This window comes from Malus domestica, chromosome 11 (assembly GCF_042453785.1).
Source record: "Malus domestica chromosome 11, GDT2T_hap1".
NCBI classification, from domain to species: domain Eukaryota; kingdom Viridiplantae; phylum Streptophyta; class Magnoliopsida; order Rosales; family Rosaceae; genus Malus; species Malus domestica.
The window spans coordinates 33044378-33116466 of NC_091671.1; the positions used below are offsets into that span (position 1 = coordinate 33044378).

At 38.4% G+C, this 72089-nt stretch overlaps 4 protein-coding genes, 2 long non-coding RNA genes, 1 other non-coding gene and 1 pseudogene across 7 annotated transcripts in view; 4 read left to right on the top strand and 4 right to left on the bottom strand.

Annotated features, from left to right (window-relative positions):
• Positions 1-2650, bottom strand: part of LOC103433941 (uncharacterized) — a 2876-nt gene extending 226 nt beyond the window's left edge. Inside the window, exons 1-6 of the mRNA XM_008372246.4 lie at positions 1959-2650; positions 1783-1860; positions 1011-1045; positions 821-876; positions 375-470; positions 1-136 (exon numbers count right to left, since the gene is read on the bottom strand). The exon at positions 1-136 is cut by the window's left edge and continues 226 nt beyond it. Of these exons, the coding sequence (XP_008370468.1) occupies positions 78-136; positions 375-470; positions 821-876; positions 1011-1045; positions 1783-1860; positions 1959-2366 (732 nt within the window). The 5' untranslated portion in view covers positions 2367-2650 and the 3' untranslated portion in view covers positions 1-77. The remainder of the gene's footprint in view (positions 137-374; positions 471-820; positions 877-1010; positions 1046-1782; positions 1861-1958) is intronic.
• A 1107-nt stretch (positions 2651-3757) lies between these two features.
• TRNAF-GAA (transfer RNA phenylalanine (anticodon GAA)) lies at positions 3758-3830 on the top strand. Its single transcript has one exon. It is a non-coding gene; the product is annotated as a tRNA-Phe (tRNA).
• A 7516-nt stretch (positions 3831-11346) lies between these two features.
• Positions 11347-12953, top strand: LOC103433942 (uncharacterized). Its single transcript, XM_070808307.1, has 2 exons — positions 11347-11639; positions 12004-12953. The coding sequence occupies exons 1-2, from the start codon at positions 11405-11407 to the stop codon at positions 12795-12797; spliced, it is 1029 nt and encodes a 342-aa protein (XP_070664408.1). The 5' UTR covers positions 11347-11404; the 3' UTR covers positions 12798-12953.
• A 238-nt stretch (positions 12954-13191) lies between these two features.
• Positions 13192-14298, bottom strand: LOC139189377 (uncharacterized). The gene is made up of 2 exons (XR_011573294.1): positions 14063-14298; positions 13192-13525 (listed from the first exon to the last, which is right to left on the bottom strand). It is a non-coding gene; the product is annotated as an uncharacterized lncRNA (long non-coding RNA).
• Positions 14299-20366: 6068 nt separating this feature from the next.
• Positions 20367-22083, bottom strand: LOC114819641 (uncharacterized). Its single transcript, XR_003766953.2, has 2 exons — positions 21671-22083; positions 20367-21539 (listed from the first exon to the last, which is right to left on the bottom strand). It is a non-coding gene; the product is annotated as an uncharacterized lncRNA (long non-coding RNA).
• LOC139189343 (uncharacterized) lies at positions 20557-22440 on the top strand (annotated as a pseudogene).
• An 8767-nt stretch (positions 22441-31207) lies between these two features.
• LOC103427682 (uncharacterized) lies at positions 31208-33221 on the top strand. Its single transcript, XM_070808026.1, has 2 exons — positions 31208-31868; positions 31993-33221. Exons 1-2 carry the CDS (start codon positions 31334-31336, stop codon positions 32781-32783), a joined length of 1326 nt encoding a protein of 441 aa, XP_070664127.1. The 5' UTR covers positions 31208-31333; the 3' UTR covers positions 32784-33221.
• A 466-nt stretch (positions 33222-33687) lies between these two features.
• Positions 33688-37364, bottom strand: LOC114819642 (receptor-like protein kinase THESEUS 1). The gene has a single exon (XM_029088998.2). It carries the CDS (start codon positions 36566-36568, stop codon positions 34040-34042), a length of 2529 nt encoding a protein of 842 aa, XP_028944831.2. The 5' UTR covers positions 36569-37364; the 3' UTR covers positions 33688-34039.
• Positions 37365-72089: the final 34725 nt, after the last annotated feature.

Sequence of the window (72089 nt, forward strand, 5' to 3'; positions counted from 1 at the left end):
TCTATATGTGCTATTTTCCATTATCTACGAGTAACCAAATCATTTCGAAACATAAGTAGTTTTTCTTCCAAGCAACCTCAGTCTGCATCTTTTACTTCTGCTTCGATATCAACGACTGCCTTCGAAGAATCCTTCCCTGTAACCAGTGTCAACGCTCAGAAAACATATCGATTGGACGCACACACTGATTAAATAAGCCCTACGACTTATGGATTCATCGATGCTTATGAGTCGGTTTATACCCTTCGCCCTTAATGCAGATAAAAACGAAAGCAATGGTGACATGAAAAATGCAGACGTTAACAATCATCAAATGCAGGCTCTCAACATATGATCGGGAAGAGAAAAATGGCGACAGGGGTTTGAGGGATAACCTCTTGTGGAACGGGTGAAGTCGTTGAATGCCTGCCCAAATGTTGTAGATTGTTTGGAGAATTTTATAGGGTCCATTACAAACTTGTCGTCCACCACTGAAATTAAAGCACATCTTCGCACATGAGGCAACATCAACACTACTTTCCCATCAAATACCAAAACAAAATCATTCCTACTAGTTACGACACCGTAGTGAAATGGCATTTCTCTACTGATAGGATAAAGCAGCATGAGGAATTTTTGGAACTAAAAAAAAACACAAACCCAAAATTTTTGACCACTACTCAGAAAACAGGGGTTCATCAACACGAAAAAAACTCATGTAATATAGTCAGTAATGGTAACGTAAGTATAAGATCTGCAGAGTGCAGAAAGCTAAGAGGGAAGAAGCTGCAAGTATAATTTGGAACTCAGAAAAGCAAGAAACCAAAATATGAGAATGTACCTGAGAAAGGTTGACTACAGTAGGGGCACAGCTGCAAATCATCATTTAAAGTAGACCTGCAAAAAATCATATCATTACCCAAGATAGGCCAACTTTCATTCATAACAATCCTTAGAAACTAGAGCATAACAATTCGATATAGGTATCCATAAGTTAGCTTGACATTATAACAGATTTCAACTCGTCTTACTTGAAAATCTGGAAAGCGTTTCCACAGTTTGGACACTGCAAGTACATAAACAAAAGCAATCATTCCAGGCACAGGACTGCAGAGTAAGAATCTAAATGTAACATTGGAAAAAAATCACCCTCAGGATGTTACTCGAAATAAACTTGATTAAGAGTCGATAACATTTGAGTGGAGTGTTCACTAATTTTTGTACGAACAAGTATCTCCCAGACCCTGCGTAAAGCGGGAGCCTTGTGCACTGGGTACGAATTATTCTGCATGTAAAATGCATTCCTCTGATACTTCTCCCAAAGGGAAGAATGAGCTGATTACGATTTATGACACACTAGACTTTTGCATTTGAATCCTTCAAAACCATGTATCCAAATTATCTACTTATAAAGCACCTGCGATACAGTTATTTGAGATCAAGACATCTAATACTGCAAATATTCTCAACTCCTAATGAACCAAAATCACAGAGCTTTTCGGTAAACCATCCATTCTTCATAAATCACCCAAATTAAAGGATCACTAGATTGAAACTTAACTCCCAACACATGCCAAAACATTATGTAAGACCAACATATCTAGCAGACAAAACTAATATAAACAAAAGGTATTAGCTCCCTATCCTGAATTACTAGTCAATGTTTGCAAATGCATAGAGGGAAATGATCAAGTTGAGAACATGAAAATTAAAGCAACAATTGAGTTGAGATTTTCCGGCGAAACCCAACAACAGAAATTCGATACGCGGTCGAAGAAAACTTAAAAGTTGAAGTTGGCTTACACTGTCTTGAACCATATCCCGCCCTGCCCACCACAGAAAAGCACCCACACCAACAATTGGTACAAGCACTGCTATCAGCTGCATATCAAAACCCATCGATTTCATTAGACATACACAAAACAGTAGTAACATACCCAGAAATCTTCAGAAATGTTAGAGAGAGAGAGAGAGAGTACCCAAATGGAAACAATTGCATCCAAAAGCCAGCGAAGCTGCCCAGTAAACGAAAGATAAGTCAATCCAATAGCCACAGCCAAATTACCCAGAAGTCTAGCAGTGGCTCCGTCATCCTTCCCACCACCACCACCACCGCCGCCTCCGCCACCATTAAACCCACCAAACCCCTGATTCAACCTCACCACGACCACCCTTTTCTTGTTCTTGTTCCTCTTCCACCCTTCATCTTCCACCAAAATCCCATCCCCGTCCCAATAAGCCTGCAACCTGAACTTGCTCTGCTTCAAAAACCCAATCTTTGTCCTCGATAAAGGAAAATATTTGATGGGTTTCTTGCTTATCTCATTGTGCAAACTGCTCAGCCTGTAAGCTAAGGAACTGATGGAGATTTGAGCGACGGTTGCCATGGAAAAGATTGGAAGCTCTTAAGAACAAAACGACCCAATATCCTAAATCTCAGGATTCAAACATTTCATGGTGGGATTTGGCTTGAGTGAGAGGGGAAAAGATAATTTCTCTTTGGATTTGGCTTTTCTACTTTCTCGTGTGTCGATTTGGTTTTTCTACGTTCAGCACTGCACCAACTTAATCTGACGATTTTGGTATTTACTACGGATATGTGACTAACAATCATGCAGTTTCGGATGTGACTCGTGGACGGTGGTTTAAAAATGATCTCTACACACTATTAAGAAAACTAATGAAAATGGTTTGAAAACTTTGAGTTTTAATGATAAGGACAAAATAAAGGATGAAGTGAATAGTACAGGATTGACTTTTTAGTGTAAAAATGTGGTTTTTCGTTAAAATGAACAGTACCGGGTGCTTTTCGTTAAAGTTCCATTTTTATTATCACATAGCTGTTCTTTCTAGTATTATCTTATCTCTTCTATTCTAAAGCCATATTTTTATGTTTTGGGATGTAAATATAACACATAACGCGACAATCAAAAATGTTCCACGAGCACGACAAAGGATATTCGAAAGCTTCCTTTTGTTTAAATTGTCATATTGCACTCCCATTTTATAAAAACGTAATAAAAAAAGAAAATTATTATTAGCATTCTGAAAATCTCATTTTGCAGTATTCATAAGTGTATTTTTCTTTTTAAATATAGAAAATTTGAAGTTTAAAATTAGAATTTTAAAGGACAAATAACAAGTCTCTAACAAAATTGTAAATAATTTGTATGCATAATAACAAAGATGGACTCGATGCTGGTTGCTGAGTATGGGTGCCTGGTTGTGAGAATTCTCAATCTTTATTCTCAACTTTCAGACCAAGTGCTGGATTATTACAGCTGGAGACGGATGAATGGAGGGATTCATTCGTATTAGCACGGCGATCTTGTATGGACAGATTCAATCGTATTAGAGCTTGCTTACTGTGGAATGTTGAATTGGGTTGGATCCGTTCATGATGAACAACATCAGCAACACCGGCAGAGGTACTAGGAGCAGCAATGACGATGATACCATTGATTATTACAAATGCCGTCTCATTGTGCTGCCGTGGGGATGCCTTCAGATGTCGCCTGATTACAGTCGAACACCGAGCACAAAGCATATTAAAAGGTCAAGCTAGGTCAACTGTGGCCGTTTGGTTGCAGAGAAAAACGCTTGCTTCTTCCGCTGCGAAATTTTCTTGCGTTTCTGGAGAGCTATGAGAAAATACGCAACTGGTTTGTTGGCTGGTCGGATTGAGAGGCTTGGGGGTTGGAGCTCTTTGAACTTTAATGATTGCAGAAATAGAGCTCAGATTACACAATATCTTATGTATTCCGCTTATACATCAACAGCGGGGATAGCTCAGTTGGGAGAGCGTCAGACTGAAGATCTGAAGGTCAGGTGTTCGATCCACCTTCACCGCATTTCGTCATCTTTCAATTTTTTTTTCTTCTGTAGAAGCTCCGAGTGCGACCCATCAAACCATAATAAACCATACCCCAACCACTCATGCAAAGGTTATCACGGTGGTGGTGGTGGTGGTGTGACATAGAGAGGATATGGTGGGGTTAGAGACAAAATGGGATAAGAGGGATCAAGATTTTGTGTTCAGAGCCCGCGAACTAAGAAATCTAAACCACTCAGTTTCAATCATACGACCCCTACTAACCCATCCCACTAGTCCACTTCAAAAACCCAAAAACTAAAATGGTCTAGATCTCTCTCTTTTGAACAGTCCAGATCTCTAGTCTGTAACTCCCAACACCGATTTCCAGAATGGATCTCAATGCAAAGAAGAGGGGTGCGGTGTTTTGGCGTTTTATGATAGGGTTTTTAAAGAGAAGAGTGAGTTAGAGATGGGGTGCAAGAGGGCGGCAAACACTGCGTCACAGCCAGAGCTCATGAATCTCTGAAAGTAGGACAGAGGTGCACATTTTACAAATGAGTTGTAATTTGGCAAGAAAAAGTAGCAAAGCTAACAAATTTCCTAATATCATTAGTGAAACTTGTCAATTCAGCATTCATTCTTGAACATGATTGCATTGTATTCAAAGTTCATTTGACGATTTATGTATAAATATGTTCAGTGAATTGTAGAGTTTTCAAATTTTAAGTATGTAAGTGCCTCATTAAAGTGAGTCATTTCAACATATTCTGCAACATATAGGTATTTTGTGCCTTATGATATGCTGGGATGTCCCTTATAAAGTGAGTTAATTTCCAAATTAAACTTTGAGATGTGCCTTGTGATATGTTGGGGTGCAGGAACACAAAGTTATGGCAGGAGAGTGTCCAGCCACTTGAGGTGTGTGTATCTCGGGCTATTATGTGGTGGTAGGAATTCGTAAGGTCGTCATGTGTTACTTCAAATTGCGGTACTGGGACCTAGGTCATACCCAGGTGGGTTGCACCTCCCTCAGGACGCCTCAAAATGAACGTTGACGGCTCTTGGAATGCTGAAATAAAGGTCGCGGGTTTTGGGGCCGTTATCCGTGGCAGTGACATGGTGTTCGTGACAGCGCATTGCGGAAGCTTTGAGGATGTTTTCTCTCCGCTCCAATCGGAGGCCATGGTGGTAAGGGCGGGTTTGCTTTGGGCAGTTGACAGGGGATTCTCTTCTCTTTTGGTTGAAACTGACTCTTTTTAGATTGTGGAGGCACTTATGGATCCTTGCCTCAATCTGTCCACCATTGAACAAATTGTAGAGGATTGTAAAGAGCTTCTAGCCACAGTCACTGAAGCTACTATTTCCCACCAAGCAAATGCTACCGCTCACTATCTCGCTAGGACTTGTCTATCTCTAAGTCATTGTTGTGAATGGTTGGATTCCCTTCCAAGTATCATTGTTGATCTACTTGTTGAGGAATCTCATTCAAGTGTCTAGGAAATGGATGGAAACCAATGTACTGTGATTATGTTTTGCTGAAATGAAATATACTATCGTATCTTTTCAAAAAAAAAGAAAAAAGAAAAGAACGTATGTTGTGTTCCAAATGCACAATACAAAGGCCAAAATTGTTAATATTTAACTACTTACCAAGGTACCCTTTCTTCAAGCTAAAAGTTCACTGATTTTCTTGCATCGATCCAAATCAAAGAACCAAATGGAGAAGAAACTAATTTCCAAGATGCTACGTAGTATCTCGATTCCAGTAAGCCAAGCTGATAACTGTAGTAACAAAAATACGCAAAATTTAGTATAAGAATTATGAAACCAAGTAGTTTGATTTACTTTTGAAATTTAGAGGAGAATGATATTACGGTAATTAGATGCAAGAAACTCAAACGTTTAACACGATAACAAGGTAGCAGCAAAATAGTTTGACATACCTTATAGTAGTTATAGTTGACTCATGTGTTTTTTTAGGAAGTTACTAAGTAGTAGCCAAGGTTCTAAAAAAACGTTAGACGCTAATCGGGCGGCAGGCTGGCGCCTAGCGCCTAGGTGCCTAGACGGGGTCTAGTGGGTGCCTAAGCGGCCTAGGCGGATTTAGGTAAATTCTTGTATATCTTGTAAATAAGTGCATATTGACATTTATAAAAAATTATACTTGTATGAAATCTATGGATAAGATAATAAAAGAATGATAAAATGTAAAAAGAGTATCCAACAAGTCCAAAATTAAAAACACATTAAGCATATATGTCATAACCATAGTGAGGAGTAATGCAGGATGACACATGTGCAACAAGTTCACAATTTAAAACCACATAAAATGAAACATAGGAGGAAAAAAAGGAAATTAGTAATGTAAGATACTTGCAAAGTTACAAAGCTGGGCATCAAACTCCTCTTCATCATATCCTTCCAAGACTATCTTCGTGTCGGACTCAAACTCAACTTCTTGATCATCTCATTCTTCTTCTTCCGTGTCCTCATTCGATATAAAATCTTCTTCATGAAGTTCTCTTACTTCAACAGTTTTAGAACTCCCCCTAGGCTCTAGGGAACTACCTACCTCCGATGTCTCTATAATTCCTGAGCCAAGCTTAAGTTCTTCATCACCACTTTCCACAATCCATCCTTGAGCCATACTAGCTTCACTTGCAAGTAGTATGTCGACTTAGATAGGATTTTTTTTTTAAATTTCAAAAAAAAAAAAAAAAAAAAAACTGCCTAGTCGCCTAGCACAGCCTAGGCCGCTTAGAGCCCAACCGATTTGCAAGAAAACACCTCGGGTCACCACCGCCTAGGCCTTTTTTAGAACACTGGTAGTAGCTATAATACTTATTATTAAATAATAGTTATAGCTGAGCCTAGTTGCGTGAACTTGTAATTGGCCGAAATATTAAAGTGTTGATTGTATGAGGAAGTTCAGCTTGACCCTAAATCCACAGGACGCTCCCTACAGACCATGAATAGGTAGCAAGTAATAGTTGTAACACTTGTTACTAAGTAATAGTAACAAAGGTTTTTATCACAAATGATCCCTGAAATTGACGCACACCATCAAGATGGTCCTTGAAATTGACCCACACTATCAATATGGTCGCTGAAATTGAAAATCAATCAATGTAGTTCTTGAAAATACGTGTCGCAAATCAAAATGATCATTTCGCCACAAATCTGTAAAAATATTTTGTTATGTGCTGATGTGGGTTTGTGGATTTAATTATTAATTAAAAAAGTTGTCTAAATACTTTTTTGCACAATGGAATTTTTTTTTCTTATAGTAGGGTCTACTTTGAAGAGAGCTCCCTTCCATAAATTCTCAAAGGCATAAGGTTTAACCAAGGCCTAACAGGGGTGGGGAAATAGTTTTCAACCAACAATGGATGCACCTCAGTTGTAACCTCATTATCTCAAGGCAAACCTCATTGTTCTTTGCATCACCAGACCACTAGAGAAGCACCGAACAAGCTCTCCAAGATTAAGGTTGTGAGAGTGATGATCACCTAAATGTTAATGATGATGTCCCATAAGTCGTTGCCAATGGGCCAAGCCGTCACCAAATGTGATCTCGATCTAGGCCAAGCCGATCCAGGTTCAATTTGGTGAAGAGCGTCGAAGTGTGTAAATATGAGTGTATTGAGATTTTTTTTAGAGAATAGAGAGCGAATGGGGTGTAGAAATGTAGACTAAGATCGGAGGTGATTGCAGGACTGGGTTTTTGGGTTGACAATTTTTTTTGATTAACCATTAAATTATTAAGCCTATTTGTAATTTTTTTTTAAATTTAATTAGACTTTGTGACCTATTTATGTGTCACATCATCACATAACAAAATTTTTGACAGAATTGTCATAGAAGGACTATCTTAATTTGAGATACTTACTTGGGGGACTACATTAATCAATTTTCAATTTCATGGACCATTTTGATGTCGCGGGTCAATTTCATAGACCATTTTGATGTCATGGGTCAATTTCAATGATCATTTGTGAGAAAAAAAAAAAAAAAACTTACAGGATCCATATATGTGCCACATCATCACTTAACAAATTTTTTAACAAAATTGTGACGGAAAGATCACATTGATTTACGACATCTATTTTCAGCGACTACATTGATTGATTTTTAATTTCAGGAACCATCTTAATGATGATGTTCAATTTTAAAGACCATTTGTGATAAAAACCCTACAAAATAATAGTTACTGTGTGACAATAGCAAAATCGAAATTATGGAACATAGGAAACAATTCTTTTACATATATAAAATGGTGTAACCTTTGTCCATATTCCAACACTTGGTGCTAAAATCTATTAAGGTAACACTCCTTTATTTTACTTTAGACGGCCAACCTAGTATATTAGGTACGGACATATTTTCTTTGCATTTTCTCAGTTGGTTAATGACTATTTTTTTTTTCACTTTGAAATTCTTCGTTGGCATTGATAACCATGTTATTTCTTGCTTAGTATTCTATGTTTGCAATTATATTCGAATTTTAATTAGAAGTGCTCAATCACAAAGTACTACTAAGTAAAAGTCACACGTGATGAGAAATGATTGAGAGATTTTCAATCTTTATTTCTTTATCACATTTCTCATTTTCTTTAGATTTAATTAACATGTATAGAACTTAGTTGCGTATCGAGTGTATTATTTAGTACGAAGTAGACGAGTGAATCCTCTTTTCATTTGTCCATTAATACATATTTTGAAAAATGTGTAAATTTGTTGTACTATTCTGACCGTAAAAGCAAATATTGGCCAGTCTTACATGTTGTGTTTTATTCCCAAATTTGAATTTAATTATAATTCTATATATGTGAAAGGGGCTCTAGTTCTCATCTCCATTCATGTATTGAGCTCTTGAGAATCAATTATCCCCAACTGAGTACTTCATTTCAAGCAATTCCTCACAACCCATAAACAGTATGTTTTCAGATTCTCGTATTGAGACATTGATCATCTTCACATACAAATTGAACAGCAAATTCACATATATGAATCTCGACCCTCATAACCCATATTAACTCACTGTTAATATCACTCAGAGCGACAGTACGAACTACAATTAATCTAAATCCGAGTTCTAATTCCCCAATTTTGTACTCATAATTTAATTCACAAGAAGGTGCAAAATATAGTAGTTGCAATTTTCGGGAATTGGAAGTGAAGGGCGACTCACCTGGTTGGACCGAGTTGAATCGGAAACAGGAAAATTTAGCAGGATTTTGCTTGTCAAGTAGGAGTTAGGGTTTTTTTATGCAAGCATACGAAATGGAAACGACGAGTTAACCGAATGGGGGGATTGGAGGGAAATGAAGGGGCGCTGGGCTTTGACATTGATAATCGATGCTGGACATGCTAAAGAGTAGGTCCAGTAACAAATCGTCTGGGCCTTAAGTAGTGAAGTGGCCTACTATATTTTTTTCTTTCAATAACAGACTGGAGAGAGGAATCCAACTTCATACCTAGTTCTTTCCGGCATCTGGAAGATGTGGATAACCGTGGCTTGCCACAGGTTGTCCCCTTTAAAAAAAAAAAAAAAAACTTCATACCTCTGGCAAAGAGATGAATACTGTTAATAAATTGAGATACAAGTGATTTCGGTGTTACAAGCACACCAAAATTTGATTTCCCATAAGGGATAATGCTCGTGTTCCCATAGGGGGACTTACTTGTCCTCCCACCTACAATTAACAAATCTTTACCGTCCGAACATCATAATCGGAATCACCCCGGGCCCTATTGGACATGGACTTTGATTCAAAGGCAAGGAATCCATACAAAAATATATCACAATGGTCTTTGCTACCGAATCCCTTTATAAGAAAGATCATACGTTTATTCTCTTTATCATTATCTAAATATCATATTTGCTAAAAATTATTCAATTTGGAAATCTTTTAGTTATTCTTATGCATAAAACAAATGAACGGTTCATCATGAGGATTCTATTTATTATCAAAATCGTTGATTGGTTTAACACGTATGAATGACTAAACGATCTTCAAATTGTATGATTTTTTACATATATGATATTTAGATGATGATAAAGAAAATGAATTGATTCGATTATGATATCCAAACGTTAAAGATTCGTTAATCGTAAGTGGAAAGAAAAGTAAGTTCCCCATAGGGAAACACAACTATTATCCCTTATGCTAAATCAAATTTTGGTGTGCTTATAACACCGAAATGACTTATATCTCAATTTATTAAAAGTATTCATCTCTGTACCAGAGATATAAAATTTGATTCCTCCCTCCAATATCAGTAGGTATAGCCCCTTTTGACACCCCATAAGATCCCCATTATATAAGTTTTCACTCCTTTAATATCTTTCATTTAATTTAATTGTAAGATACAGCCTTCGCCAGAAAATGAGAAAGGAATTGTAAGATAAAGCCTTCATCCCTAATTCATTTTTTTATGCTAATTTTGTTTTCTTCATAATAACTCAAAGACCCTCTCTTTTTGTCAACTAGACATCTTCGTCTCAGAACCAGTCTAATTACATTTAAGTACACCTTAATTCTCGAAAGGGTTCTCTACATTGCTACTTCCCAAAGAAAACAAAGCACAGACAACCTAGGAAATACCTTAAGCTACAATTGACCATAAAAACAAATTGCATATACTACGAACTCCAAACCATTTTAGCACTAAAAATGCAACACTTATCACTTTTTTTTTATCCAATGACAAAGCCGATAAATGCTCAAGGTGGTCGACTAACCCTTCTCAAGTTAACAAATTTTATTTTTGTTAGACCCTTCTCACTAACTAAACCTTTAATCAAGCTACAAAAGCTGACATTTCTTAAATAAAGTTTCAGACAAGTAATATGGCACTTCATAACGTCTATGTGGGGAAATCAACTTGTCAAATCTTTATCTACGGTTGACCCCTTTTAATAGATTTTTTTTTTTGCTCAGCCGTTGAGTATGTTACATTTGTATCACTTCTCTAATAGATGTGAGATCTGAAAGTTTAGGTTTCACTGTAAAATTAATTCGCAATACGAAGAGTAGTTTAATTTACTTTAAGCCCATGCAAGGTCCCTTGTCCCATACGTCAATGTGGGATTCATTTTCTATTAAAAATGTGGTACAAATGTGGTAATTGTAGGTAATTAGGAATGTTTACTCCACTCTGAAGTCCTGTGTTTGAATACTATAGATCGTATAAAAACCACCCTCTACAAATGTAGTCCAATCCTGAATCATCAGCAACCAAACCAGATGGTGATATAATTTGACATGTAGATATCATGGCCGAAAGTCCAATTCCTGAATCATATGCAAGCAAACTAACCTGGCTGTAATGAAATTTGTATTTGAAGACATTCATCTTCTACAATATGTGAACATGCATGTATGTTCACAATGGCAAAGTGCTAGCCAACAATTCCGGTTCATACTTCTAATTTCAGCTATGGATTGATTCAGTCACAAACTTTAAAATATAAGGATATCTGCGATGTAAAGCAAAATTAAAAGGTGAGATCCTATGGCATTGTTAAATCTATAAATAGCAATGGGAAACTGATCCATTTCCTACAATTCTATCGATCTAAAATCTGCAGCCTATTAACAATTAAGCATGGAGATGGTAAGAAGCAGTTCCACCACATTAGTCATCGTACTAGTATTTGTTGCAGGTGCAGCATTTCAAGCTAAAGCGTACAAATCTCTTTACTGTACCAACCCGGCAAGCCGATGCTTTGGAAAGACTGTGGAATGTCCATATGAATGCCCTAGCAGTTACTCTGAAGACCAGAAAGCCAAAGTCTGCTATATTGACTGTGATTCCCCTATGTGCAAGGCCCATTGCAAACGTATGTTAACAATCCTGGCTTCATTTGTTTTCTTTGTGTTAGTAGCGTCCTCAAAATTTACATAAGTCGGCCCGTATGAATGTAGCAAAAATAATATTTTTTAAGACAGTCTGACATATTATATATTATGAGTCTATCAAACTTGATCATTAGTCGATCAGGTGCACTTGTGTGAATGCATGGTCCAAAGTTTTTGATCTGACAAAAGAACATTGCTTGAGAAATGCTATTTGGCTCTTTAATTTTGTTAAAATGAAAGAGATATTGTTAATTTTACCTACCTTGTAGTTTGATATAGGACTTGAATTCTTTTTCCGTTAATTATGTATACAAACTAAATGAAGTAAGTGTCTGATATTTCTAGACCGTAAACCAAACTGCAATAGTCCTGGATCAGCATGCCATGATCCCCGCTTCATCGGTGGTGATGGCATTGTTTTCTACTTCCATGGCAAGAGCAACCAGCAGTTTAGCTTGGTCTCAGACAACAACCTCCAGATCAATGGTCGCTTCATTGGCCATAGGCCAGCAGAACGAACCCGTGACTACACTTGGATTCAAGCCCTAGGAATCCTTTTCAGCACTCACAGCTTCTCTGTAGAAGCCACCAAAGCAGCTGCTTGGGACAATCAAATTGACCACCTAAAATTCACCCACAACGGAAACGATGTAGTTTTACAAGAAGGGTATCTCTCCACTTGGTATTCTCCAGAAAAGGATATGAAAGTTGAGAGAATATCAAGCAAGAACAGTGTTATTGTGTCCCTAAAGGATGTTGCTGAGATTATGATCAATGTGGTGCCCGTAACCAAAGAAGATGATAGAATTCACAACTATCAAGTTCCTTCTGATGACTGCTTTGCTCATTTGGAAGTCCAGTTTAAGTTCTTTGCTCTGTCCACGGAAGTTGAGGGAGTGCTTGGAAGGACTTACAGGCCTGATTTTGAGAACCCGGCAAAGCCTGGAGTGGCAATGCCGGTCTTGGGGGGTGAAGATAAGTATCGAACCTCATCTCTTCTGTCAGCAGATTGTGTTTCTTGCAGGTTCTCAGCACAGGAAAGTGTGACAGAGGAAGATAGATCAGCAATTGTGGATTATGGCACACTTGACTGCACCAGAAGATCCTCAGGAGGATATGGAATTGTTTGCAAAAAATGAGTGATATATTCAAGATAACAAATAATATGGACGCTTAACAATTAGCTTCTAAGGGAATAACTGAATGTTGGCAGTGAAAACATGTACCTGCTGTTTACTTTAGCTACTCAAAGCATGTGTGTTCATCAATAATTAATTATGGCCTTGATTATGAAATCTCAAGCTTAAATAAAGAACATAAGGCTTGTTTGGATCCTCAAATTTAGATTTGAGTTGGATGTGAGAATGATTATTTGGTTTATTGGAACTCGGTCGCTACTTTTAAATTTGAGTTCAAATCTTATGAATGACGATTGTTAATTAATAAAATAAAGTTGTTATCAAGAGCTTACTATTGAAATTAATTACGACCATAATAGGTTTTTCCAGCTCAAGAAAATGGCGAATTAACCTATAGAATTGAAACAGCCCGGACCTTGTTGGAATGATAACAAAATTCTAGACAGCAACATTATTCAACAAATATTCCTCTAAGTTTTTGACCAAAGCTAAAGTGGACATTGTTGTCTTGGATGGCATGGCATTATTGTCTTCCACTTCAGACTCATAGGTGATCTCAATGCTCACCAGAGTCTCCTTCTCATGAATTGAAGTAAGTTGGAATGTTGTTTTGTATGAAGAAAACCCAAAGTTCAGGTGTCCCCCTTCAATGACTTGCAGCCTAAATTTGTGTACAGACTCATCAAGCTCCACAATCTTTTCCTTTTGGTAACTCATCTTTGGTACATCTGAAATTGTTCCCAGAAGAAAAAAAAAAAATATATATATATATATATATATATATATATATATATATATATATATAATTTAATCATTAGCATTTAACATCATATAATTTTGAAAAGAAACTTTACCATAAAAATCGTTTCACCATAAAAATGTCAACGATGATAGATGTGAGTTAGGTTAGTTGGTTATAATGAAACATGACCTTTTTTTACCCAGTTCGAATTCTCTCTCTCCAAACTATTCGAATGAAAAATGATTTTTGCAAATCTTTTTTATCTTCCTACTTATTTTCGCAAATCTTTTTTATCATCATACTTACTGTTTGAAAAAAAAAAAAACCAAAAATTATTTGAATACATTTGCTTTATTCGATTTAAAATCTAAAAATAAACATGTGTATAAAAGAATAAGAAAGATGGTGGAAATCATTTCCATTAGAATGATTTATATTATCGCCTTGTATAAAAAATTGTCATATGGTGGAGGGATTTCAAAGAAGCTGTTCATACTCAAACATTGAAGGCCGAGTTACATACCAGAGCCAAAACTGAAGAGAAAGGACTGTTCCAATGCCACCATCCCCTTCTATCACTTCCACACTCTTGACCAAATTTGGGATGATTCTGGGAATCAAGATTCTCAAATCTTTTGCAAGAGCTTCCCACAAGGCTTCAATCCCTACACATACTTTTGCTTCAGTTTTAACTTCCTTGGCCATGGCTAGCTCTGAGATGCAGTTTTTGAGTGAGAGATAAGGGACTGATATAACCGAGGCCATAAATATAGACAACAGTAATTTTGAAGTGGCAAGACAGCATCTTTTGCATACATGGAAATTCTGGAATTGCTAGATGCTGTGTTCTTTTACAACCGGCTGGTTTATGTAAGGACAAAAGTTCATTTGCATGTGGCATGCCCGATATGAAATTCTCAAGTTTAATATGTCGACACGTTTGTTAGTACATGTTATTGACCACAAAAGAGGCTATTTAATATATGCTGTGGTGGTTTCCACTTGTTTTACAATTCAATTTGGATAGGAAAAAGCATTAATCGGAAATTTAGAAATATCACCATTTTAAGAATCATTTAATGAAATATAGCTTATTGTTTCCGATTTTGAGAAAAATTAATTAAAAATTAAAGTTAAAAAGACTTAATTTCCTCCTCGGTGAGAGAAGAATACAATTAACAAAGTATTCCGAAGGTTCTAGGATGGATACTAGTTTATCCTAATGTATATGCATGTCAAACTTACTTGAGTAGATATCTCTGAAACACTTGTTATTTTTTTGATTGAAAGCATGAAAGACATACTTAGACTAAAACAATTACAATTGAAATGAACATTACATACTCATGGGTTTTGTTTAAGAATTACCAATTTTACTCTAACATATTCAAACCCAAAGAATACGAATAAATTTGTTTCAATCGAATACATTTATGTAGAACTTTGTTCTTACAAAACTGGTTTTCTATGTGTGACATAGGAATTGTAACATTCCGCCACGCTTTCATATCCAATACCGTCGTCAACACATGAACGCTACAGACACTGGCTTGATAGCAAAAGGGAAGGTTTCCTTCCTTTGATTTGGATTATAATGAAAGGAAATGAAACCCTTGACCTAAGCTTAATGCTATTTTGACCCTTCTCTCCCAAGCCACTGGGATGTACGTTGAGAACCGTCAACGAACTTATCAACCCCCTCACACATCGGTGGAAGATTGATTTGTTACCATTGCTGTTTTCGAAGGAAGAAGAAACCTCAATTCGTTCCATTCCGTTAAGTATCTGCTCTCCACCGGACAAATTACCTGGCATTACGAGAAAAATGGGATGGCTCCAACCACCTACCCATGAGGCCTCTTCATCAACACAGCAAATTGTAAACAAGCTATGGTCTAGGCTATGGAATGCAAATGTCCCACCAAAGGTGAAGGTGTGTTTATGGAGGGTTACCAATGACTTCATACCTGCCCGAGCACTCTTAGCAAAACGACATATAACTACGGACTTGGCTTGTGTCTTATGCAACACTCACGGAGAGACCACCATCCACTTGCAAAGTGTGCCCGGCTGGCTTCAAGTCTTGGACCATTATCGAGGAATGTAGACCACCAAAACTTTCTGACATGGATAGAAGATGTGGCAAATTTAGTTTCAAAGCAAAATTTTGAGCTTTTCCTTATGATTTGCTGGTCGTTGTGGGGCGCAAGGAATGGCAAGCTATGGAATGACAGGACGGACCATCCTGATGTTCGTGTCAATTGGGCTACAATGTGGTGGCATGAGTTCGTTTGAACCTCGGTGATAGGTCACGGTACTCAAGTACAAATTCTCTCCAAGTGGGTTGCTCCACCGTCGGGGCGTCTCAAAATGAACATTGATGGGGCCTGGAACGGGGAACGAAATGTGGCCGGTTTTGGTGCCATTGTCTGCGATGAAACAGGTAATTTTGTGTCGGCAAAATGTGGCAGGGAAGAGGATGTTTTTTTCTACTCTCCAAGCAGAAGCAATGGCCTTAAGGGCAGGTTTGTCTTGGGCAGTTCACAGGGATTTTCTGTTGGAAAATATTATTATTTTGGTTTATTTGAATTTTTGGTTTTCTGGGCTTAGCCCGTTAGAATTAGGTTTTGTTAGAGATTAGGGTTAGGTTATTATAAATAGGATGCTTTGTTATTCATTAGAAATCAAGTTAGTCACAATGTAACCTCTTAGGGTTTGTAGCCGTTCCGGCGTTCTTGTTTGTTTAATAATATTCCTATTATTTTGTATTCTTGTTCGTTGCGCACTCTGATATTCAACTTGGTATCAGAGTAGGTTAAATCCTTCGGGAATTAATCTGTTTTGGGGGGGTTGATATCGATCTGTTTGTTCAGTATCAAACTATCAGTTTTGTTTTAGTTCGGGTTTTGTTGTTTGAAAACAAAGAAAAAAATTGAATCTGTTTGTTTGGGACTTGGGACGCACACCGCGCTGAACCCAGAACCCCAAACTCGTTACGTCGTTCGTTATCTGCCAAAACCCAAACCTGCACCGAAGCTGCCGTTGGCATCCACTCCACTTCGTCATCGAGCTGCAAACCCGCCATCATGCCCACCAGAATAACATCGCTACTTACTGCCTGACCAACCCTCTACCATGTAGCCGCTTGATCATCGTACCAGACCATCACCATCTCGCTGCCGCCTGGAACCACCTGCCTGTTGAACCTGTAAACCTGTCCGCTGACCCGCATGCTTGTTCTCACTCTCACCCAGACCCGTGAACCCAATATGTACCCTACCGCTGCAACTAGAAACCCAGCACATCTGCCGTTTGTCTCCAACACCAGCCGCATCACCACTTCGTTCCCTGAACTGCTGCTGCGTCTAGACCTGCACCACCTCGCCATCCTGCACCCAGTCTGAAACACTTGATGACGCGCACTTGAAGTTGCTGCCTGCGCGCCGCGTCGGATCGGATCTAATGAACCTCCCGCCGCCTTGGACCCAACTCTGTCATGCGGCTAAACCTGCTGTGCTTGTTTTGCAAGTATGAAGAAGACCAGATCTTTGGAAATGGAAGTAAGAAAAAAAAAAAGGAAAAAGAAAGAAAGGAAAATAGAAGCAAAAGGAAGTGAAGAAAAGAAAAAAGAAAAAATTGTTGCTGTTTGTTTTAGGCCCTCAAGGGCAAGGTAAAAAAAAAAAACATGGTTAAGTTTGTGTTTGGGCCACACAAGTGATAGTATTTATGTTTGTTCGTTCGTTCGTTGCTACAATTGGGATATGAAAATCTCGTTCGTTTAGTGACAGGTTATTTCCATACTCTCAACACTAGCCAGTTTAAATCAGATTTAGTTTGCCAGCAAGAATCAAGAATCAGTTAGCCAGTTCGCCAACCCTGCATGTCTGTCTGTCCGCGTTGCGGAGCCTGCATGTCTGTCTGTCCGCGTTGCGGAGCCTGCCTGTCTGTCTGTCCGCGAGCCTGCCTGTCTGTCTGTCCGCACTGCGGAGCCTGCCTGTCTGTCTGCGTTGCGGAGCTTGCCTGTCTGTCCGCCTAAAGGAGCCAGTTCGCATCTGCTTGTTTGCAAACCCATGTCGTATACCGTCATGAGTTTGACAGGGGGTGTTGGAAAATATTAGTATTTTGGTTTATTTGAATGTTTGGTTTTCTGGGCTTAACCTGTTAGAATTAGATTTTGTTAGAGATTAGGGTTAGGTTATTATAAATAGGATGCTTTGTTATTCATTAGAAATCAAGTTAAGCCCAATCTCTTAGGGTTTGTAGCCGTTCCGGCGTTCTTGTTTGTTTAATAATATTCCTATTATTTTGTATTCTTATTCGTTGCGCACTCTGATATTCAACTTTTTCAATATATTTCTTTCGAAAGCAATTCACGTCAGATTGTGGAGGTGTTGTGCAATTTCTCTCCAAATTTGTCATTCAGTGGACAAATTGTAGAAGATATCAAGGTGCTCTCCATTCAATCACCGAAGATAAAATTACCCACACTCGTCACCAAGCAAACTTGGTTGCTCATTGCCTTGCACAGGTTGGTCTCTCGGTGCAACAAGATTGTATATGGGATGTTAATCCCCCAAGTATTGTCACCGACTTACTTGTGGAGGATAATGTACTGCCATAACTGGCTTTGGATGTAACTCTTGTACCGCACCTTTTTCGAAGTAAATGAATCTACTACTGTATCTTTAAAAAAAAAAAGAAAAAAAAAAGCTTAATGCCAACCCTTTTTTACGCACCCTTATCACTTGGAATTTTGTCATGCTCCTTGGCTAAAGCTATAACTTGACCTAATATGTTCGATTTTTTCGGTTTTCTAGTCATGCTCCTCGGAATTTTGACAACAATTCTATGATCAATTACGACCTGTTCTCCATTTACTCTCAACAGATTAGCAACTACCAGGAGACATCGTAGTATTCTTATACTGTTTTAGATTTTTCTATACTAATATTGTTAATGATTTCGGACCACACATGAATTAGATTTGAAATCTCCAACCAAAAGACTCTTTTGACTAAAGACTTGAAGGACTTCTGTTGTATCATATATTGGGCCTTATTATTTAGGCCTCATGACTTAGCCCATGATGTATGTAGGAGGTGAAGGAAACCCTTATTTTATAAAAGGGATCCTTCACCCTCACTTGAAGGGGGAGGGCAAAAAGAATAGCAAAGAGAGCAAACCTTAGCATCTATCGCCATGTACATTGTAACCCTCAATTTACATAGTGAAACCGGATCGACACCAGTGTGGACGTAGCCCCAACTTGAGGTGAACCATGATATATCTGTGTTCTTGTGAGTTTGTGTGATTTACGGTCGGATTTACGTTGGTCCAAGATTGACCTGATTTTGTGCATCAACAAATATCATATCTGAGAGCTTGCAATTTTACTATATAAAATAACTGTCTTCTCCCTAATAAACAACATCAAATTATTTTTCATAGATAAAGAATACATAATCTTATTAGTTATCTTGTTTTTTTGACACACAATAGCATTAGTGAGTTAAATAGTTATTAGAGAGGAGAATAGTGGGGATTAAATGCATACCAGGATGCATAGACAATGATTGTTTTCCATCACTACGGTAAAATGTCATTTCCTATGAAAGACACATATACTTGATTGAGAGTCCACGAGCTAATCATGCTCTAATAACCTTAAATATTCGGAACTAAATCAAATATTTACCAACTTCACCAGTTGTAGTTTTCTCCGTCATAACAAGCAAGTTTAAAGGGTGCAAAATGTGACTATTTTGGATGTCATTTCGGTTTTCAGCTATCTAACGCCAATTTGTTGGAATAGAGTAAGAAAATAGCACTAAACTCGCACAAATTGGTGTTGTTGCATACACAAGAGTTTAAAAACTCTCTACTTTTGCTCACTAATGAAAGGCCGATTGATAATCAGTGCAAAAACTTGTAACTCAAGTGATTAACATTACTCTCTCTCTCTTGTACCAGAGGTCCTATATTCGAATTACTGCTTATATAAATAAAAATGGTAAGAACTAATCTGATATTGGTTCCTGGCCTGATCCCTTAAGCTGTTGACCTATAAAGTACCCAAAAAATATATGTAGATTTGATTCCATGAGGTGATTTACTCCCAGGTTCAGTTTATGCCTAATTGTCCCTTGATTCAAACCAATAGAAAGTAGTAGTATTCAAGTGAAGGCATGCATGTCGTGTGGTTGACTTCACGAACATTCATTTTCTAGTGTGAAATTGGCCAATGGGGCAAGTTGCAAGAATATATATAACTCCATTGATGGTTGTAAAGCACTAGCAATTATCAAATAAATAAATAAGATGAAGGCAGACAATGCAGTATTCGCGGTCATTTTGTCGAGTGCAAAAATGGGTGCATTACATCACATGAATGAACCAAACAGTGTCTGTATCATAAGAGACCTTTTCCAGTTGATTTGGCTCGAAGGGCTTGCTACTGCTTAGGCACTTCTGACAACTCATTTTAATTCATTGCTTAGTTTATATTGAATCACTAAAAAAACTTGTTGCGTGACGGATCCTGCAAGTGTCCACTACTACATTCAAACTATAAATTGATATTGTACCAACTTAGACTCCATACCCTAGTTAAAAATCAACTTTTCAATTCGAAGTTATTGCTGTACTCTTTCAACGTGAGATTCTTTGCATCGTTATTTTAATCTTGTATAGAGCCAAACTTTACCAATAAAACTCATTTATAATCAGATCGGAAAACAAAGGGAAAAGAAGAAAAAACTTGTATTGTCAATAGCTATTTCTCTAATTCACAATCACCAAACCCAAAAGCATTGACCAAGATATAACAATTCCGGAAAGCATTGAAGAGGAACACACGTTCATCTTACTAAACTTAGAATTTATACTACTAAAAGATAATACTAAACTCCCACTTGATAGATTCGGTAATTATATAACAAGATCAACCAGAAAAGGGGTAGCTAACCTGGCTATATATATATCAACATTTCATTTGTGAGGTATAAAGAGAAAGAAGCAATGGAGTTCTTAGGCAGCAAAAGTGTTTTGATCGTTCTGGTAATCCTTGTATCTGCTTCTGTTCTGGTACAAAGTGAGACAGATCTTAAGGTTTGCTACAGCAAGAAAAGCCCGTGCTTTCTCAAGCAGGTATACTGCCCTGCGGAATACCCATCCTTCACCGATAGACAAAAAGGCTAAAATTTGCTATCTCAACTGTGACTCACCTATATGCAAAGCTGAGTGCAAAGGTAAGGTTACGACTTACTGTCATGTGTTCATAATGTTATCTCATGCATGTTAACATTTCAGAGTTGGGCATGCAATCCACCGCTAATTACATCAATATTGTCCCAACTTAACTATCTGCAACTCACAAAAGGCCTCGATATAGTAGCGGAACTATTCATTTATAAGTAGTAATATATTCCGTCAATCATCTGATGTGAGATTGCATTCTTCAACAATGCACTCCAATTTTTATTTTGTTTCGAACGTACGTGCCTCGGTTAAAATCATTGCCGATGCTGACAAGGGTTTTTGTTTGTTGTTGCTGGTAATCGTAGGTCGCAAACCTAATTGTGAAGGCCCCGGATCAGCATGCATGGACCCTCGCTTCATCGGTGGAGATGGCATTGTCTTTTACTTCCACGGGAAGAAAAATGAGTATTTCAGCTTAGTTTCTGACCCCAACCTCCAAATCAACGCCCTGTTCATTGGTCTCCGCCCTGAAGGCTGAACCAGGGACTACACTTGGATTCAGGCCCTTGGACTCCTCTTTGGCTCTAATAGCTTCTCCGTAGAGGCCAGCCAAGCATCGTCATGGGATGATGAAACAGACCACTTAAAATTTACTTACAATGGAGAGGAGCTAGTCATCCCAGAATCCCAACTCTCCGCATGGCAATCTCCGGAAAATGCCATTAGAGTAGAGAGAACATCTAGCAAGAACAGTGTTTTGGTCACTCTCCAGGAAGTTGCTGAAATTTCAGTAAATGTGGTGCCTGTGACAAAGGAAGATGATAGGATCCGCAATTATCAGATACCATCAGATGACTGTTTTGCACATCTGGAAGTACAGTTCAGATTCTACGGCTTATCCTCAAATGTTGAGCGAGTGCTTGGAAGGACTTACCAGCCAGATTTCAGGAACCCGGCAAAGCCAGGAGTAGCGATGCCAGTTGTGGGAGGGGAACACAAGTACAGAACAACTTCACTGGTCTCCGTAGATTGCACTGCTTGTGTTTTCACTAAATCCAGGAAGATGGATCAAACAGATTCAAGGGTGATGAATTACGGAAATCTTGACTGCACCGGTAATTCCTTCAGTGGGAATGGAATCGTTTGCAGGAAGTAAATGATATTGCTACAAGCTCAGGGAATAAGTGTAAATTTAACTTCTCAGATGATAATCTAAAGATGTGTAATCAAGAGGTTTGAAAACCTTCTTGCACTCATATGTTAATTAATACACATAATGCTGATATAATCAGTAATGCCAATCTTCTTGCACTCGTAACATTTGACAACGCGTTTTCAAAACCTTGCGCCGAAGCTGGATGAAAGTCTCTGTATCCTTTTTCTCCGGCTACTAGCATTAACATCATCATAATGCAGCATTACAATAATTTCACCACGCTTTCACACCCAAACCCGTTGTCAGCATATGCACTCTATTAACACTGGCTCAAGCCCCGTGGAAAGGCTTCAGTAAATTCACGTATTATACAAGTAGGTTCGTATTTTTTAAGAATACTTCATTTTTCATACATTGTCTTAATGATTCAAGAAATTGCATGTTAAAAGTCCAACATATTTTTCACGTTTAATACACGTTGTTTAGACACTTTTTCAATACTACACATAAAATTCATGTATTTTTAAATTATTATTGAAAAAACAAAAAAAAAATATTAAAATTTAATAAAAATGGCCGAAGTTTTCAAAAGATATTTTAAAGAAAGTTGCCGAATAATACGTATTTTTCATATACTATACCCGTTTGGTATTTTACTAACTATGAAGGTAGCTTTCATTTGTTGCTCTCTTATTTATCAGTTATAATGAAAAGGTATCGAACCCTTGACCTAGGCGACAACACTTCTCTACCCACCCTTATCTGTTAGAGACTAACCCAAAGGCTCAAGCTTTCTTTGATGATGTTTCCAAGTGTTGAATAAGTGGCCAAGTGGCCAAGTGGAGAACAAAACAAAAAAAAACTTTTGGCTATTAAACAAATCAAAAGAAAAAAAAGGACAACATGATTATGTTTCTTCCTTGTTTTGGGGAAAAGAAAAGTGCACTTTGTCTAAAGTTTTTTTCTTTGGTCCATGTGAGAAGTCACGGGACTCCTAGGGTTTTTAACTAGCAGCAACAACTGCCTTTTGGTGTGGGAAAAAAGGCAGTCGTATAGAAGAAGAAAATAGGAGGGAGCAGCAGAAAGAAGAAGAGAGGTACGCAGCTCCCATATAAGAAAGAAAGGTGATTTTCTTTCTTGGTTAGTTCTCACTAAATCAAAGTTGTATTTGTGTATTAGCTTTGAGCTTCGTATAGAGAAGAAATTATTCATTATATTTCTCTCTATTTGTTTCTTTGGTGTGTGAGAGCTATTGGTTGTATTGGGGTTTTGGGTTGTGAGCTTGCCAACACTTTGTAAACTTCCATTTGGTTGATAGTGGATTATTGGGTGAGCTCCTACTGCTCCGAGGACGTACTCCAGTTACACTGACTGTTGAGGAACCTCGTTAAAATCTTGGTGTCTTTAATATTTTGTTCTTGCATTTCATTTGACATATTTCTTGTGGGTTAGCTTGAGTTGGTTCCAAAAAGGTTTGGTGCTATCCTAACACAACAATTGGTATCAGAGCACTGGTTGCTCTTGGGTACTGTCTAGTTGCCAAAGATGTCAGACGGGCAAGATGAAAATCCTTTTGGAAGCAGCTCCGGGTTTGCAAGAACTACGGTGCAAAATGCAAAGTTCGAAGTAGAAAAGTTTGATGGCACAAACAACTTTGGGATGTGGCAAGGTGAGGTCAAAGATGTGTTGGCTCAACAAGATCTACTTGCCGCTTTGGGAGAGAAGCCGAAAGCTATGTCGAAGCCGGAATGAGAGAAATTAAATTTGTGGGCTTGCTCTTTAATTCGGTTGTGCCTTAAAAAAACTCAGAAGTATTTTGTGATGCGGGAGACATTAGCAAGTGTGTTGTGGCAAAAATTGGAAGACAAGTATATGACGAAGAGTGCAGAGAACCGGCTACACTTGAAGAAAAAGCTCTACCGCTTCCAATACAAAGAAGGTACAAAAATGATTAGACACCTTGATGCTTTTAATAAGTTGATTGCCGACTTGTTAAATTTAGATAAGGATATTAAGGATGAAGATAAGGCCTTAATATTGTTGAATTCCTTACCGGACTCTTATGAGCATTTTGTTACCACTATTATGCATGGTAAAGAAACTGTGAAATTTGAAGATGTGTCAAATGTCTTGATGAATTATGAAATGAGGCATAGAGATAAAAACCATGATAGTACCTCTGAAGCTTTATTTGTTAGAGGTAGATCATCGGAGAGAAGATCATCTTCTAGTAGGAAAAAATCACAGTCTCGACCTAGAGGAAACTCTAAAGGTAGAAAACCTTTGGAAAGGGATGAATGTGCCTTTTGTCGTAATAAGGGCCATTGGAAGAAAGATTATCCTAGATTGAAGACCAAAGGCAAAGAAAGTTCTGAAGCTAATGTTGCTGAGGTTGAAACAGATTTTTCTGATTTTGCTTTAACCACTTCCTCATCATTTGATTGTGCTACTAAGTGGGTGTTGGATACGGGTTGTACTCATCATATGACTCCTCACAAGGATTGGTTTTCAAGCTTGAAAGAGTTTGATGGTGGCGTTGTGTTCATGGGAGATGACAATCCTTGCACAACAAAAGGGATTAGTACAGTTCGTTTGAAGTTGCATGATGGCATAGTTAAAAAGTTGACAGGTGTTCGGTATGTACCGAATTTGAAGAAAAATCTTATTTCTTTAGGTACTTTGGAATCCAAGGGCTTCAGGTTTTATTCAGATGGACATACATTGAAAGTTACTTATGGTGCACTTGTTGTGATGAAAGCTCCTCGATGTGGTCATTTGTATTTATTGCAGGGAAGCACTGTTACAGGTGAAACATCTGTAGTCTCTGAAAATATGGGCACATCTGATTCAGATACTACTAGACTGTGGCATATGAGATTAAGCCATGCCGGTGAGAAAGCTCTACAAGGGCTTGTGAAACAAGGTCTTCTAAAATATGCCACGACTTGTAAGCTTGATTTCTGCGAGCATTGTGTCTTGGGAAAGCAAACTAGAGTAAAGTTTGGTACTGCAGTACATCAGACGAAAGGCATTCTTGATTATGTGCATTCGGATGTTTGGGGTCCTACAAAGACTCCCTCTTTGAGTGGTAGACATTGGTTTGTGACCTTTGTTGATGATTATTCAAGAAGGTCTTGGGTCTACACTATGAAGAACAAGAGTGAGGTGTTAAGCATTTTCTTGGGTTGGAAGAAAATGGTTAAGAACCAGACTGGAAGAAAGATTAAGATTTTGAGATCGGATAATGGTGGTGAATACACATCCGACCCTTTCTTTAAAGTTTGCAAAGAGGAAGGGATTGTGAGACATTTTAGTGTCCGGGGAACTCCACAACAAAATGGAGTTGCAGAAAGATTGAATCAAACCTTGCTTGAGAAGGTTAGATGTATGTTGTCTCAGTCGAGTTTAAGCAAGTCATTTTGGGCAGAGGCAGTTAATTATGCATGTCACATCATCAACCGGTTACCCTCAGCTGCTGTTCAGGGTAAGACACCAATGGAGGTATGGACTGGGAAACCTTCTACTGATTATGATTATATTCGTATTTTTGGTTCACCTGCTTATTTTCATGTGACTGAAAATAAACTTGATCCTAGAGCCAAAAAGGCTATCTTTCTTGGTTTTAGTAGTGGTGTCAAAGGTTACAGGTTGTGGTGCCCAGAGATGAAAAAACTTGTAATCAGCAGAGATGTGACATTTGATGAAGAAAGTATGTTCAAAAACTCTGAGAAGAATGTGAAAGATGTCCAACAGGTGGAGCTTGAGAAAGTTGCCTCTGGTACTTCAAATCCTATTTCCGCTGATGTCGAAGCCACTACAAGTGAAGAAGTTGGAGACCATGAGGATGTTGAAGAAGTTGAACTTGAAGATTCTATTCAAGTTGAAGAGCAAGTTTCACCTCAAGAATCTATTGCCAATAACAGAGGAAAAAGACAAATTACCAAGCCAGCTCAGTATAGTGACTATGTTTCTTTTGCTCTTCCTATTATCACTGATGAGATTCCATCCAATTTTGAGGAAGCTATTGAGAGTGAAGAAAATGAGAGGTGGTGCAATGCCATGGGTGATGAGATGAATTCTCTCTTGAAGAACAAGACTTGGGAGTTAGCTAAATTGCCTAAGGGCAAGAAAGCTATCGGTTGCAAATGGGTGTATGCCAAGAAGGAAGATGCTGATGAGAAAATCAATGTGAGATTCAAAGCAAGATTAGTTGCTAAAGGGTATGCACAAAAGGAGGGCATTGACTACAATGAAATCTTTTCTCCGGTTGTGAAGCACTCCTCAATTCGCATTATGTTAGCTCTTGTTGTACAATATGATCTTGAGCTTGTGCAACTTGATGTGAAGACAGCTTTCCTACATGGTGATTTGAATGAAGAGATCTATATGTGTCAACCGGATGGGTATATAGTGAAAAGGAAGGAAAATTTGTTTTGCAAATTGAAGAAATCACTTTATGGCTTGAAGCAATCTCTAAGGCAATGGTATTTGAGGTTTGATAAATTTATGAGAGGCCAAAATTATTTTAGAAGTCAATATGATCATTGTGTGTACTTTAAGAAGTTGCAAGATGGGTCTTTCATTTATTTATTGATATATGTTGATGATATGTTGATTGCCTCAAAGAATGTTGAAGAGATTGAGAAATTGAAGAAACAAATGAAGAACGAGTTCGAGATGAAGGATCTTGGTGAAGCGAAGAAGATCATTGGCATGGAGATCACTAGAGATAGAGCAAAAGGTTTCGTCAGTTTGAATCAAAGACAATACCTTGAGAAGTTGATTCGGAAGTTTGGAGTTCATGATTCAACCAAACCGGTTAGTACCCCTTTGGCTCCTCATTTTAAATTGAGTTCTCTACAGTGTCCTAAAACTAATAAAGAGAAGCTGCAAATGAAAAATATACCATATGCAAATTTGGTTGGTAGTTTGATGTATGCAATGGTATGCTCTAGACCGGATATTGCTCATGCAGTTGGCATGGTGAGTCGATATATGCATAATCCAGGTAAAGAGCATTGGCAAGCAGCTAAGTGGATATTGAGGTATCTTCATGGTACTCGAGACGTTGGTTTATGCTTTGAGAGAGATGACTCTAGTATTGGTCATTTTGCAGTTGGTTTATGTTGATTCAGATTATGCAGGTGATCTGGATGGAAGGAAGTCTACTACAGGCTATGTGTTTACTATGGCTAAAGGACCAGTTTGTTGGAGGTCCATTTTGCAGTCGTTTGTTGCCTTGTCTACTACAGAGGCTGAATATATGGCAGTTGCTGAAGCTATAAAGGAGACCATTTGGATACATGGGCTGATTAGAGATTTGGGGGTTGATCAGAAGCAGGTGGAGGTACATTGTGATAGTCAGAGTGCCATTTATTTGGCTAAGTATCAGGTTCATCATGCGAGGACCAAGTACATAGATGTACGTTATCACTTTGTTTGTGAAATTGTTGGTGAAAGAGAAATCATTCTCCAGAAGATTTCAACTAAAGACAACCCCGCTGATATGTTGACTAAGGTTGTTGGTGTAGCCAAGTTTGTTCATTGTTTGAACTTGGCTCACATTTTGCCTATATAAAGAAGGCGTTGAGCAGTAGGAGTTTTGGAGCATTTGGCTCGACATGAGTTGTTCTCTTGCTAGTGTTTGGGAGTGATGTTGTGTGTTAATTGTGTTGGTTGGCTTATCATGGCGTTTTTCGGAACTTGGCCAAGGTGGAGATTGTTGAATAAGTGGCCAAGTGGAGAACAAAACAAAAAAAACTTTTGGCTATTAAACAAATCAAAAGAAAAAAAGGACACCATGATTATGTTTCTTCCTTGTTTTGGGGAAAAGAAAAGTGCACTTTGTCTAAAGTTTTTTTCTTTGGTCCATGTGAGAAGTCACGGGACTCTTAGGGTTTTTAACTAGCAGCAACAACTGCATTTTGGTGTGGGAAAAAAGGCAGTCGTATAGAAGAAGAAAATAGGAGGGAGCAGTAGAAAGAAGAAGAAAGGTACGCAGCTCCCATATAAGAAAGAAAGGTGATTTTCTTTCTTGGTTAGTTCTCACTAAATCAAAGTTGTATTTGTGTATTAGCTTTGAGCTTCGTATAGAGAAGAAATTATTCATTATATTTCTCTCTATTTGTTTCTTTGGTGTGTGAGAGCTATTGGTTGTATTGGGGTTTTGGGTTGTGAGCTTGCCAACACTTTGTAAACTTCCATTTGGTTGATAGTGGATTATTGGGTGAGCTCCTACTGCTCCGAGGACGTACTCCAGTTACACTGACTGTTGAGGAACCTCGTTAAAATCTTGGTGTCTTTAATATTTTGTTCTTGCATTTCATTTGATATATTTCTTGTGGGTTAGCTTGAGTTGGTTCCAAAAAGGTTTGGTGGTATCCTAGCACCACACCAAGAGCTCATATACTATCCTAAATTTTTCCGGTTTTCGTTTTGGATAATACTAAGGAAACCATCTATTTAAGTTAGATTTTTTAAAATCATATGATGTGGTTATCGATGATTGGATCATTATCTAAGTGTTAATTTACGTGCTTATTTCCTATTAATGACCACATAATTTACAAATTTGATCTAAAAATTTATGACTCCTTTTTTTCCATCATTTACGACTTGTTCTCCATTTACTCTCAATTGATTAGCAACCCCGAGGAGCTGCTAAATTTCTAATAAGCAACTACATCTACTTCCTAATAAACAGCAAACTTAATACTAGTAAACCCAATTTTAGCATTTAATTTAACTGGCTTCTCCCTAATAAATAACTTCATCTACTTCTTTTTTATAAATAACGAATAAAATACTTATATCTTTCTTGTTCATTCCACTCATTGATTTGTTTGTAAGAATTAAAGATATACTTAATTGAGACTCCACTCCACGACCTAAACAAATATTAGGAACTAAATAAACAATTAACCGACTTCGCTAGCTGTTCTTTCCATCAAAACAATGAAGTTTGAGCTAGAGTGCAAAATGTTACTATTTTGGTAGCATTTCAATTTTCAACTCTCTTAAGCCAAGTTGTGGGAATAGAAAATAGCACTCAAACTCACAGAAGAGGTGATGTTGCATACATAAAAAGAGTTTAAAAACTCTCTACAATATTGTTCATTAGTGAAACGGCCGGTGAGCAACATATACAACGAATTTGTAGCTCAAGTAGTTAACCGTGCTTACTTTTGTATCTAAAGTTTTGTGTTTTAATCAACTTTGAGTACAATGCCTTCTGCTGTGGGTTATCAACCCTAAGTACTGAAATGCGTACTTTACAAGAAAGGACTATTTCTATGAAAGAGGGGTCTATAACTTCTATTTAAGCAGTTTATGTGCCTGCGGACGCTTTGACCGATCCTACACATGCATTTTCACGTTTAGATGCTAGTACAGTACAATCAAGAGGATTAGCTGCCAAAGATATTTATCCAGAAAGATCTTTTACATTCAACATATATCAAAAAATGGTGAGCAACCTACGAATGTTAAGACACTGGTTTCAGGCCTAATACCTCAGGCTTTTGACTTATAAAGTACCAAAAAAAAAAAAAATTAAGTATGCTAGATTTGAATGTATGTCTTTTGCTGGACTTCATGAACAAATTATATTCTAGAAAGCAACTGGCCAATGAGGAAGTTCAAAGAATGTATATGAATCCGTCTCCACTGATATGGTTGTACACAGACAATGCAGTTTCCATGGCCAGTTTATCGGGTGCAAAATAGGTGATTACTTCACATGAGTGAACCAAACCATGTCATTGTTAATACTCTACAGAGACCTTTTCCAGTTGACTTGGCTTGAAGCTTGTATGGCCATGCCTTGGGCAGTCCTCCACAATACACAACCCATTTATTTCAGGAGTTATTCATTAACAAAGAATCGTCTATCTATTTATTACAATTGATTGATGAAACAATCTTGAGGTTTAATCGATTTTTTGGAGTTATTTATAATATGAAAAGTTTGGATTCTAAACATGAAGTTCTATGAATTGGCTCTTGAAATAAGAGTATAAATATCCTAAAGGCCACTCCAACTAATATTGAAGTCTTTTGTGATAAAATTCTACACATGTCGGATTGTGCATGTAATTAACAAGTTGGGGATAATATTAGTGTTGTTGGAAGTAGGCGTTTGGCCTATCTCTCTGATAATTTAACATGGTATAGAGTCAGGGAGCAGGTTCGTATTGCTACACGATGGGTGGGTCCCCTTGGCCCCGAGTGATGATGGTGGTCCCTTGGCCCCTCGTGTTGGGTGGGTCCTCTTGGCGCCATGTGGTTGCGGATGTGTGGATCTCCCACATTTGACCCACTAAGTCAATTGAGGAGAAACTACTTAATCTTGAGGAGCCAAGTATTTTAATTTAATTCATAGCTTAGATCACATTCAATCATCACTGAAAAACTTATTGTGTCATGGATTTTACAATTCAATACTAAGTTTAAACCACGCACCTAGAACCAGCATATGTAGATGGTGCTACCACACAGAACTCCAAAAATTCATTTGGTGCATGTATATATTATATCAGTAGTATATTACTTATCCAATTCGCGGGTACAAAATAACAACTTGATAGTTTCCTTTTTCCTCTCAAAAACTTATTTTGTTATCAGTCGAATATTATGCACTAATAGAAGAGAATTTAGTATAACAAGTAGCTGGTTTGATTGGTTTAGTTGTTTTAATTTGCACCACAGCCATATTATTTTGTATGCTTGTTTTCTTTCATTATTTGTTTTCCAAAACATCAAAAAAAATTCAAATGTTATGTTAAACTATACTTTATATGTAAAGATAATAAACTTCTAATTTGTTAACTGATTAAAGTTTGATTTTTATGTTTTCATATTTATGACCATGTCTTCCAGTGATTGACAAAACTAATTTTTTTCCCTTCGTGCTTATATGTAGCTACTTTTTATCTTAGCACACGTCTAAAATTCAGGACTGGTCCTGCTTGCACATATATTGTTCTCAAATTAACCATAAACCTCATATGTGAGGTTTTATCTTAAAACGCTTATGGAAACTTATTGAATAATTAAAATTGTGAATTATTGTTGTGCAAATTGGATTTTGGATCATACGCAATATTCCTTATGGATTGCATTGAGCCAAACTTCACCAGCAAAGCTTGCATCAAATTCAAAACAGTTCCGAAAACAAAAGGAAAAAGAAAAAGGAATCAAGAACTCATAATGTCATTAGCTATTTCTTTAATCCCAATAATATCACCAAACTTATCCAAAGCATCGAATTATATCAGCAAACTTAGAATGTATACGTGAAAAAGATAATACCAAAACCCCCACTTGATAGCCTTTGTAATTATAAACAAGAAAATCGTGCAGAAAAAGGTCAAGTTAATTGGGCTATATATATATACATCAACCTTTCATTGCTGAGGCATTGAAGGGGAAAGAAAAGAAGCCATGGATTTCTTAGGCAGCAAAAGGGTTTTAATCGTTCTTGTAATCCTTGTATCTGCTGCTATTCTGGTACAGAGTATGCAACCTCCAAATGGTAAGCAACCTCCGAAACCTCCAAACGGTCAGCAACCTCCAAAACCTCCAAACGGTAAGCAACCTTTGAAACCTCCACACGGTGAGCATCCTCTGAAACCTCCACATGGCGAACATCCTCCGCAACCACCAAACAGTAAGCAACCTCTGAAACCTCCAAACGGTGAGCATCCTCCGAAACCTCCAAATGGTGAGCATCCTCCGCAACCACCAATCAATAAGCAACCTCCGAAACCTCCAAGCGGCAACCAACCTCCGAAACCTCCAAATGGTAAGCAACCTCCAAAGCCTCCAAATATTAAAGTTTGCTATGCCAAGAAAAGCCCGTGCTTTGGGAAGCAGGTACAATGCCCACAGGAATGTCCATCCGGTTCACCGACAGACAAAATGGCTAAAATGTGCTATCTCAACTGTGAATCTCCTATATGCAAAGCTGAGTGCAAAAGTAAGGCTACTAGACTTATCTTTTTACAATGTTTTCACTCTTTGTTTTCTTTTTATTTCAAACGTACCTAGGTAACTTAAAATCCTTGCTGACAATGTTCTTTTATTGTTGATGGTAATCGTAGGTCCCAAGCCTAATTGTAATGGCCCTGGATCAGCATGTCAGGACCCTCGCTTCATTGGTGGAGACGGCATTGTCTTTTACTTCCACGGCAAGAAAAATGAGTACTTCAGCTTAGTTTCTGATCCCAACCTCCAAATCAATGCCCGGTTCATTGGCATCCGCCTTGAAGGCCGAGCCAAGGACAACACTTGGATTCAGGCCCTTGGACTCCTCTTTGACTCCAAAAGCTTCTCCCTAGAGGCCAGCAAAGCATCAACATGGGTTGATGAAATCAACCACTTGAAATTCACATACAACGGAGAGGAGCTAATCATCGCTGAATCTCATCTCTCCACATGGGAATCTCCGGACAATGCCATTATAGTGGAGAGAACATCAAGCAAGAACAGTGTCTTGGTAATTCTACTGGGAGTTGCTGAAATTTCAGTAAATGTGGTGCCTGTGACAAAGGAAGATGATAGGATCCACAATTATCAGTTACCGTCAGATGACTGTTTTGCTCACCTGGAAGTACAGTTCAGATTCTACGACTTATCCTCAAACGTTGAAGGAGTGCTCGGAAGGACTTACCAGCCAGATTTCAAGAACCCGGCAAAGCCAGGAATAGCTATGCCAGTGTTGGGAGGTGAACACAAGTACAGAACAACATCACTCTTCTCTGCAGATTGCACTGCCTGTGTGTTCACTCAACCCAGTGAGCTGGATCAGACAGATTCAAGGGTGATGGATTACGGAATGCTTGACTGCACAGGTAATTCCTTCGGGGGAAATGGAATAGTTTGCAGGAAATAACTGATAAGTCACAAGCTCATGGAATAAGTGAAGGTTTTAAACTTCTCAGATGATAATTTAAAGTAGAGGTCGCACTTGGTGCGATGGCAAGTGCCTTCGCCCATGAGCGGTAGGTCTCGGGTTCGAGACTTGGGAGCAGCCTCTCCATAAATGGGGGTAAGGCTAGCCGACATTCACCTCTCCCAGACCCTGCGTAAAGCGGGAGCCTTGTGCACTGGGTACGACCTTTAGATGATAATTTAAAGCTGTGTGGTCAAGAGGTTTGGGACATAATCCACCTCTTAGTGTTTTTCGTTTTCGTTTGTGTCAATTGTGAATTTCCAGACTTTATTTCTTCAGACAATTTGGCTTTTAAATGTAGCCGTTTATTTTAAATTTTGTACTCATGTAAAAGATAAAAGTATGCAGTTTATCGAAAAAAATTTAGTTTCATGCTTATCACAAGGAACTACCTTCAGAAAGCAAAAACTCACTTGCAATCTCATATCATGTATGCTAACTCAGATGTAGCAATGCAGATAACTCTAATTGTTTGGTTTAGAGTTATAAAGGCCTAAACACTATATAAACAAAGTCCTGCATGTCAAGGACTAAAACAAAATTGTTTGATTTATTTTCTTCCCCTTTTTAGATCTGCTCAGCAAACCCAACAAACAAATTCTTGTCCATTACATAACTAGAAGAATTTAACCAGATTTCCTAAAAGTTTTATGAGAGTATTCCAGATCGTTTTGTAGCCATTTCATAGATAATCTTTGAGGATGGTTTCAGTGTTTTCTCCAGGAACAAGACTCTGATAACAATGCGGAAAAAAGTAACTGTATCAGAAATACTAATCGAAGGAAAGGAAATATTTATGAGGGTTGTAACTTGTAACTTGCAAGTAAGAAATACGCTACAGATGTCACAAACTCTGCTTATTTTTCTATTTCTTATGAACAATGAGATTGTACGTAAATACAATGACATCAATTATACTTTAGAAGCATGGGAAGCTCTGAAACCCAGATGCATTTATATATCAAGACAACAACCAAATCCTTTGGCACCTTAGCTGCAATTTTTTATGGATTTTGATTGGCACCCACCATAACTATATTACAAATAAATCGTGATACGAAAAATTGAGGTAATAAACTAGAATAATGAACTATGAAAAACCTTTTCTCTCGCTGTGGCCAGGATGACCAATATCTTTTAAGGGGGCATTAGGGAACAAGATTCATTTAGGCAAAGCCTCAAAAGGATCTGTCACCTCATCTTCCGCGAGGATTAACAAGCTGAGAAAACACAGCACTTGTGGCAGCATCTTCTGTGTCATCATCTGTGCCGGAGTGTCCCCCATCGATCATGCTCACACTGTTATCAAACGGCTCTCCTTGGGTTAATTGGATACCAGGTATGTGGTTTGTGCTGTTATCGTCAGGTTCCATGAGTGCAGATGATGTCTCCTCGAGCTGAAAAGCATATTCAAGATTCCACAAGACATCTCCCATTGATGGCCTGTCAACACCATACTCCGCGAGGCACTTCTCAGCTGTCTCCCCGAACTTCTTAAGAGAAGCTGGATTTACCTTCCCTGCCAGATTTGGGTCCATGATTTGGTCTAGCATGCCCTTCTTCTGCCATGTCATTGCCCATTCTGCTATGTTGACCTGCTCCCTTGGAAGAACAGGATTTAAAGCAGGTCTTGTGCACAGAACTTCCATTAGAACTACCCCGAACGAATACACATCAGATTTCTCAGTGAGTTGTTGCCTTCGGAAGTATTCAGGATCAAGGTAACCGAAACTACCCTTAACAGCTGTACTCACATGGGTCTGATCAAGAGCTGGTCCTGCTTTTGAGAGGCCAAAATCAGCAACTTTGGCTACAAAGTTCTCATCCAAGAGAATGTTGGTTGTCTTCACATCTCGGTGAATTATGCTTTGAGCTGCACCAGTGTGGAGATAATGGAGCCCTCTTGCAGCCCCAATGCAAATTTCAAGGCGTAGCTTCCATGAGAGCGTTGGCAGGTCTGTTCCATACAAATGGCTCCTGAGGGGTCCATTGGCCATGTACTCATAGACAAGAATCATTTCTGATCTTTCATCACAGTAGCCAATAAGAGACACAAGGTGGCGGTGGCGGAGCTTGGATAACATTTCAATCTCAGTTCGGAATTCAGCCAGACCTTGTTCGGATCTGGGATTTCCCCTTTTGACAGCTACTTTAGTCCCATCTTCAAGTGTTCCCTTGTAAACCCTGCCAAAACCACCAACGCCAAGAAGTAGGCTCTCATCAAACTTGTTGGTTGCATCCAGGATTTCCTGGAACATGAAGAATTTGCCAAGATTGGAGGAAGCTAATGAAATGCAGCTAGCTGTTCCACTCTTTTGTGAAGTTGTCGACATTTTTGTCATGGTCTGAGAATTTCCATGCAAGGGCAAGGGCAGCCATGTCGCTTGGTTAGTTGTCTTCGACTTGCGGGATGCCAAGCAGCAATAAAGGAAACCAATAATTGCCACAACAGCAACAGATCCCACAACAGAGCCAACTATGATTCCTATATTATTCTTCTTTGAGGATGAACTAGGAAGAAAATTCCCCACGGATTGAGACCCATCCAAACTCCCCAACTCATTGCTGATCTTCATAATCTCCAACCCATTCAGAATTGCATTGGTGGTATCAGCCATTGAATCTGGACCAACACTGACGGTCAAAGTATCTGCACCTTCTGTGGAGTTGGAAACAAAGTCTTTGTAATAAGGCACGCCCAAGTCACCAGTAATGGAAGAGAGGTCAAGACTCCCAAGCACATTGTCAGAATTTATGAAAACATTGAAAACGAGACTATTCAGAGCTTTGCTAACAATATCACAGAAATGTACCCGAACAAGATACATGAAATTTGGATCTACTGTAAAGACCCAAGTTATGTTGAAGTTCACATTGGGCACGTTTGCATTTCCCATGGCTTCAGCAGTGGCATAGACCCAGTTTGGGGCAATTTCGGGTGTGACAGCCTGTGGATATTTTATGTTTGCAGGGTTCACTGATACATTCACTGCAGAACTGTCCACATGGAGGTACTTCATGTCATTCTCCCAAGTTCTTCCAAGGGTATCATTTTGAGATGTGAGCAAAGGACCCCCCATGTTTAACCTGTAAACTGTTTGAAGGGCTAGCTCAGAAAGTCCACTAAAAGGAGCAGATGGATTCACAGCATATGCCTGGTCAGGAAGCAGTGCATCCGGGATAGAAACTACTTCAATTGCATTAACAAAAGCAACTGAATTGTTTGAAGGAATGAAGTTAAGAGTCAAGGTATCCAAAGTTACATTAATTGCATACTCCTTGAACAGATAAGAACCATTATAGTTCTTGAAGGTGAAGTTGTTCAAGAGTACAAAATTATCAGTAACTACAGTTATTTGAGCAGACTCCAAATCTTGGCCAGGGCTTGTAAGAGGGAAAAAATAAAGGCGGACCCAATGTCGGCCTTCTTGCTGGATTTTGAATTTGTAAGAAGCTGCTCCCTTGAGAACTCGAGCAGATTGGTAAAGTGGAGAAGGGGCATTAGCATTGGGGCTAGCAACTAAGGAATTTGCACTTTTTAGTACAAGGGAAGATTGTTGTGTATCAGGAACAAAGGTACGACCTTGGAATGTGACATTTTTCGAAGAACCGCAGACAATTAGGTAGTTATCGACAGCCGTGAATGAAGCAGATGACCTATAACTCATGAACACAACAACAGCAAGAATCAAAGCTACCCAATTTACTAGTTTCATCCTTAACATACCTAACAAACCAGATCTTCAATGGCAAATGAGACTAAAACAATCAACTCAAGATTTTAAAACTCCAATCCCACAAAACCCAATTCACCAAAAACAAGTTCTTACAATCCCAAATGTCAAAACCCAAAACCCCAATCCTCCAACGAAACAAAACTCACAACCCAAAATTTCAACTACCCCAGATCTGTCCAACTCAATACACAAAAACCCAATTGAAAACCAAGTAGTACAGTCCCAGCATTATCAAACTAGGCAAAAACATAAACATTGCTCATATCATATGCAGAGCAAAGTACCACTTTCCCCACCAACTTCACCAACACAAAAATACACAAAAATTTGTGCTTTTACCTCAATGGAAGTGAAAAATGGGAACGATATGCAGCAGAGTGAATTGGGTCAGCGCCAAAGAGAAAACCCAGTTGAGAGAGATACTACGTGAACCCCACCATGAAAACCCATCAAGCTTCTGCCTTTATAGTGCGGTTGTAACCATTAACCACCCTTTCCAGGCTGTTGATTAGGCTGTCATATGCAGTACCCAAATACAAAGAGGACCCCACAAAGAGGAAAAGGAATTGGATGTGAAAACTTGAAATTTTCAAAACTTTATGTTCCTCCACGAAACCAGCTGTTTTAATAGATAATTGTGGTTTGATATGATGCTCAGAACCTTAGGAAAGTTTGGAATATAATGCAATAGAAAAAGCCATGGAAGTTCTGTAACTGAGGGTGAGCGGAGGCTTGCTATTATTATTGTTGTTCTTTTTTTGTTTTTGTAGGGTTCATGAACATGGAAGGGATTTCATACCTATTTTCTATTTTGTTTTTTATTAACATAATATTCAATAAGATTTGAACAGAATGGTTGATGTGCTGGGACCAAGAGGCTCTGGGACCACCATTCTACCCGGCTTTGAGATGGAAGAGGTGGCGGTGTGTAGCGTTGAAACAAGTCCACTCGACTGTTTGCAAAGCCTGCTTTTAAGGTCTTTTTTACAAGGATTTAAGTTTCGATTTAGCAGAGAGATTGGTAGTTTCGATTTAATTGAGCTATCGATGGTTCAAATTCAGTGAAATATTTGTGAAAGTTTTGAGTGCAAAGTATAAAATGATTGTGGTAATTTTTATCACAAAGGCCGTGTTTGGCATGCCGGATAACACACCGGATAGTACTATTTAATACTATCTGGTGTTTGGTGTCATTTCGTATTAAATAAGTATCGGATTATTTATGCGGTCTGACCTATTTTATACGACGTACGCCGGATAACTTATACACTCCAAATCGTCGGTATTAATTAGTCGGGTCGTTGAAAACAAAATCAAGCTAGCTCTTTTTCCATCTCTCTTGCTAGTTTTAAATTGTGAAACTCAGTGTTATAAATGTTCTTCAATCTCCTTTTGAGGAAGTAAATGAACATGATAATCTTTGATGAATTGAGTTTTTAATCCGGTACTACATCAAATGTCCGATTAAATAGTCAGTACGCTCGACGAAATAGTCAGTACTATCCGATGACAAATTATTCTATCCAACTGAAATAGTCAATACAATATGAGTTGCCAAACGAGGCCTGGTATAAAGACAGGTTTGTTTGGAGAAGCCATTTTTGACGGACTTACTGAATGAATCTTCGAACAAAAGATATGCGTGGTTTAGTCCACATGAAGCCTCGATGTAATAGGGTGGAAGCCTCATCTATCAAGCTTTCATATCATACACGCCAAGCATGGCTAAAAAACTATTAACCCCTGTTTGAGATTGCTTGAAATGGCTAAAGGTATTTTCAAACTACATTTGACAGAAAAATTTAGAAATATATTTGAGATTGCTTGTCAAATGCTTTTTTAAGAAGCACTTTTAAGTATTTTCTATGAAGCACATAGATCCCAAAGAAGTGAATAGCCTAACCATGCCAATTAAGGTTTAGGCTTGGCAATTTCTTGTGTGATCCGTAAACCTGATACGAAACGACACAAAAATAACATGTTTTGGGTCAACCTGTTAACGAATTGGGTTGTTATTAGGTCACCTGATAAGAACCTATTAACGATTATAGTCTTTATCGGGCCACCTATTAAGGAAACGAGTATGACACGAAAAGCAACTCGTTTGCTAGGGTTCTTGCATGACTCGTTAATCTGATAGAAAACAACACGAAAATAACAGGTTCTGGATCAACATATTAACGAGTCGGATTGTTATCAGGTCACCTGTTAAGATAACGGATTTGGCATGACACGATCCATTAAGATAACTGGTACAACAAGAAAACAACACAAACACAACAAACACATCTTATTTGCCAAATCTAGGTTAAATTATGCAGGTTAGCTAAACAACCCATGTTTCATGGTCCATGGCTTGACCATGATACACAATCTAGTTAGGGACCGAAAACAGTGACTTTTAGTTACCTCAATAACCACGTCTTCCGAAATCAAACGACTGATGTGATCAGTCGAAATATGTACAGTTAATATTAGAATCCTAACTTCTGATTGATAACGGTTAACACCTCAATAAACTATCATCCTGGTCATTGCTGCCACGATAAAAGGAGATTACCTTCTACCATGGGAAGTAATTCTTCCTCTACCAGAAAATTTTAGCTATTGAATTCTCATTTTACTTGTCTTTTTTCTTGATTGCAGATTACAAGACATTCTAAAGCTTTTGTGAAATTCATTAATCATGACGAAAATTATATATAAAAGATAACAGATTCAGGAGATTTTAATTACCACAAATACTTCAACCGTTGGAGAAATTTTTCAGTGTGCTGGGAACATAATTTGGTACATCAAGTGTAATAATGCAATGGTTGGAAACTTCAAAAAAAAAAAAAATTCCACCTAATTGTATTTTGACATTTGGTGTATCAGGCCGTGTTGCCGGCCCACTGAAAAAGTTCTATAACAGTTCAACTCAATGCCAAACAAAAGCCAAATACCCCCCAAGAATTAGCCCAAAAACGCGTGGACTTCCCAAAGCCCACTCTCGACCCAATCACGCGCCCAACTCGCCCCACACGGGATGAGGCCTTCAACGCCCGACATGATGGGACCCACTGTCAGGGCCGTTGTCGGCCACCATCATGAGCCCAACAGCTCTTTTTATCATCCAACAGTTGAGATTTTTGAACCGTTGGTTGATCCAACAGTCCATAATCAAATTTTGTTTTTAAAAAATGTAATTTTAAAATACATTGAATCCAACGGCTGAAATTGAATATAATCAAATCTAACGGTAAAAAAAAATCTAACGGCCCAAATTTAAATCCAACTGCTAAAATAATTAAAAAAATTATTTTAATCAAAATTCACCCAAAAACTCTATAAGTACCTATGTATTTGTTCAAACATCCACACAAAACTAACTTTTCTCCTACAATTCTTCCAATTTTTCTTTCTACCATTTCTTCCCATTTCCAAAATTTTCAAGATGGCAAGAGATCATATTAGAGGTCGTAATTGGACCTGTGAGGAAGATGTTGTTTTATGCTTGGCATGAGTTTTTGTTAGCAAATATGGTGCAGTTGGCACGAATCAAAATAAAAAGGTTTTGTGGGATAAAATCATTGAAAAGTTCCATGAAAACTGTAACGGTGGCGGGAGGGAAGGTGGTGGTGTTTACGATCGGTGGAAGACTATCAACAAAGCATGCACTTTATGGAAGGGAGGCTTGAAGAAAGCCGTGGTTCGCATGGCTAGTGGAAGGAGCTTCGCAAAAATTGTGAGTTTTTTTGTTGATATTTTATTTGTCATGTACATAATATTATTTTGCAACTAATTGTTTTTATGTATTTTTTGCATAAGGTGACAAAGCAATGGAAATTTACAAGACAAGAGTAACACCAAAAAATCAACCTTTTAAGTTGCATCATGTTTTGGACATCCTCAAGGATTGTCTGAGGTGGGGAACCGATGCGGACCAACAATAGGGAAGATTATTTCAACATGAAGCCGCACTGACAACTGATGGAGATGAAGGTGTCAATGAAGGTGTCAATGAAATGACCCCAACTCCTTCTTTTGCAAGGCCCCCGGGAAGAGATAAGCAAAAGGAAGCAAAGAGAAAATGGAAGTCCCAAGATTCGATGAGTGCACACATTGCTACCGAATTTGCAAGATTGAATGAAACCCATAGCGCTCGCCAAGAAGAAACAGCCCGGATTCGTTTTGCAAATGAAGGAAGAAGGGGATAGGGAGCAAGATATGTTCGAAATTAATTTCATGATTAAGGACCTCAACAAATACACTCCAGAGAGGAAGAAGTTCTTACGTGGTAAGCAAAAGAAAGTTTTGCGAAAGTATGCCACAAGGAGTATATTTTGCGTAGAAGCCCCTTCAAGTTTTCACGATTTGACTTGCGGAGGTATGTGGCTCCATATATGGCTTCAATTGTCTTACAAAAGTGCTTCAAGTTCTCAACAACAGTAGTCTTCGCAAGTCGGCAATATTCGTCAGTTGAGTCTATAGAGCACCCATTAGCTAGCATCTGAAATGCAAATGTGAGCTTCTGATGAGGTGACAGACTTTGTCGGCTTACAACATCTATCTTCCTTGCCAAGTAGTGGCCATGATTGACAATTGCATTTCAGATGCTTTCAAAAAGTTTTCTCCTCATCCGAAACTATTTCCAAAAATCATGAGTAGGAAATCTCAGATGTTCGATGAAATAATCTTTCATCATTCAATCATGACGCTTTTCTCTATCACGCTGCACAAATGAACGCCCCGTGATAGAACCACGATAGCTAGATTCGACATGGTGCTCGTATTGCATAAAACGAGTTTGCAAATTCAGCTTCTGCGTTGATCATTTTTGCATCCTCAATATTAAGGCTTGCTTGGTATTATGCCATCTGCATTGCCCTGCTACGCCTTCTTCTATCACTCATTGATGAGATATTGATGATTTTTAGGAAACAAAAACACTTTGAAAGTTGACAGATTGGTGAATATGTTGTGTGATGGTTTGATATTCAACCTGTGTTTATATAGAGGATGATTGAAGGTTTCAGTTTCATGTGTGTACCTTTGTGTTTCATGTGTCTCATGTGTTTTGTATGTATTTTGTATGTGTTTCATGTGTGTCATGTGTTTCACATGTGTTCTGTGTGTGCTTCATCTCTATCATGTGTTTTGTATGTGTTTTGTGTGTGTCATTTGTTTCATATGTGTTTTGTGTGTGCTTCATCTCTATCATGTGTTTTGTATGTCATTCATATGTGTTCTTTATGTCTTGTGTGTTTTATGTATTTTGTGTTTATACATCTCTATCATAATTTTCATATTCTTCCATAATGTTTCATAAGTTTCATGTATCGATTTAGTAATTTTTCAATATTTATTGGAATTTAAATATTTTTAGATTAAAATGTTCATAAAATTAATTTACGATAATCTACATAATTTTTTTTAAAAAAAAGAGAAAAAAAATTAGCCTAAATTCATTCCTTAATAATCTAGAGCTAAAATTTTAGGCCATAAGACCAAACGTAACCCTGGCTAAATGCTATTTTTTAGGTTTTATTCCCCCCTCCCCCAATCTCCAACCCTTGGGCTAAAACCTAAAATTTTTAGCCGAGAAAATTAAGGTTTTAGCCCAGAAACAACTTTTCCACAACCTTTTTGGCCTAAATTTTTTAGCTTGAGATTATTAAAGAATAAATTTAGGCTAATTTTTTCTTTTAAAGTAATTTAAAAAAAAAATTATGTACACTATCATAATTTTATTTTATGAACATTTTCACCTAAAAATATTTAAATTCCGATAAATATTGAAAAATCATTAAATTTGGGTGAATTTTGAGTTAAATAATATTTTTAATTATTTTAGCTATTGGATTTAAATTTGGACCATTATATCTTTTTTTACTATTAGATTTGATTATATTCGATCTGCCGTTAGATTCAATAAATCCTGGAAGACATGCCCATGTAGGTGTGGTCCCGCTGGTGGTGACCACACCATTTTCTGGGTTAAATCTTGGGGGGAATTTTGCTTTTGTTTGGCTTTTAGCTTTTAGCCACACATTTAGCATGTGTTGGGTTGGGTTGGGTTTGAAGGTGGATTAAAACCTAAAAAATAGCATTTAGCCCAGGCTTGAGTTTGGTCTACCTGTGTGTGCTAAAAGCTAAAAGCCAAACAAAACCAAATCCCCCCCCCAGCATTTAGCCCAGAAAATGGTGTGGGCACCACCAGCAAAACCCTACCCACATGGGCATGACTCTCAGGATTTATTGAATCCAATGGCTGTGATCGAATATAATCAAATCTAATGGTAAAAAAAAGATCTAACAGCCCAAATTTAAATCCAACAGCTAAAATAATTTAAAAAAAATTATTTAATTCAAAATTCACCCAAATTTATTGATTTTTCAATATTTATCGGAATTTAAATATTTTTAGGTTAAAATGTTCATAAAATTAAATTATAATAGTGTACATAATTTTTTTTAAATTACCTTAAAAGAAAAAATTAGCCTAAATTTATTCTTTAATAATCTTAGGCTACAAAATTTTGGCTAAAAGGGTTGGAGCAGAAAAGTTGTTTATGGGCTAAAAATTTTAGGTTTTAGCCATAGGATTGGAGATGGTTTAAGGGTTGGAGCAAAAAAGCTATTTCTGGGTTAAAAGCTAAATTTCTAGGCAAAAAAAAAAAAAGGTTTTTTGCCAAAGGGTTGGAGATGATCTTAACCACAACAGGGTAGCCCAGTGGTTAAAAATGAATTTTATACCCATATTTCACACACCACGTCCTAAGTTCGATTCTTTGTGCTAGCGAATAACATGGTGATGGCCAGAGAAAGGCTGAAATACCTTGTGAGTCCTTTTGTGAGATCCCACATCGCCTAGGGGAGTGGATCCTCTAAGCCTTATATGTATATTCCTATCTCTACCTAGCACGAGGCCTTTTGGGAGCTCATTGGCTTTGAGTTCCATCGGAATTCCGAAGTAAAGCGAGTTCGCACGAGAGCAATCCCATGATGGGTGACCCACTGGGAAGTTCTACTCGCGTGAGTTCCTAGAAATAAAATCATGAGGCCGTGGTCGGGACCCAAAGTGGACAATATCGTGCTACGGCAGAATCGAGCCTGGGATGTAATATTTTTTGACCCTTAAAAAGATGGACTACCATAATAAAATCACCAGTTGGTTGTGTTAGGAAAAAAAATATCTCAAATGTCCCCTTGTCCTTTTTTGCTCCTTTATGACAATTTTTGGACTTCAAACTTTGTGTTTTTCTAGTCCAGTTATGTCACAGTTTTTATACGGTTTTGTTCCCAATTTACATGATGGTCATCTTTCATTTTGATCTGTTAGTAGATTCAACTTTCAATTGTATGTAATATCATAGGTATTGCTCTTAAACTTTGGAATTTCAGTTAAATTTAAACTTTGTTTGAATACAAGTTTTTTGTTCTCTTTTTTTTTCTTTTTTTGTCAAGTATTTAGATTAGCGGCCTAGACAAGTGGATGGTATTGTTGAGGGTGAATCTGACATTGATGGAAGAAGAGACCTTACATGGGTTTATAAATAAGTTGGGTTACTTCCAAGGAACAAAATATCGATATTATCGGCGAAATATCGCCGATATTGTCGTTTTTTTAAGATACCGATATTTTCACACTTATCCCTTAATTATCGTCCATATATTGCGATAATATCGATAATATCGCGATATTATGGATAATATCGCTAAGGGTAATGATTTTCTGGTATGCTTTTAAGTTTGGGTTGATGGTCCATTTTATAATCCCTCCACCAGCTTCTCCTTTATGACTTGGGCGATGTGGGACAACAGGTCCATTTTATAGTCCCTCCACTAGCTTCTCTTTATGCCTTGTGCGATGTGGGACAACAACAACAACTCTAATTTTGTTCTAGTGGTGGTTCCTCGTCTGGCTCGCGTTCTTCCAGTTCTACTTCTAGAGCCTATAATTTTGTTCTAGGTTTCTCGGTGCTGCACATGTTGGACTGCCTCATTTCTCTCCTTTTGATAGCTTTACTGGAGGGAAGATTCAATGCCAAATCTCCCCGTACTGCTACTCCTCCGCCACCTACAACTTGGCTCTTAAACTCTGGAGCCAACACCACATAACCAATGATGCTGCTTAGATCACAAATCATCCTTAAATATCTGATCATGTAAATGGTTTCAATGGGTGCAGGTTTGAACATCTCTCATATTGCAATTAGTTTATTCTGATATATGAAGTTATTCAAATTTATCTGTTTCTAGATTCCGTTATTATGACATATATTCATTGACGATTTTTTGCGGTACACTTGTGGCGTCTTTGATTACCAAAACATAATCATGTACTATGTCTATATGATTTTGTATTAACACGTTGGATAAAAATATCACTCAAAATTTTGATATGGCTTTCAAAATTGACTAAACAGTTTTCTTTTTTCTCGAAACTAGATGATGTAAAATGTGATTAACCAAATTATTATTATTTTTAAAAAATAAAGAAAAATTAGTATCCAATCCCTAGTTTCTAATGTTCATTGACTAAGATCTTATTAGTTTTTATATTTTGATCAAAGTCCCTAGCATTAATGAATTACATGTAAGTTACATAACTTTCATAACAAAAATTAGTAATTGATTTAGAGTTTTAATACTCACATTCTTATTAAACTTCTAATTAATTTTCAATTCAAACATTTCAAATATATAAAAAATAAAATAAGAATAAGTTTGTACCCATTAATTTTTATAAAAAAATTGATATGTACCCGTTATAATAATAAGTCACTCATGTATCTTACCATGCAATGTATAAAGTGTAAAATATTGTACTAATTCATTATATATAAATGATTATGGTGTGTTTAAACTTCTTTCATTAATTACTACATATTTTATACACTCACAATGTTTGCCAGCTCGCTATATAATCAACTTGATAATGTTAAATCCATCATGCAATGCATTTCCTTCCAATTTTTTGTGATAAACTAATAGATAATTGACTAAATAAACATCCTGCAAATTTTCAATAAAAATTTCCAAGTTTTTCTTACAATTTCCGTGGTTTCCATATTATTTTTATCGATATCGATAATATTCCGATATTTCCGTGTTTCTGGACTACCGATATTTCCGATATTACCGATATTTAATACCTTGGTTACTTCTCATATTCCCAATTGGTTTTATGGTGGAACCTCAACTACTTTCTTCATAGTATTAGAGTAGGTTGTCTCATGTGTGAAGTCCAACGGCCACAAATGTTCCATATTACCCAATTTGTGTCGTCCACGTGCTAGATTTAAAAATTCACCATAGGTGAGGGGCATGTTGACAGTGAATCTCATATTGATAAGAAGAGAGCATTTGCATGTGTTTATACGTAAGTTATGTTGTTAATTGGTTTTACGGTGAAACCTTAATTTTTTTTGTTAAGAACCTTGCATGTCCTTATACATAAATTGAATTCCTCTGCATATTGCTAATTAATTTTACAATAAAACTTCAACTTGTTATTTGCTTGTCATGTAATTGTCTATTAGAAGTTGGTTCAATTCCTCTTACATAGGGAAGTATAAAAGTGGCCAAATGAAGAATATAAACATGGCGAGTCGCTGGCAAACCGTGTCATATAAAGAATTTCAATCTTTTATGTGACTATGGTTTTGTGTCTTGTTTCTGTCTTATACAACTGCATCACATGCATGATGGGCATCACCATGAATAATAGTGACAATGAAATAATTCATTTAGTCATTTTAATAACAGAATCTTGACTTTTGTAACATTCCACCTAAAACTTGAATAAATTATGTTGTGGAGCATAGTTTATTAGCTATCTTAATGACCATATCCCTTTGTAATCTGAGTGGCAAGTAATTATAATTGTTAAGAGTATCAATTTCTCATCGGGGAAAGGAGGAGCTTTATGTGTTTATAAGTAATTGTGCTATTATGCATATTACAATTGGTTTTATAGTAGAACCTCAACTTATTTATGATATAAAAGCATGTTGTTGCATATGTTAAGTTCAACGACCACATATGTTAAGTAATTAGATTATTTTTTATATTGCTAATTGACTTTATAATAGTATTTTAACTTTCTTCAATAATAGTATGCCCAGATTTGGTTGAATGAGCTTTGGGTGTTTGAGAGAGTTATATATAACAGTTTTTTTTTAATAAAATGATCTTTCCACAAATAGACCACCACATGTGTTAAAATCTCGTATATAAAATTAATTTAGAACTTTCTCCAATTAACTAAAGAGTATCGGCTAAATCATCTCAGTTTTTTCTATTCAATTTGGAATGCAAAAAATGACCATAAGATGTGCATCATAAGATTCTAAGGCTATGTTTGAGCAAGGAAGTTTCAAATCTTAATAATTTAGGCCAAGTAAGGAAGAAATACATCACAAAAGATTAGATGGAAGAATTAGAACGCCCTATAATATTTCAAAGGTACGTTTGTAATGCATGTAGGTGCACATGTAATGTATTTTTAATCCCCTCACGTCAATATGTTGTGATCAATTTCTTACTAACTTAGCTTGTATCCCTTGAGATCTGAAAGTCACTTACCCATACACAAGGTTCTAAAAGACGCTAGCACTAGTCGGGGGCGGGTTGGGGCCTAGCGCCTAGGAGACTAGGCGGAGCCTAGACGGATTAGGCAGATTTAAGTAAATTTATTGATTTCGTGTAAATAAGTGTATGTTTATACTTAATATATATATATATATATATATATATATATAATTTCATCATAAACTAGAAAATAGAATGACATATATATTATTGTTGTAGGCCTATTTGATTGAACGATCTAGGATTTAGAGAGAGAGAGGGGGCCGACCACAATTAGAAAGAAGAGAGATTGATTTAATTGTGAGGTATGTTTGATTCACCCTATTGTGCCTTTATTTATAATAGTAGGATAGGTAAAAACATTTCCCCTTAGGATTACAACATTTAATAGGCAATCTACTCCCAGGAATATAAGATCCTCTCCTATATCTCCTAGGATTTACACAATCACATTCCTATTCTAAATATGACTGCAACACTCCCCCTTGAGTGTGTAAAGACTCAACAAACCATCACATCAGATCTTCAGCAGATAAGGTAGAATAGTTGATGAAGTCATTGGCACAACGGGTGATCACGAGTCTCAAATTTATTTGAAGTATGTATTTGTAGTAAAACTCACAAAACTTCGCTATGGTAAAACACAAGGCATGCGGAAAACCCATAGACTAAGGATAAAAGTGAGAAGTATGCATAATGTCTAAAACAAATGTCAATCTGGACGAAGGTAGTGAACTCATCGGAGTATGATCATCCTAGGATGGGTGCCTTATTAAAACCTTGTTATGTAGCAAAAACCCAGTGGGAAAAATGCTCATAATCGTAGGAAAAATAGTACATTAAGATCATGTGAGTATGCTTCTAGATACTCCCCTTGAGTTAGACATAACTTCTAAATAAGAGAACTACAAGCGATTCAACTCAGATAATTTACGCATAATGATTCCTTGGACGAGCTTCTGAAATGTAGACTTGGGCAACGACTTGGTGAAGAGATCGGCTAGGTTGTCCTGGGAACGGATTTGCTTAACTTCAATGTTCTGATGCTGCTGCTAGTGTGAGTAAAAGAACTTCGGCAGTTATCTCCCTTGATGTATCCCTTCTTTAACTGCTCGATACATGCTGCATTGTTTTCAAAGATCGTCGTAGGAAGGTTAACGACTGATGTAAGACCACTAGTGCTTCGAATGTGTCACATAACTTATCTTAGCCAAAAACATTCACGCGATGCTTCATGTAGGGCGAGAATCTCAGCATGGTTAGACGAAGTCGCAACTAGCGTTTGCTTGGTAGACCTCTAAGATATAGCAGTGTCTCCAACAGTAAAGACATAACTCGTTTGAGAACATCCTCTATGTGGGTCATACAGATATCCAGCATCTGCATAACCAACAAGGCAAAAATCAATTCGAGTACCATAGGAGGTGGCAACACTTGGAGATTCGCAGGTATAGAACAAGCCCAAATCCGTAGTACCTTGAAGGTAGCGAAAAATGTCTTTAACACCATTCCAGTGCCTGTGTGTGGGCGCATTGTTATATCTAGCCAATAGATTCACAGCGAATGAGATGTCAGGTCTAGTGCACTGAACCAAGTACAATAAAGCCCCAATTGCACTTAGGTACGGAACTTCGGGTTCCAAAATCTCTTCATCATCCTCCTTTAGATGGAAAGGATTTCGTTTAGCATCTAGAGTCTGAATGACCATGGGTATACTTGAAGGCTTCGCTTTATCCTTATTAAAACGATGCAACACTTTTTGGGTGTAGTTCGATTGATGTACTAGGATTCCATCCGAACAATGCTCGATCTCCAGGCTGAGGAAATATCAAGTTTTCCCAAGATCCTTCATCTCAAATTTCGATTTCAAGTGTGCAGCAATTTTCTTAAGTTCTGCGGGAGTCTCAATGAGATTCATGTCATCGACATAAACTGCAACGATTGCAAATCCGAAATGTGGCTTCTTTATGAACACGCATGGGTATAGTTCGTTGTTCACATAACCCTGACTTGTCAAATATTCACTCAGACTGTTATACCACATCCGCCCGGATTGTTTCAATCTGTAGAGTGACATCCTCAACCTAATTGAGAGAGTGTTCCGTGATCTAGAACTATTTGAACCAGTCAATGAAAGTCCTTCTGGAACTTTCATGTATATTTCCATATCTAGATCCTCATAGAGATACGCGGTTACCACGTTCATAAGCTGCATATTGAGTTTTTCGGAAACTACCAAACGGATTAGGTAACGGAATGTTATAAGGTCCATTACGGGGGAATATGTCTCCTCGTAATCAATCATAGGACGCTGAAAGAAGCCTTGCGTTACGAGGCATGCTTTATATCGCACTATTTCATTCTTCTCATTATGCTTCCTCACGAAAACCCACTTGTAGCCAACAGGCTTCACGCGTGGTGGTGTAGGAACGATAGGTCCAAAGACCTTACGTTTCATGAGCGAATCGAGTTCGACCTGGATTGCTTGTTTCCAGTTTAACCAATCGGTTCTACGTCAACATTCATCGATGAAACGTGGTTCAATGTCATCGCTAAGCATGATGCCAGTAGCTACTGAGTACAAGAATGCATCGTCGACGATCATCTCATTCCTATTTCAAACCTCATCCAATACTGTGTAGTGGATCGAAATCTCAGGATTCTCAGAAGGCTGTCATGTTTCGTCCGAAGCATTATCATAATCTAGAATAACCTTATGCTTTGGAACGGATGAGTGAACGATGGTCGAATTCAAACTAGGGTCACTAGTTAGTGCCATTTTCCTCTTCTGGGGTTGTGAATCATTTGAACCAAGGGGTTTGCAATACTTCAAGGTCGGAACAGGTGATTGGCTAGCCGCCAATGTACCTTACCACGTAAAGGGTGTGGCCTCCCCACCTTCGAGGACGGTCCGGCATTCCTAGGCGGGTTGTTGATGTACTAGGGGTACATTTATCCTTGCAGGTGTGTTTACAGCAGGTATATGTGATCTTGTCACCTTTGCTATATCATTAAAAGCATCTGGCATGCTTTGAGCAATGCTCTGAAGAACTATAATTCGTCGCACCTCAGTTTCAGACTGGCAGTGTGAGGATCTAAATGAGACATAGTGGGAGCATACCACGACAATTCGCGACGTTCTACAGGAACGTTAGCATTCTTATCTCCCCTTAACGACAGGAAAACTGTTTCATCAAAGTGACAATCCGCAAAACGTGTAGTAAAGAGATCTCCTCAAGGGTTCTAAGTATCGAACAATGGATGACGAATCATAATCGACATAGATTCTTATTTTTCTTGGAGGACCCATTTTGGTATGTAGTGGCAGCGCTATTGACACATAAATGGCGCACCCAAACACCCATAAATGTGAAACATTAGGCTTGTATCCAGTGACCAACTGTAACGGTGAATGTGGTTGGGTAGCGGTGGACCTCAGGTGGACCAATATAGCTGCGTGCAATATTGCATAGCCCCATGCAAATACCGATAATTTGGTTCTCATAACCAAAGTTCGAGCTATCAATTGAATGCGCTTTATGAAAGCTTCTGCCATGCCGTTTTGGGTGTGAACATGGGGCACAAGATGTTCCACATCAATCCCTACTGGCATGCAATAATCGTCAAAAGTATGTGACGTAAACTCTCCAACATTATCCAGTCGAATCGATTTAATCGGATATTCAGGATGGTGAGCCCTTAACTTACTGATTTGAGTAGGAGTTTAGCAAATACGACATTGCGTGTGGACAACAAGCAAACATGTGACCATCGTGTCCCATTGAATCCTCTGAAGAAATTTAGGGGGGTCGTGAATAATCTTTGTATATGAGAGTTGAGTATTCAACTTCTTTATAGAACACGCTTTGCATGGTGGAAATCCAACATAAGGATGTAACTTATGCCCGTTTGAATATTTGCAGATAAGGCGAATCATGTCACATCCAGGATGTCCCAAACGGTCATGCCATAACAACAAAGTATCCTGGAACTCAGGCATAGGGCCGGCTACATTGTGGGCTTCTATGCCACGAATGGTTGTGATGTACAACCCACTCGGTAAGCGTTCCAACTTCTCATGAATATGCTTCTGGCCATATTCATACGAAGTGATACAAAGAAATTCAGAACCATGATCTTCAATGGTTTCAAGATGATATTGATTATCTAGAATATTTCTAAAACTCAGCAACATTCTTCCGGAATGTGGAAAATAGAGTGCCTCCTTAATGGTCAGAATTGTACCATTAGACAACATGATATGTGTCTTTCCGTATCCTTCAATCAGGTTGGATGAGCTTGAGAGAGTTGTCAAATGAGCTTTCTTGGGTATGAAGTTAGTAAAATAGTGTTGTTAACGCAAGATGGTGTACGTGGTTGCACTATCTGCCAAACAACTAACTTCCCCACTAAACTTGCCTAGAAATAACTTAATTGAATTGGTCACATGCATAAATATAAGTCCATTCATTCAATTAAGCAATTCGAGAAAATAATATCCATTCCTATACCAATCCATAATTCAAAACAAACCAAAACCAAACAAATTATTCCAAATACTTAGAAAAATTGTTCAAAATTAAACCATAAACCTAGCAAAATAGGGGGTAGGGCCAGCCACTCCTAGGGGTTTCGGCCACTAGGGGTAAACACCCTAAAAACATGTTTAATTTATTCATCCATAGGCACTGACGTCTCCTGAAAATTCGATATCTCCATTGATGTAGTTGCATCTTCCGGATGATCCACATGTGCAAAGTTAGACTCACGACGAGAATGATACTTGGCAATAGCCTCAGGGGAAGCTCAGTATATGTGTGATCAATGATCCTTTGATCCACAACGATAACACATGTCCAGTTCAGCAGAAGTGGGCTGAACGGGAGCTTTCCCCTTTTTTTGAAGTTTAGGACCTTAGGGGCGAGTGGTGGACGCTGCTAGGTCATATTTCTTCTTTGGGTGTGGCACTCTGTTGACCTTGGGCCCGTGGTTGGGCTTGCCACTCATTGCCATGGCCATGATAATTCTTTCGTCGTTTAAGGCTGCTAGAATAGGTCGCATACGTTTCAGGCGCGACGTTCGAGCCAGTGGGTTGAGCTTGATGATTCTTCATTAAAAGCTAGTTCTGCTTTTCAGTGATAAGTAAAACAGAGATTAAATCCGAAAACTTGGTGAATTTCTATGCCCTGTATTGTTGCTGCAGGACAATATTGGTGGCATAAAAGGTCGAATAGGTCTTCTCTAGGAGATTTGATTCGATTAGTTCCACTTTGTAGAATTTCAACAAAGAACGGATTCTACAAACTTCTGAGTTTTATTCATTCATGGACTTAAAGTCCTGGAAGCGAAGATGCTGCTAGTCGTGTTTTGCTTCAGGCAAAGTATATGTCTTTCTGGTGATCGAAATGGTCGGCCAGAGCAAGCTAGAGGGTGCGTGGGTCATTCTCAGCGAGATACTCAGTCTGTAGTGCATCATGGATGTGTCTTTGAATGAAGATCATTGCAGTAGCTTTCTGAGCTTCGTCAACAGCTTTGTCAGCGGTAGGTGTCTTGATGGTGGCTCTAATACCCTTTGCAATTAGATAGAGCTTTACGTCTTGAACCCATTTAAGATAGTTTCTTCCAAAGACTTCTAGAGCGGAGAAATCGAGCTTGTTCAAATTTGACATGTCCCTAAGGGAAAAACGTGAGTAGTCATATGGTAAGCCATAGACATATATCGTAGAACATACAGGTTATATAGACATGTATTGGTTTAATTCATGAAAATTACAGGTTTCATGTGGTATGTTTTGAATGAAAACTTCGGGTTTCAAAGGCACAAAATTTGAAACTACAAGTTCAATTTAGTTTTATGAACGATTAGTTCATAATGAGAGGTTCCTGCAAGAAACACAGAATGCAATATACTATTTTGAATATAGTGGATTTGAGGTTCTTCGGGAACTCAAGTGTGAGAGCTTCGTTACTACGAAAGTATGTGACAGTTCAAAGTATAAAAATAAATTATTGAATCATTAATGTCCAAACGTGATCTTCCGGTCAATAATTTTGGATTCATTATTAGATTAATGGACAACAGGTCAATTTTAATTAATTCAATAAATCGGGCCATACTGGGTCGATTGTAGAAGCTAAATAATATTAACATAATATTATTGGATCGAAAATATAGCCCCAAAAATATTTGGGCTTGGTGCCGTGGGTTAGGGGGCACGAGTTGGGTACCTTAAGGACAAGGCACGACCCAAAAAGAACCTCGAGTCATGGCTGCATGCCACCGGGTGGAAGAAATCCCCCAGCCGCAGCTAGGTTTTCGTTTGGGTCGAAGAAAGGTGCACGGGACAAGGCCTATCAAGAGCTAGCCTTGTGGGGGTGGTCATGAGGAGCCAGCCTTGTGGGCTGGCGTGGAGAACAAAAGTCGTAATGTGGGCCAGGGTGCAAGTTGTGGGCCTGGGCAACACAAAGCCCAACAACCAATGAGGTTGCGGCGTGCAGAGGGAAAAACCCAGCCAATCTGGGTTGGTTGCGTGGCTACGGGCCACGGTGCAAGGACAGAGGGCTACATGCCCATCTATTTGGACCCCAGGCCGAGGCTTGGTATTAGTATGCACAATGATGGTGCGGTGGGTGTGCCGCACCATGCCTAATTTCCCCCTTTTTTTTTTCAAATCCCTTAGGGTTTAGGAAACCCAAATTTGCTTCTACTTTAATTTTAATACTTTGACTCACAAATTCCACATAACAATTTAATTGTGCGATGCATGAAACAAATATATATATATATATATATATATATATATTGACAAATATATAAACATATAAAATATATATATCGAAAGGAAAATATAAACATAGAGGGGTTCATGCATCATCGGGAATGTTTTCATGCTTCGTGGACGTTTCAAATATCTTCTTTTATTTTAAGCGTACCTAATTAGCAAAAAATGAATAAGCCTTTTGAATTTGGTGGATGATAGCCTTCTCCTACGATGCGTCAATTCCTCAGCTTCTGGTAAGAGCATGCGGATAACGTGTTGTAGGCCTATTTGATTGAACGATCTAGGGTTTAGAGAGAGGGGGGCTGGCCACTAGAGAGAAGAGAGGTTGATTTAATTGTGAGGTGTGTTTGATTCACCCCATTGTGCCTTTATTTATAGTAGTAGGATAGGTAAAAATCTTTCCCTTTAGGATTACAACTTTAATAGGTAATCTACTCCTAATAGGAATATAAGATACTCTCTCATATCTCCTAGGATTTACACAATCACATTCCTATTCTAAACATGACTACAACAATTATGAAGTATTTGAACATAATGAAAATATGGGGAGCAAACATATAATGTGTATTTATTTAAGCGTTTATTAAGTCTCTTACAATTTATTGGAAACAAGAAAATGTGAAAGAAAAGTTATCTATTTTCTATCTAAGTGAGTTGCAACCTAAGCAGGTGTCTAGGTGGGTCTGGGCGGGTAAGGCAGTCTAGGTGGGCGCCTCAGCAAGTATGTTCGCCCTTTCTTAATTTTCAAACGTCTATGTATTAATCGGAGCTGTGGCCAACCGCCTAACTCCTAAGCAAGGATTTTTAGAATATAGTCCAAACATGGTCCAAAGGATTGCCAACAAAAAGTTTGGGAACGTGCATATTTGAATATGTTTGCTGAATTCCTAACACTTTTTTGTAAATTTAAATTTATTATTTTTAAACTAAAATAATTATTACAGAAAAGATGTTTGACGAATTCTAGTACCATATTAATCAAACTTTAACTTAAGTAAGATTAGATGCGAAAATTATTAAACCAAATACCAGAGTGATCGTATTTATAACCTAAAGAAACAAATTCATTTACTATCATAAAAATATGATTAAGGGTACAATTTAAAATTTGTTTAAAAAATTGCCAAATATCTAGTAAAACAAATAGTGATGTTGTTGATGCACAAAATCAGTAAGGACTTTGGTACAACAGAAAGTGTTAAGTTTGTGACCTTCGCTAGATTGCTCCAGTCACTAGTGTTGATAAGTATGTAAATGGATAAGGACAGGGAAGCAAACACAAGATGTACGTGGTTCACCCAGATTGGCTACGTCCATAGAGTAGAGGAGTTCTCATTAATTGTGAAGGGTTTACACAAGTACATAGGTTCAAGCTCTCATTTAGTGAGTACTAGTAAATGATTTAGTACAAATGACATTAGGAAATATTGTGAGAGAATGATTTCTATTTATAGAAGAGAGTTTCTAGTTTCATTTTGACATTGACACGTGTCGTGTTGTGATTGGCTTCTGATGTTGACACGTGTTGCGCTATGATTGGCTTTTGATGTCGACACGTGTCGTGCTGTAATTGGCCTCCTGGTTGGAAGGAAACTCTTTTGGGTCCTTGACGGTATAACGTTGACCGGTGCTCAGTAGTTTCGGGATTGGTCAAGTATGGTACAAACAGTGCTCCCCTAAGTTCCCGAGTGAGGGAAGCTCCTCGGTTGGGGACTTGCAAGATCCAAGCCATTGAGTAATCACGAAACTTCTAAGTACCGAAGTGTGGTATCAATTTCACTTACCTTATCTGTCTCATACGTAGATGTGGCATCTTCTCTGGAAGTATTTTTCCTCTATCCAGGGGTGGTATCTTTAACCGATGAAGATGCACAAGGTAATGTATTAATTTCACTTGAAACTTACTTGTAGTTCGGACTTGGTCAAGTGCGATACAAACCCTATAGTAGGAGTCTCTCAAGTCGCCGAGCTAGGAGATTTGCCGAATGAGGTAACAGACAAGGTAAGTAATCAGACTTCCAAGCAAGCAACCTGGATCGGAGGTTCGACTTCGGCTTCCGGTTGATTGTTCTCATTCTCTTTGTGTCGTTGATGCGAAAATTAACTTAACACACAAATTTAACCCTCTTTTGACAACTGTAGTATAAGTATAAGTAAGGATCGTTCTGGACCGGGGATTAGGAGGGCTTGCTAATGACCTCTAAACTGACTCAAAAACATAAAACTAAACTTAAAAATACTTAACAAGACTCAAAGACTCAAAGCAAACTTAAAATACTCAAAACAGCTTAAAACAACTAAATAAACTTAAACTAGACACTAGGAATGACTTTGGATGAAAATTGACTTTTACTTGAATCAAAACATTTAAAAATACAAATTAAAACAGATTCTAACTAATTAGACACTCTAAAGTAAAGGGGGATTGAGTTTTGGACGAAGTTGAAACAAACAAACAAGTATGAAAAACTAGACAGATTGTAAAACAAATTTGAGAAATAAGATGATGGATGGGATAGCTAGAGGCTTTTTCGCCACACATGACATGTATGCAAATAACTCGATTTCCAGTTACTACTTCATTGAATTATGAACGACAATACTCTAAATTAACCGTGACATCACTAGTTAACTCTAAGATTTTCCTTGTTTTATTGGATTGGATGACATCATTCGACAACCCAAAACATTCTTCTAAAGTTCGCTACATGACATCATAATAGAGATACAATCAAAAATCATTACGTTTAATGAAAATCATAAGCATTGACAAAGCACTTGCAACTATGACATCATGTCACTCATGCTAGGAATTGAACTTAACGCGATTGTTTATAAGCGACCTTCACTACAAGTGAATATAAGTTTGTAACGATTATGTGAAACTTCCTTATATTCTAGCAACGGATTTATGCATGCCAATTAAGTGTCGACACTTAATTAACAAATACAAATAAGTTATCAATCAAATAGTTAAGTCAATTGCATTCACGATTCAAGAGTTCATAACTGGAATTTATCAAATTATATTGCACACATAATCATGGCTTTGAAATCACCCCTAGCCAAGACGGGTTTAACCACTCATATTTACAACAAAACGACAGGAAATGAATTTAAACATTAGAAACAAAAGAAAGAAAACACCTAAACACTCCAACGACCCAAGTTGGACAGCAAGCACATCCAAGCACTTTCCTTCCCTTCCTTTGCTACGGCACAAGGTGTTGGTGAGTGTTTAAAGGTTTGTTTGTGTGGAGGAATGGATGTGAAGATGAATGGATGTGTTTGGATGGAGGTTGTGTTGAAATGGGAGTGAATGATCTAACTAAATATGAACTAAATTTATGTTACACACACTTCCTTTTATAGAGGAAGTGCATGGCAATGGAGGGGAGCATGGAGTGGTGTAGCAATTGAGTGCAATGATGCATGAAATCTGAAACGATTGAGGGAACAAGGAATGATGTAGCAATTGAGTGCAATGATTCAATGTAATGATGCATGAAATCTGAAATGATGGAGGGAACAAGGAATGGTGTAGCAATTGAGTGTAATGAGTGGTGTTTGAAATGATTCAAAGGTGAAAGTGAAGTGATGATGCAAAGCATGGGGGTAAAATGGAGTGGTGTTGCAGTTAGGGAGCATGAATGATTGTGCACATGGTAGAGAAAGGAAAGAGAGGTGGAATGATGCAACAAATGAGTCAATGGAGGGAACATGGATGATGATGCACGACATAGGAATCCAAAGGGAGTGCAATGGTGGTGCACGGCAATGATGGAAAGGTGAATGGTGGAGTGACACCCCTTTGTGGCTGAGCTCTTTGTCCTTTTTACATTATTTCTTCTTTCTCTTTAACACATTCCTAGCCTCTTTATTCTTCAATTTCGTCCATCCACCTTGCTCCATGCATGTGCTATTCATTCCAAGCCCAAAACTGCTCCAAAATGCATCTTATTGCTTCATAAGGCCTAAAATACATAATTAACTAAGAAATAACAACATAAATGCATGAGAACAAGCTAACTCAGTCGCATAAATATGCTCCTATCAGTCGTAAATAGCACCAAGGATAAGGAGAAGCAAATGGAGAAGAAATGATATGAGATACTTTTGCTTTTGAAGAAGTAACTTTCCACAGGCTTATTCTTGAACTGGGCTGGAGGGTTTTCTGGTTCCCTCCAGAGTATAAGGCCAACTCAAGAATTTGAGAGTCAAAACAAGTCCATCAAATCTAGAGTACGTTCGACCCTAATGATATGGGATACTTTTGCTGTTGACAAAGTAGTGGATGTATCGGCACGTGTTCTGTTACGTTTGTCTCCACATGCTTCCTTGTATCCTTCTCACTTGCCCTATATGTGGTATCTTCTCTGGAAGCATAAGATGTTGAAGATGAGTACTTGAGAGCAATGCCAGGTAAGTAATCAGGCAAGGGGTTCCTGACTAGAAGCTTGATTCCAAGTGTTGACTGATTGTTTTTTTTCTCCTTGTCTTGCAGGTAAGAACAAGGCCAAAGGAAAAGACAGGGAAAAAGCATGATATGGGATACTCTTGCTTTTAACCCTAATGATATGAGATACTCTTGCTCTGGTGTAGCTTGTTTGCAGAGGTATTATCGGGAGGAAAATAAGCTGAGTATTTCGAGAGACTCTGCTGAGAGTGCCATTTCGGATGTGAAGAAAAGTTGAGCATTTTTTTTATTTGCAAGTTTGCCTGGCTTTGGAGGATGAAGGTCGACATAAATAGAAGTCTCCCTAACAACAAGTAGTAATGCTATTCCTTTACCCTTCTTGGTCGTAACAATGTAGTAGGAGCTGCAAGCTTCACGTGTTTTAACTTTGTCAGAGCACTTTGAAAAAGTGGTATGTGGTATCTGGAAAGCTGATGTTGCGTGTAAATATTGCAGACAAGCTTTATCCAAGGAAATCTAGCTCTCAAAGTTTAGAGAGCGATGCTTCTTCGATTTTCGAACAAGCAATCCTGTCGGGGATCTGGCTCTCGAGATTCGGAGAGCGATGCCTCTTCGATTTTTGAGAAAACAATCTTGTTGGGAGTCTGGCTCTTGAGATTCGGAGAGCGGTGCCTCTTCGATTTTTGAGAAAGTAATCTTGTTGGGAGTCTGGCTCTCGAGATTCGGAGAGCGATGCCTCTTCGATTTTTGAGCAAGTAATAATGTTATTCTTTTACCCTTTTTTGTCATAGCAATGTAGTGGGAGCTGCAAGCTTCACATTTTTTAACTTTGTCAGAGCGTTTTGAAAAAGTGGTATGTGGTATCTGGAAAGCTAATGTTGCGTGTGAAGATTGTAGACAAGCTTTATCCAAGGAAATCTGGCTCTCGAAGTTCGGAGAGCGGTGCCTCTTCGATTTTCAAACAAGCAATCATGTCGGGGATCTGGCTTTCGAGATTCAGAGAACGGTGCCTCTTCGATTTTTGAGAAAACAATCCTGTTGGGAGTCTGACTCTTGAGATTCAAAAAGCAATGTCTCTTCGATTTTTGAGAAAGTAATCCTGTTGGAAGTTTGGCTCTCGAGATTTAGAGAGTGGTTCTTCTTCAATTTTTAAGCAAGCAATCTTGTTGGGAGTGTTTTCTCGAATCTGAGTAAAGGTTGGGCATTTTTGCCTCTCTGCCTTGCCACATAGCACAGAGGTTGACACACATTGGGACTTTCTAGTTATTAAGCAGTGGTGCTATTCCTTTACCCTTGTGGGTAATACTAGGGTAGCTGGACCTTCAAAATTTATGTGTCTAAACTTTGTCAGAGATCTTTGGCAAAGTTATATGTGGTACCCGAGGAGCTGATGTTGCATGTGGAAAATGGTGCCTCTTCGAAATCCGGAGAGTGGTGCCTCTACGATTTTTGAACCAACGGCCCTATTATCCTTTCTTTTATAAGGGCACCAATTGTGTGCAAGGAGTACATTCAGAGAGTTATTGCTTATAGGAATTTTCCCCTTACTTCAGAGATTTATTGCACCTCATTTCTCCTTCATCATTTTTGAGAATGTCTGGCCCATCCGACCGTCGTTTTGACTTGAACTTTGGTGAAGAGGCAGTCATGCCTTCTCAAGACAACATATGGCGCATATCCTTCTTATCCCCTACTAGTCCTCTTACCATTGGGGACTCTGTGATGAAGAATGATATGATCGCTGCGGTGGTGGCCAGGAACCTTCTCACTCTCAAAGATAACAGACTACTTTTCAAATGGTCTAATGAGTTGGCTGTTAAGGATTCTCTGGCTCTCAGTGTTCAGTGTGCAGGTTCTGTGTCTAATATGGCCCAACACTTATTTGCTCGAACCCGAATAGTTGAATTATTGACGGCTAAAGTGATAAGTCTCAAACAGGAGATCATAGGGCTCAAGCATGAGAATAAACAATTGCACAGGCTCGCACATGACTATGCTACAAACATGAAGAGGAAGCTCGACCAGCTGCAGGAATCTGATGGTCAAATTTTACTTGATCATCAGAGGTTTGTGGGTTTATCCCAAAGGCATTTATTGCCTTCGTCTTCTAGGGCTGTATCGCGTAATGAAGCTTCAAATGATCAACCTTCGGTGCCTCCTCCTTCTGGGGTTCTGCCTAGCACTGAGGGTCCGAATAATCACCCTCTGGTGCCTCCTCTTTCTGGGGCTCTGCCGACTGCTGAGATTTCTCCTGAGCAACCTTTGTGAAGGCTCCCTCTTGTTTGTTTATTTTGATTCATGTATATGTACATATTTGTAACTTATCGGAGATATCAATAAACAAGATTTGCTTCATTTCAACGTATTATGTTAAATACACCAAGGCCTTCTTCACTAAGTTCTTTGAATTTTTCCTTTTGTTGAAGCTTGTATGTTGAAGCTTTGTGAGTAAAGCATGTAGGTTGAGGTAGTGCTCCCTTAATTTCCTGAGTGAGGAAAACTTCTCGTTTGGAGACTTGAAAAATCCAAGTCACTGAGTGGTCGTGAGACTTCCGAGTATCAAGGTGCAGTCGCATATGGTAGGAGTCCCCCAAGTCTCCGGTCGAGGGAGTTGACGAATGAGGCATTTCCTTTCTAAGTGGTAGCCCAAAACTCCTTCATATATATTTGTTATGGAAGTTGTTAAGCCCAAAGAAAATGAGGCCTAGGCAATTTTTTTTTTCGAAATTTTTTTTTCGATTTTTTTTTTTCGAATTTTCGAATTTTCGAATTTCGGAAAAAAAATTAATATATATATATATATATTTTTTTTTTTAAACTTTGTAGGTGAAGCTTTGAGGTTGAAGCTTTGTTGGGCACCATAAATTGATTTTGCTTCACACTATCTTGATCAAGATAGTGTGAAGCTTTTGTAGGTGAAGCTTTTGTGTTGAAGCTTTGTAGGTGAAGCTTTTGTGGGTGAAGCTTTTATGGGTGAAGCTTTTGTGGGTCAAGTTTTTGTAGGTGAAGCTTTTGTGGGTCAAGCTTTTGTAGGTCAAGCTTTTGTGGGTGAAGCTTTTGTAGGGCAAGCTTTTGTGGGTCAAGTTTTTGTGGGTCAAGCTTTTGTAGGTGAAGCTTTTGTGGGTGAAGCTTTTGTGTTGAAGCTTTTGTAAGGGAAGCTTTGGAGTTGAAGCTTTGTAGGTGAAGCTTTGGAGTTGAAGCTTTTGTTGGTGAAGCTTTTGTTGGGTACCATGAATTGATTTTTCTTCACACTATCTTGATCAAGATAGTGTGAAGCTTTTGAAAATTTGTAGTTGTCCTCCATTGATGAAGCTTTGTTGAATTTCCCTTTTTTTTTTTTTTTTTTTGGGGAAACTAGAAATTTGAAAATGTGGGAGAGACAACATATACAAATTTTGCTTCCACACTGTTGAGCAAAAGATTGTGATGCAAGCCACACCTTGTAGTAATCGAAAGTTTGGATAAACCATATAAATTGAATTTGCTTCGAAAGTCTGAGAATTGTAGTTGCCCTTCATTGATGAAGCTTTTGTTGGCACCATAAATGAGTTTTGCTTCACACTATCTTGATCAAGAGTGTGAGAAGCTTTTGAGAATTGTGGTTGAACTCCTTTGATGAAGCTTTTGTTGGCACCATAAATTGGTTTTGCTTCACACTGTCTTGATCAAGTGCTTCACACTATCTTGATCAAAAGTGTGTGAAGCTTTTGAGAATTGTGGTTGAACTCCTTTGATGAAGCTCTTGTTGGCACCATAAATTGGTTTTGCTTCATACTGTCTTGATCAAGAGTGTGTGAAGCTTTTGAGAATTGTCGTTGCCCTCCATTGATGAAGCTCTTGTTGGCACCATAAATTGGTTTTGCTTCACACTGTCTTGATCAAGAGTGTGTGAAGCTTTTGAGAATTGTCGTTGAACTCCTTTGATGAGGCTCTTGTTGGCACCATAAATTGGTTTTGCTTCACACTGTCTTGATCAAGAGTGTGTGAAGCTTTTTAGAATTATGGTTGCCCTCCATTGATGAAGCTCTTGTTGTTGGCACCATAAATTGGTTTTGCTTCACATTGTCTTGATCAAGAGTGTGTGAAGCTTTCTACAAGTTGTAGTATTTGCATTGTTACAGAGGGGAAATGTTTAAAGCAGATGCAAGATGGCTGAATAGCTTGATCTTCATATGCCATGCACTGAAGTTGTTGTTGGCTTACAATAAGACTTTGTTGGTGACTATAACTCTTGTTGGGCATAAGTGCTCTTCTAGTTGAGTTGTTAAGCTTAAGGGTTTTTGATTATTTTTGAATGCTAAGAGTTCACATGTATAAGTTGTACCACTCGTCTTTTGGTAGGTGGAATGAATGGTGAGTTGCTTTCATCACTTGGTTGGTGGTACGAAGGTGAGTTCCTTCTTCCCCTGGTTGGTGGCATAAATGGCAAGTTGCCAAATGATATTAGAGTACGGGTTGTACATTTCATCAACTGGTTGGTGGCATGAAGAAGAGTGCAGGTTGTACATTTCATCACCTGGTTGGTGGCATGAAGATGAGTTCCTTTTTCACCTGGTTGGTGGCATGAGTGGCAAGTTGCCAAATGATATTAGAGTACGGGTTGTACATTTCATCACCTGGTTGGTGGCATGAAGGAGAGTACGGGTTGTACATTTCATCACCTGGTTGGTGGCATGAATGGCAAGTTGCCAAATGATATTAGAGTACGGGTTGTACATTTCATCACCTGGTTGGTGGCATGAAGATGAGTTCCTCTTCACCTGGTTGGTGGCATGAATGAGAGTACGGGTTGTACATTTCATCACCTGGTTGGTGGCATGAAGATGAGTTCCTTCTTCACCTGGTTGGTGGCATGAGTGGCAGGTTGCTAAATGATATTAGAGTATGGGTTGTACATGTATTCACCTGGTTGGTGGCATGAAGGAGAGTACAGGTTGTACATTTCATTACCTGGTTGGTGGCATGAAAATGAGTTCCTTCTTCACATTTCATCACCTGGTTGGTGAGAATAAGGGCAATGTGTCTAGGCATATTGTAGCAAGTGTCGAATGACACAAAATATGTTGAACCCTTTCAAAGCACAGTTGGCTTATATATGAATTGATAGCAGCATATTTATGCGACTAAGTTAGCTTGTTCTCATGCATTTATGTTGTTATTTCTTAGTTAATTATGTATTTTAAGCTATTTTCGTGTGTTTGTAAACTTTATTTCTTAGTTAATTACATATTTTAAGCTATTTTCGTGTGTTTGTAAACTTTGTAGGTCCATAGGCCTTATGAAGCAATAAGATGCATATTGGTGCATTTTGGAGCAGTTTTGGGCTTGGAATGAATAGCACATGCATGAATCAAGGTGGATGGACAAAATTGAAGACTAAAGAGGCTAGGAATGTGTTAAAGAGAAAGAAGAATTAATGTAAAACGGACAAAGAGCTCAGCCACAAAGGGGTGTCACTCCACCATTCACCTTTCCATCACTGCCGTGCACCAACATTGCACTCCCTTTGGATTCCTATGCCGTGCATCATTATCATGTTCCCTTCATTGACTCATTTGTTGCATCATTCCACCTTCATTTCCTTTCTCTACCATGTGCACAATCATTCATGTTCCCTAGCTGCAACACCACTCCATTTTACCCCCATGCTTTGCATCATCACTTCACTTTCACCTTTGAATCATTTCAAACACCACTCATTGCACTTAATTGCTACACCATTCCTTGTTCCCTCCATCATTTCAGATTTCATGCATCATTACTTTGAATCATTTCAACACCACTCCATTTTACCCATGCTTTGCCTTTCACTTCCTCTATAAAAGGAAGTGTGTGTAACATAAATTGAGTTCATACTTGGTGAGATCATTCACTCCCATTTCAACACAACCTTCATCCAAACACATCCATTCATCTTCATGTCCATTCCTCCATACAAACAAACCTTCAAACACTCACCAACACCTTGTGCCGTAGCAAAGGAAGGGAAGGAAAGTGCTTGGACGTGCTTGCTGTCCAACTTGGATCGTTGGAGCGTTTAGGTGTTTTCTCTCTTTTGTTTCTAATGTTTAAATTCATTTCCTTTCGTTTTGTTGTAAATATGAGTGGCTAAACCCCTCTTGGCTAGGGGTGATTTCAAAGCCATGATTATGTGTGCAATATAATTTGATAAATTCCAGTTATGAACTCTTGAATCATGAATGCAATTGGCTTAACTATTTGATTGATAACTTATTTGTATTTGTTAATTAAGGGTCGACACTTAATTGGCATGCATAAATCCGTTGCTAGAATATAAGGAAGTTTCACATAATCGTTACAAACTTATATTCACATGTAGTGAAGGTCGCTTATAAACAATCGCGCCCATCCTTCATATCCCCTACTGGTCCTCTTACCGTTAGGGATTCGGTGATGAAAAATGATATGACCGCTGCGGTGGTGGCCCAGAATCTTGTCACTCCCAAAGATAACAAACTAATTTCCAAACGATCTGATGAGTTGGCTGTTAAGGATTCTCTGGCTCTCAGTGTGCAGTGTGCAGGTTCTGTGTCCAATATGGCCCAACGTTTATTTGCTCGAACCCGTCATGTTGAATCATTGGCGGCTGAAGTGATGAGTCTCAAACAGGAGATTAGAGGGCTCAAGCATGAGAGTAAACAGTTGCACAGGGTTGCACACAACTATGCTACAAACATGAATAGGAAGATTGACCAGATGCAGGAATCTGATGGTCAGATTTTACTTGATCATCAGAGGTTTGTGGGTTTGTTCCAACAGCATTTGCCTTCGTCTTCTGGGGCTGTACCGCGTAGTGAAGCTCCAAATGATCAACCTCCGATACCTCCTCATTCTGTGGCTCCGCCGACTACTGAGATTTCTCCTAAGCAGCCTTTGTGAAGGCTCCCTCTTGTATTTTTCTACCTCCTGTTTGTTTTCAACGAATTTTAATGTAAAAATACCTTGCATATCTGTCAATGTTTCAAAAATAAACCCACACCAAAAACAAATAAACAAGCAACAAATAAAAATGACAATTATGACAAAATAAAAATGCAGAAAATGGAAGGTTTTCAGAAATGCAAAACTGATTGTGGAGCGATTCAAAGATCTTCCTTTTTTTGAATACATGAGTTGCCTCCCAAGAAGTGCTTGCTTTAACGTCTTCCAGCAGGACGAAACTTCCTTCTAAGCTTGGATAGGGCCCATAGCATGGAATTGATCCTAAAATAGAAGGTGATACTTGACATGATCCGGCAATGGTTTAAATTCTAGTGTAGGTGCCTGAATCATCAAAATCAGCAAGTTACTATAAAATAAAATCGAACTTGGAGAAGATGGCTTACTTGCTTGCTCCGACACAAACTCAATTACGAACACCACATCTTTGAAGGTTGCAGGGATATGGGACTTGGCCAGATTTGGTGTTTTGAGAGTTATGACTTGTCCTGTGTCATAAAATCTAACTTCTTTGGGATTTTTTGTCTCAAGTCTATCTTTTTTGATGAATTCTAGACATTCCCCATCCACTTCTTGCTCTTGATTCTTTGGAAAGGTTTCGAAGATGCCTTTCTCACCCTCGTCATCCTTGGATTGCATGATCCTGCAATGAATAAAGACATTTGGAGAAACGGGGTCAAGACGAATTGAATTTAGGCTTACCTTGGTTGTAGTGGACGGCATAGAAGGCATATGGGGCTGCGGCAAAGGTGGTTCTTCCCTTGTCGTGGCCTTGTTATTCTCCTCTTCTTCGAGCATCAGCTGTTCATCCATGTTTTGGCTTGGTTTGGATGTCTTGGGTTCACCTCCAACCTCCATAGCACTTCCCAAAGTGATAGCATCATGGATTTCAAAATCTTCCTTCAACTTTTCAATAATTGAGTTGGAAAGTTCACTTTGCTCTTGAATTTGTGCTGTGAACTCCATAATCTCTCCAAGTTGATTTTTCAATTCGCTCATCTTCTTAGCTTGATTGAGCATTGTTTCATTTTGATTTTGCTGCCCCTGCACCAAAGAGGTTAGTAATTGAAAATTTTGATCACTATCCATGGACATACTTGAATTTGATTGGAATTGTTGTATGGGAAGGTGTGGTGGCTGCATAGGTGTTAAATAAAACTCCTCAAATTGCTGCCAATATCCATCTTGTTGAGCCTCCTTGGTTTGATTTTGTGAGCCCTGCACCAAATAATTTATTTCATCAAAAATTCGATCATAATCTATTGACGAACCTGAGTTTGATTGAGCATATTGTATATGAGGTTATGATGGCTGCATAGGTCTTGAATGGAACGCCTCTTCTTGCTGCCAATATCCATCTTGTTGGAATTGTTGAGGTTCTATGTAATCTGAATAATCTCTCCAATCCGAATTGTAAGCGTTGGAAAACATGTTGTCCCATGATTGGCTATGGCCTTGATAACCCCAAGCATCTTCATTCGCAGCGAATTGAGAATATTGCTGAGTTGGATATCCTTGCCCATAGGACACACCACATGTAGGGACACTTTGCATTGTGGTCCTTTCGGCATATTGTGACAATTGAGAAGTAAGTTCCACCAATTGAGCTTGAATGGTAGCAAAATCCATGTCTTACTTCTCTAGTACCTGAAATCAAGGAAACAAAACTAAATCAAATATCAAAAGTAAAACAAAAAAAAAAAAAAAAACACAAACAGAAACAAAGTCAGTAACTAAAAACAAAAGACACGAAAATAAACAAAAAGAAATAACAAGGGATTAGCAAAGCTAATCCCCGGCAACGGCGCCAAAAACTTGATGCGAAAATTAACTTAACACACAAATTTAACCCTTTTTTAACAACTATAGTATAAATATAAGTAGGGATCGTTCTGAACCGGGGACTAGGAGGGCTTGCTAATAACCTCTAAACTGACTCAAAAACATAAAACTAAACTTAAAAATACTTAACAAGACTCACAAGACTCAAATCAAACTTAAAATACTCAAAACAGCTTAAAACAACTCAATAAATTTAAACTAGACACTAGGAATGACTTTGGACGAAAATTGACTTTTACTTGAGTCAAAACATTTAAAAACACAAATTAAAATAGATTCTAACTAATTAGACACACTAAAGTAAAGGGGGATTGAGTTTTGGACGAAGTTGAAACAAACAAACAAGTATAAAAAACTAGACAGATTGTAAAATAAATTTGAGAAACAAGATGATGGATGGGATAGCTAGAGGATTTTTCTCCACACATGACATGTATGCAAATAACTTAATTTCCAGTTACTACTTCATTGAATTATGAACGACAATGCTCCATATTAACCGTGACATCACTAGTTAACTCTCATATTTTCCTTGTTTTAGTGGATTGGATGACATCATTCGACAACCCAAAACATTCTTCTAAAGTTCCCTACATGACATCATAATAGAGATACAATCAAAGATCGTTACGTTTAATGAAAATCATAAGCATTGACAAAGCACTTGCAACTATGACATCATGTCACTCATGCTAGGAATTGAACTTAACGCGATCGTTTACAAGCAACCTTCACTACATGTGAATATAAGTTTGTAAAAATTATGTGAAACTTCCTTATATTCTAGCAATGGACTTATGCATGCCAATTAAGTGTCGACCCTTAATTAACAAATACGAATAAGTTATCAATCAAATAGTTAAGCCAATTGCATTCACGATTCAAGAGTTCATAACTGGAATTTATCAAATTATATTGCACACATAATCATGGCTTTGAAATCACCCCTAGCCAAGAGGGGTTTAGCCACTCATATTTACAACAAAATGAAAGGAAATGAATTTAAACATTAGAAACAAAAGAAAAAAAAAACACCTAAATGCTCCAACGATCCAAGTTGGACAACAAACACGTCCAAGCACTTTCCTTCCCTTCCTTTGCTACTGCACAAGGTGTTGGTGAGTGTTTGAAGGTTTGTTTGTATGGAGGAATGGATGTGTTTGGATGAAGGTTGTGTTGAAATGGGAGTGAATGATCTCACCAAGTATGAACTCAATTTATGTTATGAATGTGTTGGAATGTATGATTGAACGAATATATTGTGAAGCTGTTCGTTTATTTGTATAGTCTTGTTGACATATACTTAGACTTTGTTTCATGTTGGAAGCATTCATGTTAAAGCTTTGAACCCGAATGTTTCATTGCTAGGAATGTAAGAGGATTAGGATCGAGTTGTCTAAATCACCTCTTTATTGAATTCATGCAAAATAGTCTTTGTTACATAGGATGCCGAACGGCTGAAGCTTAACACTTGTACAATGTGAGTTTACTTGTAATAGTACTTCAAGTGATCAGTGTTCCATGGATGGCCAAGGGTCTTGCCATCGGAGCTTCTAAGCTTGTTGGAGCCAGAGCGACTGAAGCTAACAACTTCAAATGGTCCATCCCAGTTTGGACTAAGTGTTCCTTCACTTGGGACTCTGTCGCAGAGTAATCTTTTCTTCAATACCCAGTCCCCTACTTTGAAAGAACGAGGTTTGACCCTTGAGTCATAGTAGTTGGAGATGCGCTGCTTGTAGTCGACATTCCTCAAGTGAGCCTGGTTTCTGTGTTCCTCGACTAGATCTAAGTTTAGAGTAACTTGTTTGTCATTTTCGCTTTGCACATAGTTTTGGACTTGGAACATTGCTTGCTCAAGCTCAACTGGGACAACTGCCTCTGTACCAAAGACAAGTGAGAATGGGGTTTCTCCTGTTGATGTCCGATACGAAGTGCGGTATGACCAAAGAACTTGGGGTACAAATTCTAGCCAACAACATTTAGCCTTGTCTAAGTTGGTTTTCAAAGTTCGCTTGATTATTTTGTTGATGGCTTCAACTTGTCCATTAGACTGGGGATGAGCTGGGGAGGCAAAACATAAGTTGATGTTGAACTTAGAGTAGAACATCCTGAACTTATTGTTGTCGAACTGTCGCCCGTTGTCAGTGACTATCGCATTGGGAATGCCGAATCTGCAAAGGATGTTCTTCCATACGAAGTCTTCTATTTTGCCTCAGTAATGGTTGCCAAGGGTTCTACTTCGGCCCACTTTGTGAAGTAGTCAACTGCAACGATTGTATAACGAACCTTGCCATTCCCTGTAGGCATTGGGCCGATCAAATCAAGTCCCTATTGGGCGAAGGGCTAAGGGCTGATCATAGGAGTGAGCGGCTCGGGAAGGGAGTGAAGAATAGTTGCGTAGCGTTGACACTTATCACATGAGAGGGATATTTTGATGGCATCTTGGTGGAGTGTTGGCCAGTAATATCCTTGGCGAAAAGCCTTGTGTGTTAGGGATCGAGATCCAGCATGATCTCCGCAGACTCCTTCATGTATTTCCCGAAGGACAATTTCCGCCTCTACGGGCGTAAGTCATCTTAGGTATGGTAGGTTAAAACCCCGCTTGTAGAGTTGGTCATTAATGATCAAGTAACGGGTAGCCTTGTATCGAATATACTTAGCTTGGACTTTGTCATTTGGAAGGGTGCCATGAGTAAGGAATCTATAAATTGGGGTAATCCAACTATCTCCTTGTTGTAAGTTGCACACTTCCGCAACCATGGTGCTTGGTGCTGCCAACAATTCGACCTAAATTTTTCTCCCAATCTTGTCTTCGACCGCTGAGGTGAGGCGAGCCAAAGCATTTGCATAACTGTTTGCCGCTCGAGGAATTTGGGTGATCTGGTAGTGGAAATGCTTGAGCAACAATTGTGTTTGTGCTAGATATGCTACCATGGAGTTATCCTTAGCGTTCAAGTTGTTAGTGACCTAGTTAACCACCAATTGGGAGCCATTGAAGATATCAATTCGTTTAACCCCAAGGTGTTGGGCCAAACGTAAACTTGCTAGGAGGGCTTCATATTCGGCCTCATTGTTCGACGCCTTGAATTTGAAACGAAGAGCATACTCCATCGCCACTTTGTCAGGGGTCGTAAGGACTAGTCCTGTTCCACAACCCTGTTGGTTGGACGAGCCATCAACATATAGACTCCATGCTGGGGTTATTGGTTCTATTTTCTGAGCTTCCGAGGGTAATGAAACCACTTCTTTAGGCGTAGAAACAATGGCAACGGGATATGTGAAGTCGACGATGAAGTCTGCCACTGTTTGGCCTTTCTCAACTGGCTTTGGTTGGTAGGAGATGTTAAACTCACTCAATGCTATCACCCATTTAATCATTCACCCAGAAGTGTTAGGACTTTGGAGTATTTGTCGAAGATGATGATTGGTAAACACGATGATGAAGTGTGCTTGGAAGTAAAAGCAAAGTTTTCGAGCAGACATGACCAATGCTAGAGCCAATTTCTCAATGTTGGAGTATCATGTCTCCGCATCTTGTAAGGCCTTGCTAGCGTAGTAGACAGGCCGTTCGACATTACCATCCTTTCGAATGAGAACGAAACTTACTGCTAAAGCCGATACCGACGGATAGATAATAAGAATGTCACCAACCTCAGGTTTGGTCAGCATGTTTGCTCTTGACTAGCTTATCATCAACGTAAACTTCCATGCTCTTCCTAATTTGTTCGGCGAACATTGAATTGACCAGTCTCTGATAAGTCGCTCCTGCATTCTTCAGGCCGAAAGGCAGGACTTTATAACAATATAGTCCTCTGTCAGTAGTGATGGCTGTGTGTTCTTGGTCCGGATGGTTCATAAAGATTTGGTTGTATCCTGAGTAAGCATCCATGAAGCTCAGAAGTTCACACCCTGCCATAGAGTCTATAAGTCTATCTATGAGAGGAATAGGAAAACTATCCTTCGGGCATCCTTTGTTTAGGTCGGTGTAATCGAAACACATTCTCCACAAGACCTTTAGGAGCAGGAGACTTTCCTTGGTCAGATTCTTCTTAACAAGGACAACATTTGCTACCCACGTTGGATAATTGACTTCGCGGATGAAGCCTATGCCTTTGAGTTTTTCAACTTCTGCCTTCATTGCCTCGTACCGTTCAGCGTCATAAGATCTTCGCTTATGTTTCACTGGCTTGGTCTTGGGGTTAATACTTAAGCGATGACAGATGATATCGGGATAGATGCCTAGCATGTCCTCGTATGACCAGGCGAATACCTCAATGTTCTCTTGCAAAAAAGAGATCAATGCCAATCGAATGGGTGGTGACAAGATGGTACCAATCTTCACCATGCGATCAGGATAATCTTTTGAGATAGAGACCTTCTCCAACTCTTCAGCGGGTTGTGCTTGCTGGGTGAAAGAGTCATCTCAAGGATCGTCAGGTTGACTGTTGCCACCGTGAAAATCCAAGTTGGCTTCGTCTGGGCTGGTTTTTATGACTTGGTCATGTATAGAAAGGGTTTCCTTGGGCACAGGCAGGTGTTGTTGCTTAACCGAAGTGTTGTAACATGATCGTGCACTAAGTTGATCTCCTCTGATGTAACCATTGCCATAGGAGGTTGGAAATTTCATCAATAACATATGTGTGGATACCATGGCCTTGAGATCATTGATGCCTTTGCGTCCGAAGATGACATTGTATGCCATTGGGCAATCAACCACCAAGAAGTTAGTAGTAATGGTAGCTATGTAAAGGTATGTACCAATGGTGAAAGATAAGTGTATGCTCCCCAAAGGTTGCACGATATCACCGGAGAAGCTTATCAGAGGGGAAATCGAGCGATCGAGCAAGTGTTCAGCTACATTAAGTGCCCTGAAAGCTTCAGCAAACATGATATTGACCGAAGCCCCCGTGTCTACCAGGATTCGCCG

What these genes read in the sequence shown, in the direction of transcription:
- LOC103427682 (XM_070808026.1), top strand. Translation starts at nt 31,334, where the DNA reads ATGGATTTCTTAGGCAGCAAAAGGGTTTTAATCGTTCTTGTAATCCTT. An exon ending in ATGCAAAGCTGAGTGCAAAA is followed by an intron (nt 31,869 to 31,992) that starts GTAAGGCTACTA and finishes TGGTAATCGTAG; the next exon opens with GTCCCAAGCCTAATTGTAAT.
- LOC103433942 (XM_070808307.1), top strand. Translation starts at nt 11,405, where the DNA reads ATGGAGATGGTAAGAAGCAGTTCCACCACATTAGTCATCGTACTAGTA. An exon ending in GTGCAAGGCCCATTGCAAAC is followed by an intron (nt 11,640 to 12,003) that starts GTATGTTAACAA and finishes TGATATTTCTAG; the next exon opens with ACCGTAAACCAAACTGCAAT.
- LOC114819642 (XM_029088998.2), bottom strand. Translation starts at nt 36,568, where the DNA reads ATGTTAAGGATGAAACTAGTAAATTGGGTAGCTTTGATTCTTGCTGTT.